The 72,089-nt window shown below is 45.4% G+C and overlaps 1 protein-coding gene and 1 pseudogene across 1 annotated transcript; one reads left to right on the top strand and one right to left on the bottom strand.

Annotated features, from left to right (window-relative positions):
- Nucleotides 1-23,545: 23,545 nt before the first annotated feature.
- On the bottom strand, nt 23,546-47,716 carry LOC115321329 (annotated as a pseudogene).
- A 17,451-nt stretch (nt 47,717-65,167) lies between these two features.
- On the top strand, nt 65,168-65,812 carry LOC120849724. The gene has a single exon (XM_040221925.3). The coding sequence runs from the start codon at nt 65,168-65,170 to the stop codon at nt 65,810-65,812; it is 645 nt and encodes a 214-aa protein (XP_040077859.1).
- Nucleotides 65,813-72,089: the final 6,277 nt, after the last annotated feature.

Genomic DNA, 72,089 nt, shown 5'->3' with positions numbered 1-72,089 from the left:
CCTATGGAAACTCAGCGACGCCACCGGTCTTCAAACAACACTGCGCCGTTTCGCACGGGAGACAAGAGATTGCGCAACGAACGCCGCCAACGAACGAGCATACGGCGCCGAGAGCCAGCGTCTTTAGCAGACGATCTGTTCGACTCAAAAGCGACGCGCGTTCCGCAGGCGGCGACAGTCACAGAAACAAAAACACGCGCGGTAACAACGAGGAACTGCAGTTCCTTGTCTGCTAAATACGCCGGCTCTCGGCGCCGTATGCTCGTTCGTTGGCGGCGTTCGTTGCGCCATCTCTTGTGTCCTGTGCGAAACGGCGCCGTGTTGTTTGAAGACCGGTGGCGTCGCTGAGTTTCCATAAGAGCTAAGCTTTTTTCTTTCTTTACTTTTTCTTCAGGTAAGTTCGCTCTTTGCAAATTTTACAAAAAAAATGCACCATCTGTGGGCAACGCTGCACAAAGTCATAGCCCGATAGGTTAAGAAACCGAATTTTCCGGTCGATTTAAAGAGCCTACCGTCTCCTTGTTTCACCCTGTAGTTCCAAAGCGAGTGGTACTCACTCACGGGGCGGTGCCATGTTTCCTCGCCGCCCTTACTCTGCCTGCCACGTGACCTAACCCGTACGAGAATGTCAGGTCGCAGCGGTTCTAGTTCGAATCCGTGCGGTTCTAAAGTTGTGGACAGTTTCGATACGCGCGATTCTAGGTGTAACCATTCGGATCCAGTGAGACTCAACGCACTCTAATTGCACGGTGATGGGTGGAACCGATCCTCTCCCCTTGTTCTGCTCTGGGTCTACTCCAAGCCAGCGGGCGCGCACATGCGTGACTGGAGGAGGGAGGGAGGGGTGCGGGGAGAGGATCGGTCCGCGGCAAGGGGGTAAAGGTGGGTGAGGAGGAGTGCCAAAACCCATGCACCGACATCCTGGGTCCCGAATGAAAGATCGCGAAAGAGAGCGACAGAACACAAGAGAAAGAAACTAATGTTGCCAGCTGAAGGACGACAGTCGCAATGGTAATCGCGAAGACTGAAAACTCTCAGCAATATAAACAGTGGTAATTTAACGTTGTAAACTAAGTTCTGAGCTATTCTAACGCTTATAAAAAGCAGTATACTCATTAAGCTGCATTAACTTCGCTTCAGTCGAAATCTCGGATATCTGGTAGTTGCGCAGTTTTGTATTCCTGGGGCGCGGCCAACCGCGAAGCCGGTTATCTGGTTTAGTTTAGTGTTGACGGGAGGCCGTAGATCTGCGCGCTATGCAAAAAGAAAACTTCGAAAGGAACGCGAATATCTCTCCACCGGTAAGTTCGTGGATTGTTGAAGCTCGTGAAACTACTCTGATGATATAATTATATTCGTGAAATCGTAAGCAGTTGGTAACCATGTGTGGGACCCCGAAGGTCTGCCTGCATGCTCCGCCACTTGCGGCAGCCAGAATGCAGGGGAAAATGGCGGACCTTTTCCTTTAGATTTAGTATTATGATCTCTATGGTCGGCGGGGAACTTTCGCGGTCGCTCACAGGTCACGTGTTAGAACAGGCGCATCCGCTACGCAGGCGCTGCAAGCGGGCGTTCTCCGCGAGCGCGCTTCTGGCTTTTGTCTGCTGCAGTCTGCGGCAGCGCTCCGAGAGTTTAGGTTCTTCGCTCTCGTCGGAGTGTCGGTCGGCGCTCGGCCGGCGGCGACGTTCGCGCTGCGGGCGCACGGATACTGACGCGCCCATCGTTGCCCTGGATGGATATTCACTGACCTCGGCTTTGAATCTTTATATAGTGTGAAGCTGCCGACCCATTGCACTTTGGCTCGGCATCTGGATGCGCTTGGTGCTGGTGTGCTTGGTGACAATACTTGGACAACCCGGATACCGCTTGCCCGCCGGAACTTTCCGTGCACTCAACATTGGATACTGTGCTTGTGCGTGCTGTGTGTGTGTTCCGTGCACCGTGTTTGATGACGACGCCTGGACGACCGTGTGCGCCGCCGCAATCACCGCTGCGCTCACCACTGGACTCTGCAAAAGCATTTCGCGCGATGTCCTTAGCCGTCACAAGCGAGAGATCGTCGCGATTTCAGACGCAGTCCGCCTGGCTCTGAAATCGTGACGATCTCTCGGTTGTAACGGCTAAGGCCATAGCACGAAATTCTTTTTTAGAGCCCAGTGGTGAGCACAGCGGGAATTCCGGTGGTGCACCGCCTAGGTCTCAAATTGGGGCTGCAAATGCGCGGTTTCAGGCTGGATACAAACTGGTGCCCCAATTTTGGGTCAAGGTGGAACCGGCATTTTTTTATTCCGGCCTGTATCTGACATTTTCGTACGGGAAAATTCCCCCTCGTAGGGAAATCCGGTTAACTTCTAACCGCGGTTAGAGTTAACCAGTTTCGAGCAAACGGGCGCACTGTTAGGCCCCTACTGGAGCCAGAGTTGCGCGTCTTTTTTTCACGTGCCGCCGCCCCCCTATTCACTGAGATCCAATCACGTGACGAGCGGGATCAAGTGTCGTGCAGGAAAGAAGACGTCGCGCGCGCCCCGGCGTACGTTCCCCTGCTTTTGAGCGCGCCGCGCGCCTCGAACGCGCGGCGCCGCTATTCGCCGAATTCAGTCACGTGAGGAGCAGACTCCGCATGCCGTGCAGGAAAGCCGGCGCTCCGGGGGTGAACACGCAACTCTGGCTCCCGTAGGGAGCCTATAGGGAGAATTCACTGGCGGCCATAGCTGTGTGCGCGACTGCTGAGTGTGTGCTGACGCCGAACATCCACAGCAATTCTTTCGCCGTGTGTATTCCGCTCCATCACGATTGCCGGTCTTAGCAACCTATTAATGTGAGCTCGCTCTGAGCATGCGCTCTAAACATCGCCCTCAAATATGGCGTCCTGTGAATACTCCCTATACAGGAACTTTAAGCATTATCAAGTTCTGCAATCTTCGTCACATTTGAATTTATGCTACAAAATGTGGATCTAATAATAATAATAATAATAATAATAATAATGTATTTATTTTTCCCATTCTGGTTGGTACAAAAAGGGAGGACGTCAGGACAAAAAGCTGCGGTTGCAGCTTGACGAGGTCCTGGCGCCCTAACACACTTTGGCGGGAAAGCAGCATTGGAAACACAACGAAAACACAAAAATTGACACTAAAACACAATCACAAGAATTCACATTGTTGCACTCAGCTTGAATGCATCAAAAACAAATATTTTTCAAGTAGAAACAAGTTTCACCACAGATACAAAAACTCCAGGCACAAGAGGTAAAAATTATGCTGTCTGTAATACGATTTTTGCCAACATCCGATTTGATGTCCCATAGATGCTGATACCATTGGCTTCGAGTTTATTAAGTAAAGATGGTAATGCGTATTTTAATGATGTAAAGCCGTAATTCGTACGAGGTATTGAAACGCTCCAAATTTCGCCGTGACGTGTGACATATTTATGGTCTAGTTTTGCTAAGCCCGACAGTGCGAAAAGGAAAGAAATATTATGTTTTAATGCCATATTATACATCACCAGCAGGCGAAATTGGTACAAGTGGTCAATAGGAATGACGTTATGTTTAAGAAAGAGCTCCCGAGAAGGGTGCAAGAAGGGTACATTTGCGATAATTCGAAGAACCCTCTTTTGGGTTAGCAGTAGTTTTGTTATATTTTGTATCGTTGTTTGGCCCCAAACTAAATGACAATACACGTAGTGAGTGTAAATCAAAGAATAATATAAAAGTAATTTAACACCTGCTGGAAAGACATCCCGATTCCTACAAAGGAGACCAATAGATTTACGAACTTTTTGATGTATATAATCAACGTGCTCATTCCATGACAACGATTCAGTGAAATGAACGCGCAATATGTTTACCGACTTTACCACTTGAAGTGTTGAAGACCCTAAAGTTATTTGAAGCAAATTAGGTACTTGTCTGTTTCGTGGTCGAAATAACACACATTTAGTTTTTTCCGCGTTTATTTTTAGCCCGTTTACTTTCGTCCACAAATCGATGTTTGAAAGGACTCTTATTGCCGTGCTCTCTATTTCATCCGCTGTGTGGCCCTTAATAAAAATAGTTGTGTCGTCAGCATAAGAAACAAGGTTTGCCTGTGGTACACTATTTTCAATATCAATAATAAAAATAATAAATAAGAGTGAGTGGCCCGAGCACACTACCCTGAGGTACTCCGGTTTCAATTTTTTGAGTGGTTGAAATATAGTTGTTAATGGTAACGAATTGTGTACGGTACTGCAGGTAAGATCTAAATAAATTCAGAGCAGTTCCACGAATACCATAGCGCTCTAACTTTTCCAGCAATATTGTGTGATTATTTAAGTCAAACGCTTTTAAAAAATCGATATATATACCCAAAATAAGTTCCTTGTTTTCAAAGCTTTCAATGATCTGCTGTTTTTGTACTAAGAGCGCTGATTCTGTTGACCGGTGCTTACGAAAGCCATGCTGACTATTAGAAATAACAGAATGTCTCTCTAGGTAGGAATAAAGTCTCTGATGAATTATTTTCTCAAGACCCTTTGAGAATATGGATAACAATGAAATAGGTCTATAATTTTTAAACATATTTTTATCGCCACCTTTATACAAAGTGACCACCCTAGCGCGCTGCATTGCTTTAGGAAAAACACCGGAAGAAAGCGATAGATTAAATATATACGTTAACACAGGTGTCACAATATCGACGATATATTTAATCGGTTTGATATTGAAATCATTTACGTCTTGACTTTTGCAGTTTTTTAGGTTTTTAAAAACCGTGAGAACTTCACACTCATCTGTCGGACTCATAAAAAAAGAATTTTCGAAATTACGATTGATATAACCACAAGCATTGGGTCCACCTTGAGGCAGATCTACATCACTTGATTGGTTCACTAGGTAACTGTTAAAAGCATTCGCCAGAGCGCAGCCATACAGTTGAACATCTCCCCAGATTATTTTATCTAATGTTTGGCGTTTACGGTTTGGATGCAATACATTGTTTAACCTTTCCCAAAGAACACGTGAGTCTTTGTTATCATCTCTAGTGAATAGACTTGTAAAGTATTCAGATTTCGCACGCCTTTGTAAACCAGTTAATTTATTACGATACCTCTTGAAAGCTTTGAGGTCTTCGGAGTCCCTTGTTTTTAAGAAGCGCTGGTACATGCTGTTTTTCTCACGTATTTTATGCAATAACTCTCTCGTCATCCAAGGCTTACGTAATTGTTTACACAAGTTGACGGTTCTGTAAGGAAAGCACTCACCGTACAATTTTTTAAATGTTTGTAAAAAATATTCATATGCTCGGTTGACATCTGCCTCCGAGTAAAGGGTGTCCCAATTTACTGAGGATAAAACATCTCTAAAGACCGCCATTGTTGCGTCTGTAACATTTTGCCTTTTAAAAGTTTTTCGTTTTGCTCTGTTTTTGGTTTTGTGTAACTTTTTTATTAACATAAATATTGGTAGGTGATCGCTGACATCGGCGCCAATGACATCAGCAGCTATGGAAGAGACATCATAATTCGTAACAAAGAAATCAATTAAGGTAGAGGTGGAGTCAGTAATTCTCGTCGCTTCAGTCGCAATATAGTCAAACCCATTTACTTCATTGACCTGTACTAAGTCCCGTTGCGCTGTTGTGTTTACGAGCATGTCTGAATATCATTTAACAAAACATTAAGGAAACATTCGCCGGCAATTTATTGTTTATGATCACGGTGCTGGTGAGGTAGGCTCTTACCCAATAGGCGACGTGGATTTGGCTGACGTGCCGTGGTTCCCCGGATGAATCGCTGTGAAAAGAGGCAGAGAGCTTTCGAAGGAAAGGTCCAAAAGATTCCGGTGTTCTTTTAATATTTCTGTAGCGAAGAAATTTTTTTAGCTCCCTATTCTTGTGTTTTTGTGTTTCTTTTCACACCTTTTACGACGTGCGGTCGATGAAATTTGATTTGAAAATTGTTTTATGGTCCCTTTAACGCAGTTGCAGAAAAGGCACATCTTTGGTGAGAGCATCGCGTGTAAATTTGGCGGGAATTTAGCGGGGCAGTTTTTTTCGCTTACTTTAGCAGGAATTTTTTTCCACTTAGTTTAGCGGGAAAATTTTTGCCGCTAACTTAAGTGGGTAAATTTTTCCGCTAAATTTTCCAGGGAAATTTATCTACTAGATTTAGCGGTTAAATGTTCTGCACAAATAAGGATGAAATTGTTTCCACTAGAATTAGCGGGGAAATGGTTTCCGCTAAATTTAGCGGGGAATTTACCGTGATCGTCATCGCCATCATCATCGTCACTGATGACGTCATCAGTGACGTCACGTGTGACGTCAACGTCATCGTCCTCATCACTGATGACGTCATTAGTGACGATAACGATGTCGTCACCACGATGACGTCATCCACATCCTCATCGTCATCGCGCGTTTCCGCCAACTGCGACGGCGACGGCAGCGCCTCTCAATCCGGAAACGGGCGCCTAAGAGCCGCGCTCGAAAACTAAAAGCGCGATATAGAACAAAACAAGTCGGCATATCTACAAATTCTGGATCAGTTCCTACCAACGTTACTAAAACACTCAGTTGAGAAACTCGCCGTCGAAACCTGGGCTGCTGGCGTGCACCGAAACCGAGCTAAATACGACAACAGCGCCACTCTTTGTCATTTCTCTGTACTGTGGTCACCTTGAGCTTTTAGAAAGCCTGTTTTTGCGTAAAAACAAACGGAAAAGACTCTTTTTGTATAAAATTTATTGGAGCTAAGTGCAAAATGAAGGGCACGTGATGTTTTTAAACTCTTTAGTTTGCAAGGTTTTGCGGCACAATTAATATTGTTTTTATACAACCACGCCTCAGGGGTGCTTTCAGGTAGCGTGTAACCACTTCCACTGTATCTGTTTCGGCGCCAAAATCGCCGATTAAAGCCAAATGAGAAGTAACGTGCGGTTCCTCGAATGGCCGCTGCGGGAATAATGGTGGCGTTGTGTTCGTCATTAGCTCGGTGCTCGGGGACGAATCGGGGCCACTTCTTCAAAGCAATGTCTATGGTAGTTACCCAAATGAGTGGTTTAGTAACGTTGGTTTCTACACTCAGCTCTGTTGCAGTGTCGTCGTATCTACGACGACTGACGTTGCGTCGGGGGGATGTAGGTATGGGAGCTGGATCGCGGCAGATCGTCGGGGTGCGGGCGTTCTGGCTTGTCTTTCCGTCTTGAACCGAACGAAGGTGTGACACGCCTGTTGACTTTTTTACAAAGACTCGGTCTCTATAAAGAATCGGTCAAGCGGGTGTAGCTTATTGCCTACGAAATGGCAGCCCAGTCCTACTTTTTTTTGCGTGTCACTGCGCCCAGTCCTGGCTGCCGGCCGTTGGCTGTTCCGCACCGACTCTCTCGTGCCCTCTTTTACAACATATTTTACTTTACTCTTTTTCTTCTAAGAATATCTGTTTAATCAAAGTCTTCGAGCAAAGTTATCTGGATCGTAATTCTGGTGCCCTGAACTAAATGTACATCAAAGCTAGAAGCTGGTCTTTGAATGTCATTTATTCTTCAGCTTTTTTTTTTCCTTGGAATAATTGTGATTGCTCGCGTGCAGATTAAGGGACCCCTGAAAGGAAAAAAAAAGAAAGCCTTTCCTACAGTATTGTTGGGACATGCGTGTCACAAAATAATTTCACGTGCAAAAAAAAAAAAAATCTTTAGTGCAATATTTACGTTGTGAGACGCGATTTAGTCAGTAGTCATCTTCTTTTCACCTGTTTTCTCTCTCGGCATTTCGGGCGCGTGGAGGAGAGGTGGATCCGCTTCGATATCACCTTGAGGTGGAAAGTGTGAATTATCATCTCGTGGAGAGAATGACCATTCTGTGACATCATAGACTTTGCGCGCAAAATTTCAAATCTATCTTTCGCCGTATATATTGCTCTAAAAACTTTTTTTTTTCGCGTAAATTTTTTTTTTTGACGCGCTTGTACAAACCGGCGCGTTGAAAAATTTTCTTTTTCTTTTCGGAGACCTTTTTAGTAAAACATTAGTCACATTCAAAAACACAATTTAACTACCACTAATAATGTAGTTTTTTTACACTGTGTCAAATATTTTGACGGAACTCGCCAGATAATATTTTTAATAAGTAGGCCCCTGTTAGTCATTAAAGTTATTTGATTGGAAATTGGCATAGGCTATGTTTACCTCTGATGCAGAAACATATTCTAATTTACAAAAACGTTGAGATGCGGTTTCCACGAGCCAACATGATACTGCTTCCAGAGCACTGCCTCCGAAGTGTCCTCATTGGTATCCACGTTTGCTGAAGACAGAATAACTTAAATTAAGTTTTGAAGCACGAAGGTCTTCTTAATGCGAACCGAAGATCACTGAAACGTGTGGTCTGCCTTTAGGTTCGATTCTCCAATATGCCTGAAGGCAGAACTGAAGCTTTTGAACACTAAGGCCGCCGTGTAACATTTTAGCGCTACGTCTTTACACTTCGATGGAATAATTACATGTAGAGAATGAACACATGCATCACACTTTTCAACTACTCATCCAATACTTTACAACTGGCACCTAGAAGTCAGTACAAAGGCGCGAATATTTGTTTCTGCCCCCATATTTGTTTCTGAACATTGTATTCTAGTGTATACATAAACGCAAATCAAAATGCACTGAACCTACATTTTCTGCGTCGCTATGACTTTTTACAGCAAATGTGTTTTAAACAATAATGATACAATTTATAGATATAATTTTGTTTTATCATCCTCAACGTGAAAACGATTAGCAAAAATATATTTTATTTTTAATGTCATCAATAGTTTGTTAAGTATCGTATATATTCACGGCCGGAATAAAGTAGGGGTTAATGGGGCTGCCACTCCGGGTCCCAGGCTGTCAAGGGGCCCATGCTGGTTCCTGAAAATTTTAAAAATGTTAGTTTTTTTGTTGTTTTTTTAAGCTTAGATCAACATCAGAAGAAACACTAAAAAGGGTCCTTGGCGCGTTGGCTTCTCGTTACCTTCCTTCTTTTTTTTTTTTTCAGGGAGATAGGAATGCCGTAAAGTTCCAGTTGCTACACAGGCTGGCTTTTGTGAGCGCGCGCCAAAGCAAACAAAATGTAACGCGGCCTTCCCTGCTGCTTGTAGTAGAGGGGGCAGAGCCGTTGATGTTGGCGGTCTCATTAAAGTTTCTTCTAGTTGAAACTCCATGGAGGGACAGCATGAAGTTATCTTATGTACCAGGGCACCTTTGGTGTGTTTTACTTACAATGGTGGGCCGGAATTTAAGAAGGTGTTGCCAAAGGCTACTCGAGCAGCACCCATGGTGGACATTGTTTCAGCGTTTTTGGCGAAGATCGATCCACGAGGTGTCTACTCCAAAATATCGCGTTCAGAACTAGAAAAAAAATGCTGGTAAATATCCCGGACCCCGAATCCATAACCACCAACGAGCGTTTAACGCAGTCCGTTTTTCAGACGCCCCGCAGCAGTTTTCAACAAGCAGTGACTGCAAGGAACTTCTCTGGAGTCGTTCTCGGGTCTTCCTGTGCAAGTCAACATTCTTCAGTCCTCCTACTAATACGAGTACTGCAGTTTCATCAACCTGTGGGGGGTGGACTTTTATTCCTCATCTTTTTGTCGTACATCGAAATGGCTGCTATTTTTTAAATGTTTGTATTTAGAAGGAACAAAATTACAGCTAAAACTGAGCGAAATATTTACCCCTCTAAATGTAGGTACAAAAATAAAATTAAAAAATCTAATTTTCATGAGAAAAGTTTAAATATAAATCTGCTGAAACGGGAGTCGTCACTGTAATCGCATCGTATACACTTTTTGTTATTGTTTACACGTAGAAATCCCTGTTTGTTTCTAACGCGACTACTCAGTTATTCGAAGAACGTGGACGAATCCAAAACGACGTCCTGAACCACTGAAATTTCTGTCTTGCTTGTGTTGCCACTTTCACTGTTTATATCTGTCATTATTTAAAAAGTTGATAATTAGGCAACTTCTTAATACTCCAAAAAGTGAAATCATTTAGTTTTCATTATGAAGCTGCTGGATGTGACTGAAACAACTGAATGTTTTCCCCGTCTTTCATTGATAAATTAGTTCGCGTCAATTGTGAGACAATTTAAGATGCCTTTTTTAACGTTGAACATTATTAACTGCTATCTAGTAAGCAAGCAATGTTTATTAAAACAAGCAGATGTATGACCGTTATAACCAAGAAACTGGATGGATCGGATCACTTTTTTCTGGAGCACGAGTAGTTTTCAAAATATTATCGAACAACCCATGTTTTATATTACAAAAGGATATTCCGCATATGAAGCGAGATTGCGCAAGCGTACCTATATTAAAAGGTATGCGGTAAACGCCCACAATAAAAAAAATTGTTATTTAAAACGTACACGATGTTCTCATACTCGAGGAATATGTATTCATTTTACAACGCGGATAAAGGAAAGTTCTGTGCAGCGTATCAGCTTGTTAAACTTCCCCGCATATACTGCGAAATATTTATTTTCGCAGTTTTTTTCGGGGCAAACAGGTAGTTGTTTGAATGACAGTCACGAATGATTAGATGAGTTTTATAACGTTACTCGCACACTAATATCTTGGCAAAGTGCTTGATCTTTCCGCTTCAAATTGAACTCGCCCTGTTCCTTGAGATACGTTGTTCGTTCGAGGACCCACTGCCTGCCTACCTGAGTAACCCGAATTACGTCCAAGCGCAAAGTATTGTGTGTCGCCCTTATTCTACTTTGTATTACCCATGTCTCCAGAGGAGAAAACACAAATGAGAAACTGTACACGAGAGGGCACGTTTGAAATGCTGCCAAGATTAATGCTTTCACGCAGGAGGAGGAACACCACCCTACCGATCCTCTAAGCTTCACCAAACGCGTCCGCCGTTGATTCCCTGAGCCAATTCGACTGCAGCACCTCGTCTCACCCTCGCGGATTTGAACGTCGTCCCTCTTCACGGGACCCATCGTTAACAGCCACCGCTCTTTTCACAACAGAGCCTCTAAATCACTGTTAAAAAGCGGTATTCTTATCACCGCAAAAATACACTACTCGTCGGCGAACGCTTTGTCTGCGTCCAAATGGTACTGTGGCGGTTGGGACAAGATATCAACGCTTTAAGACCTACCGGTTTTGTAATAAAAGTTACAAAGAACTATTTTCAAACAGATTCTCTTCTTTAATATACATGACGACATACAATATCCAAAAATATCTGGTGGTAAGCGGTGTCTGGTACCGGGAAATGGCACCGTACCGAGAACATGCGACATTCAAACTCTTACGGGGAACATGCAACGCACCAAACAAGATTTATCAACTTGGCATGAAATAAAAAAAAAATTATTAACCCCCTAAGGGACAAATTTGTTTTCCCAAAGGTAACCTAAGCGTGCCATATTTTTTTTTTTTTTTATTTCGAATTGCTTTTCCTTTAGTATTACACATAAAATTTGAAAAGTTTATTACGCAAATATCAGCGGACGCGGAAAAAATATTTGCCAACTAAAAAGAGTGCTGCCATCTATGACCAGCGCCGCAAAACAACTCGGACGAGCTTAGCTCGCCCGTGGAATTGAGGGCGACCGAAAAAACCACTGGACGAGCTGAGCTCGTCCACGGCATTTTTAGCCAGAAAGTGGCCGACGAGCTCAGCTCGTCCAAGGCACTTAAGGGAATAAACCTTTGGCATTATGATTCCTAAATGCTAGAGCGACATTTTATAAAAAAATGCCGTTGAAACGTTTACTTGTGGAGGGCTATACTGAAATATCAAAGCATGAAATAAAGAACAATAGAGGACAGTAGAGATACGAACTAAAAATGTAAAGGAATGAGAGTGGGAGAGAACCTTTAAAGTACAACGTCTTTCGAAACTCACTTTGTTATTTATTACGTAGAAAAACGCAATGGCGGAAGACGCCAAGGAAGGCAGGTGCGCGTAGTTCTTTTTCTTCGTCAGAGATTTTTGTTGTAAATTTACTCTAAAATGTAATTTATTACATGTACCTCTTGGAACGTGGTTGCGAATGAAATCACAAGAAGTGACCAAAAACAATTGAAAGAGCAACAGCTGTTGTCTCCGGTACGGGAGTTTCCTACGTTGCCGTCTCTTATTGTCGAGATAGAGTGCATCTTCTACCCCCCCCCCTCCTATTGGTATTTAATATCCTTCCTATACTAGTTCGCCTGATAGAATCGACGGCAGTAACTGCAGTTAATCAAATTAATTTTTATTGACCTTAAGATATATATGGAGCTTTCTACACAGTCCCCGATTTGCCTGAAAGTACGCTAAACACGCAAACAAGCATCACTGGAATAACACCCAAATATTCAGCAAAAATAAAAACAAATTCGGGAGATTATGTTACTTACAATCTTGGTACTCACTGTGTTTTTTTAAAGTGAAAGTATCCACTAGCAACAACGAAAACGCGACGTCAGCGGAAGGCAGGGGTTCACTCTTTGTACCGTAGACTGTTCCCAAATCATTACAAGCCGTTTCATGGTATCAAACGAATGTTTTGGAAGATTGCTTCGGCATCTCGCAGTAACACGGAAGAAATACTCGACATAGTCCATTTTTAGCCTGCCTGGTTGACCACTAGGCTTGCATTCCACTTGCATCACGTAACTGAAGGGCGAGCATAGGTCTGAATGTTGATTTTGTCATCATTTTCACTTCCCCGATTTCACAAGGTCTATTCTCTATTTCGAGGTACCAAATAACATAACGGAAAAGGTAAATGCGGATGATTCCGAAGCTATAGCTAGTTGGGGTAGATAAAAAAATTATAAGAGAATTTCTTGAAGAAAGTCATTTTTAGAGGACGCATTACAAAAAGGGGAATTAAAAACACATAACACACACCTTATGATGTCATTCAAGACTAAAAAAAAAGGAATGAAACAAAACCAAGAGGACGAATTGGAATAGTGTTTCAGTCGATTGCGATGCGTTCCGTAAAGTGATAGTATTAACAGAACTCAAAAAAGGTGATACCTCCAGCACGCGGCCACACACAAAACTATTTATCAGACTTACGCGACAATGATGCAGTAAATACTAATGAGGGTCAGGAGTTGTGCAATTGTTTATATTGATTTTTAAATGAAAGGGAATTATGAATGGCTCGATATGTTCAGGTACATTTAAATTTTAAAAAAAAATAAGTAAACAAAAAATAAAAACGTCAGTCCGTCATTCAAATTGTGATATTTTGTATGAGGGATCGAACCTGGCTTATGTAAACTTGGAAGAGCGGAAATATACTTAAAATTGTTATTTCGGTAATATACTTTGTAAAAAAAAAGGAAAGCCGTTTACAACTCCCTGTAACGCCGAATTAGAGCGCAGCTCTTGAGGAGGAGGAGGGAAGGGTACTGGGGGGGGGGGGGGTGGGACAAGTGACCTCGGGGGGCGGGGGGTCACGTGACCTTGGGGCGTCACGTGGCGTCGGGGGGTCACGTGTCCTGGGGCCACGTGACGATGCCGATGACGTCATCAGTGACGTCACTGATGACGCCATCAGTGATGATGATGATGGCGATGCGGGTGCCGGTGACGTCATCAGTGACGTCACTGATGACGTCGTCAGTGATGATGACGATGACGATGCGGATGCCGGTGACGTCATCAGTGACGTCACTGATGACGTCATCAGTGGCTATGACGTCAACGGGGGGTCACGTGACCTGGGTAACCATCGTGACCATCGTGAGGGTAACCCTAGTAACCCTCGTGAGGGCAACTCTCGTGACCCTCGTGAGCGTAACTCTCGTGACCCTCGTGAGGGTAACTCTCATAACCCTCGTGACCCTCGTGAGGGTAACTCTCGTGACCCTTGTGAGGGTAACTCTCATAACCCTGGTGACCCTCGTGAGGGTAACCCTCGTGAAGGTAACCCTTTTGAGGGTAACTAACCCTCGTAACCCTCGTGAGCGTTACGAGGGTAAGTAACCCTCGTGAGGGTAACCCTCGTGAAGGTAACCCTTTTGAGGGTAACTAACCCTCGTAACCCTCACGAGGGTTACGAGGGTTAGTAACCCTCGTGAAGGTGACCCTTTTGAGGGTAACTAACCCTCGTAACCCTCGTGAGGGTTACGAGGGTAAGTAACCCTCGTGGCCCTCGTGATCCTCGTGAGGGTAACCCTCATAAGATTAACCCTCGTAACCCTCGTAACCCTCACGAGGGTTACGAGGGTTGCGGTTACGCCGACGCCGACGGCGACGCCGACGCCGCTCAAGCCGGGAACGGGCCCCTAAGAGCTGCGCTCTAAAAACACAATCTAGTGTTAGCGATGAGGAGATTTAAATCGGAAAACAAGTCAAAAGCTCGTAGGTGGCCTTCGGCCCCGGCTGCTCCCAGACAGAAGTTTCTATGCGGTTTCTAGAGTATTCCCGAGCCCCCAAAGGGCCTCTCTGCCGTGAAAACCGAGCCGCGCGCGCTGGGTGCAAGCAAGAGTTTTGGAGGAGATTGCCCTCACCGATGGTGAACATTCCTTTCCGAGACCGCGAGCGCGACGCACCGCTTTACGGACGGCCCATTCTCACGTATTCTCTTATGTAATCAGTGTTACCTTTTAAATGTGAGTTTGAATAAACAGTTAAAAGGAATCGCACTAAAAATGAATATTTAATTCGACCGAATATTCTATCACTAGCTACTTTGCTACTTTCTTGTTAAAGAAAGAGGTTCTAGATAACAGAAAGTATAAAACAAAGAGAGGACGAAACACCAGACGAGTGCATTCTTTCAACTCACGACAAAGTTTATTTCATGGAGTGCGAACGCACGTTCCCCTGCGCAGACTTAGGGAAAGGGGGAAAGGGCAGAGGCAGACGGGGGAAATAAGAGGAAGGAAGGGCGGGTGGGAGAGGCGGCTGGGTGCGTGGACCCGTTGGGGTTGGGCCGCTCACTGAGGTCGTCTAATCGCCCCGGACAGCTCTTGGCTCAGATAATCTATCTCTCTATCAGAGTGAGCTAGCGAGGGGGACGAGACATTGACTCCGGGGATTTTTTTATCGAAAAAGACTTGATAACCTCCCTGCCGAATCTCCAAGGATGGCGCCCGAGCACGCGCGTTTTTCGGAACCTTGGCTCACATCCTCTGCATGTGCAGCGATGTGCTGCACTTGGGTGCACCATTTCCGCGCTGGGATCGCCGACCTCTCGGAAGTGCTCCCTCAGCACATCGCCACACATGCGGGGGATGTGAGCCAAGGTTCAAAAAAAAAAAAAAAAAACACGCGTGCTTGGGCGTTATTCTCGGAGATTCGGCAGGGAAGTTATCGAATCTTTATCGATAAAAAAACTCTAAAGTCAATGTCTCTTGTCCCTCGTTTGCCCTCTCTGATAGAGAGGTAGATTATCTGAGCCAAGAGCTGTCCGGGCTGTATTATACTTTCTGTTATCTAGAACATCTCACCAACACGCTCGTTAGGAATCGAAAGAGGCTCATTTATTCATTGTTTAAAGCAAAAACATGAGCTTTAATTTAGTACTAATTGCAGATGAACCACGCTTCTTTTCTACACGAAAAACGAATTCTAGTTTCCAGAATAAACAATTTTGATGTGGGCACGGGACTTTCGTAGTAATTGTTTCGTGTATATATTTCTTCCGCCGGATGTTTGTCAGCTCCAAGAAACGTCTGGTGCCTCATCTGTTGTTAAGAAATTTAGCCTGTGCTGTACAACTGCTATTCTGCGGTCTTTAACGTGCACCACACAGTAGTGATACACGACCGCATGCCGGTACGATGCTTATACAGGCCGAAACTGGCGCGGGTGGTGAATCACCAGAGATTTCTGGATCTTGAAGCTCGAGCTTTCGCTCCACGCGCTCCGAGCTGGTCTGCGCTAGCCCACTAGCCATTTATTCTCCTTTGCCTAGTCTAGTTTGGGGAGGATTCATATTATGTACGGAATCACGTTTTATGAGGGGTGGAAGAAAAATGATTCGTCTTAGGATGTTAATCGTTTTTGTATTTTTCTGTTTTGTTTTCCTTGTAAGTTGTTCTTGTCTCACGATAGTGTCTGCGAAATGTTTGCGCGAATACAGGTATCATGATACATGTTCCAGTTGTAATAATAAAGTGTTCATTGTGTGAGCTGCAGATGAGAATTTAGTTGCAGATCTTCTCATTTGGTAGTGTTAATTTTTTTTCCCACAGGGAGGATAATGAAGATTTATTATTGAAATCATGTCGAAGAATATTTTTATAGTTGCCCTAATGAAAAATACACCAGGCAATCCTGGTGTGACATCAGAGAACCCTCGTGTGACACCAGAATATCTGGTGTGCCCACCAGCGATGCTGATGTACCGAGCACACCAGCCTGGTGTGCCCACCAGAAATGCTGGTGTACCCGCACATCAGCCTGATGGGTACACCAAGAGAGTCTGCTGTCACACCACAAGGACTCATGTGCCGACCAGGCAGCCTGGTGTGCACAGCACGCAGTTTGATGTGGCACCAGAGTTGTGTTTTTGTTGACTTTTCCCCCCGTCCGCGCACGTGTTCTCTATTAGTTTGTGTGCCGCCCCGTCCCCCGACAGGGTGCCTTGTTTCCTCCCGTCTTGGTGGTCGCCGGAGACCCCGCGGCGGGATTTTTTGTGCTCCAGAAGTGTCCCCCTCGTCCCGAGCACTTTCCCGGGCGGCCTCGAGCAGCTTGGGGCGCTCGCCGGCTCGCCTCTTCGAGGGTTTCTCTTTCCCTTTCCGCCGGTATTCTTGTTTATGTTTGAGAAAGTAAAGAAGTCTTCTTTGTGAGTCGACGCCGAAAAGATGTGTTGGTGCGCTTTCCTTACTTCCGACGAGCTTGGTTTGGTAGCAAAGAAACAAAGGAAGCTAGTAATTATTACTGTTTTTGGGGCCGAAAACTGGGAATTAAAGGCCAGACCATGCTTACTACGAGCGAGGAGGTTGTCGACCGCCTGAGGCGAAAGAGGATTATCCTGCAAGCCGCCACAACAAAGATCATCAACGAGATTGGCGCCTGCTGGCCACGGATCCAACCGACATCGGTGAGCTCGAAGAAACATTTGATATTCTTCTACTTAAGGAGGTTTCCCTGAAAGAGCTGGACAAGGATATGGAACCATCTGTCGAATATCATGCCTTAGAAAAGAACTGGCCCGGAGGGGAACGCGGAACGGATCAGCGCACCGAAGACAAGAGTCAACCTCAAGTTGAAAGGCCAAGAATTTTGGAACGACAGGGCGTCCAGTCCTTCGACGCAGGGCAGTGGCTCCGGACAAACTCCAGTTCATCACGGCCGACTCCCTACAACAGTAAAGCTTCCGAAGCTTTACTGTTGTGCTTTTTTGAATAAAGTAATTATGGCAGCAGCGTTGTTGTCAAACTTATCATTGTACCCTTTTTTGTGAGTAAAGCCACACCCAGTCAACAGGTGGTCTGGTATCACATCACATCAAAATCTGATGTCCCGCCAGAACACCAGATTTCTGGTGTAATATCAGAACACCAGATTTCCGGTGTCATACCCACACATCAGATTTCTGGTATCACACCAGAACACCAGATCTCTGGTGTCACACCAGAAAATGTCCCAAAGCACATCTGTGAAAAAGTCTCGTGTAACATCAAGTCACACCAGCCCTCGACCTGGTGTATTTTTCACTAGGGATGTGCCGACCTGGCAGCCTGGTGTGCACACCACGCAGTTTGATGTGACACCAGAGTTGTGTTTTGCTGACTTTTCCCCCCCGTCCGCGCGCGTGTTTTCTATTAGTTTGTGTGCCGCTCTGTCCCCCGACGGGGTGTCTTGTTTCGTCCCGTCTTGGTGGTCGCCGGAGACCCCGCGGCGGGCAACTTTGTGACCAAGAAGTGTCCCCCTCGTCCCGAGCACTTTCCCGAGCGGCCTTGAGCAGCTTGGGGTGCTCGTCGGCTCGCCTCTTCAAGAGTTTCTCTTTCCCTTTAAGCGGGTATTCTTGTTTAAGTTTGAGAAAGTACAGAAGTCTTCTTTGTGAGTCGAAGCCAAAAAGATATGTTGGTGCGCTTTCCTTACTTCCGACGAGCTTGGTTTGGTAGCAAAGAAACAAAGGAAGCTAGTAATTATTACAGTTTTTAGGGCCGAAAACCGGGAATTAAAGGCCAGACCATGCCTACTACGAGCGAAGAGGGCGTCGACCGCCTGAAGCGAAAGAGGATTACCCTGCGAGCCGCCACAACAGAGATCAACAACGCGATTGGCGTCTGCTGGCCACGGATCCAACCGACATCGGTGAGCTCGAAGAAACATTTGATATTCTTCTACTTAAATTCCCTGGAAGAGCTGGACAGGGAAATCGAGCTATCTGTGGAATATGATGCCTTAGAAGAGGAAATTTCTGGTGCGGAGGGGTACGCGGAACGGATCAGCGTAACTAAGACACGAGTCAACCGCAAGCTGAAAGGCCAAGAATTTCGCAACGACAGGGCGTCCGGTTCTTCGACGCAGGGCAGTGGCTCCGGACAAACTCCAGTTGATCACGGCCAACTCCCTACAACAGTAAAGCTTCCGAAGCTTTACTGTTGTGCTTTTTTTGCTTTTTCGAATAAAGTAATTATGGAAGCAGCGTTGTTGTCAAACTTATCATTGTACCCTTTTTTGTGAGTAAAGCAACACCCAGTCAACAGGTGGTCTGGTATCACATTACAACAAAACCTGATGTCCAGCCAGAACACCAGATTTCTGGTGTAACATCAGAACACCAGATTTCTGATGTCATTCCCACACATCAGATTTCTGGTGTCACACTAGAACACCAGATTTGTGGTGTCACATCAGAAAATGTCCCAAATCACATCTGTGAAAAAGTCAGGTGTAACATCAAGTCACACCATTCCTCGACCTGGTGTATTTTTCACTAGGGTGTGTGTAGTGATTTTACTGTAAACGACGCAATTGTGCGCGAAAAGTCTAATTGTAAATCATATGGCAGAAAGGAGTACATTTATATAAATTAGAAATAATAAAGGCCTGTAAACACTATCATAGGGGGCACAAGATGCAAGAAAATTGAAACGCAATTTCGACTCTTTTTTTATTATTATTTTTTTTTGCAAGAACCGAACATACCCAATTTAAAACGGATGAATCGATTAGTTGCTTTGAATGTTTGAGACGGAGGCGATGGGTGGGGAAAATGTCCAATTCTTTGTAAAATATATAACGATAATAACAGTCGCAGCTGTGAGGTGAGTATTATAATGCTAAGGTATCTTGCAAATTCGAGTAGTTGAGTAGTGCATACCTAGGATATTCTAAATCTATGTTTGTTAGCGAACAAAAATTACAAGCGTCTAAACGGGAAATGATATGAGCATAAAAACATGCTCCTCGATGCGTAGAAATCCGGGCGAATAGGTGATGCATCGGAACGAGAATACAGCGGAAAAAGCGACGGACCAGTGGAGGACACAAGGAGAAGGCGCTCACTTGCAACTGATATTTGACAGGAAAAACATAAATGCCGCGAAAAAACTTGAACAATCCACCACACCCACACACCACGTTTGAATAGGCCGATATATTGTATCTATTTTTAATGGAGGGCCACAGAGGGAGCATTAACACAGGTGCCCTCCATACGTGGTGATATATAAAATGCCTCCTTTATCTCCCTCGTCTTTTTGCTGGTTTATTGCATCATTACTGTTTTTTCTTCAAATTTAGGGGTGCACTAACACCTGTCGCAATGAAGCACCAAATCACCGGCAGGGAACGATATAGATAGTGCATGCACCCTTACTTTGTTGTTTACGTATCTACCAGACTGTCCAATAATCTTCTTACCTCACGATAGCTGTATTCTATACACAATCCCCACTTCGCACGCTACGAACTGCGTCTTATCAGTTCTACCACACAACTTCTGCAGTTTCTTGGAGGCAGGGAAAAGAACCGGGGCTTGATGTCTCTACGCTACCTTTTTAATCCTGTGGCTGACCTTGCGTACGTGGGGCACCACTACCGGTTTCACTCTGGGCTTGGACTTCTCTGGGACCACAGCAGTCCCCGAAGCCTTTGAAAACAGTGATTCACCCACTCCTGTAAGTAGTGCTGGTAGCTATTCCTCTTATTCGGCCTGTTCACCGGGAATGTGAAACCCTCTACCATCCTGTTTGGACAAGACTTTGCCAAGGATGCGCTGAGACAGGTAAAAACTATACCTGTTTTAACCACCTTATAATGGTTGGAACTGTATGGGATCGGACACTTCTTTGATCTGGGAGCATCTGGGAGCTGGCGTTATGCTCCCAGATCAAAGAGGTGTCTGCTTCATTACAGTTCCAACCATTCTAAAGTGGTTACAAGAGGTATACATTTTCCTGTCTCTGCACATCCTTGGAAAAGTCTTGTCTACACAGGATTGTAGAGGGTTTTACATCTCAGGTCAATAGGCTGAAGAAGGGGGATATCCATCAGCGCTCCTCACAGGAGTGGGTGAATCAGTGCTTGAAAAGCTTCGGGGGACTAGTGTGGCCCAGAGAAGTGCCAGCCTGGAGAGAGACCGGTAGTGGTGCCCCACGTACACAAGGTCCGCCACAGGATTAAGAAGGTGGCGGAGAGACACCAAGTCCCGGTTTTTTTCTCCGCTCCCAAGAAACTGAAGAGGTTGTATGGCAGAATTGATAGGGGAGCAGCATACGCATCGCGATGTGAAAGGTAGCATAAAAAGCAGTTCGTAGCGTGCGAAGTGGGAATTGTGTATAGCAGCGGTTCTCAGCCATTCGTGTTTCGCGGATCCCTTGTGGATCGGCGGATATGATGGAGCACCCCGTTTGTGGTGGGGGCAAGGGAAAGGTTTAGGGTAATTGGGATAATGAGTTAATAAATTAATAATGCTTAGGGATGATTTAAAGTAGACTTCTGTGATTGGCATACACACGAGAAAACTCACCCGGAAATTGAATTGTTTCATCTCAATATTGTCACGGATGACGAGGTGACAAACAAAGAATAACTGCGGAGGCGGAAACGTTCAATGCGGCGCACTTGTGTCCAAAAACAAAAAGGAAACATAAGATAACAACAGAGCGTCCCGGGCGTCGAAGTCGACGTAACAACAGAATCAAACACTCTAAAAAAAAAAAAGAAGTAGACAAGTGTCGACTCGACTCTCTCTGGAGAGTATCCGGGCTGTCGCAAACCACACTCTTTATGGAGAGTAACGGTTACTCTTCAACGACGAGAGTAAGTTTAACTCTCCCACGCGAGTGTTAATTTAACTCTTCTATTGAGAGTCACGCCAATACTTTTGCGAAATGCAAGACTAGTCTTTTGATGTGTAAGTGCGAGAGTTTATCTCACTCCTCTGTGTAGAGCAACAATAAATCCATAAGAAGTGTTTGATGAGAAATAATATCACTCATTAGTGTAGAGGTACTATAACTAGGGTTCGGAGTTTTCGGTTTAAACCGATAAAAACCGATAAAAGTACGCCAAATTGATTTTTGACAATTCGGTTGTTACCGAAAAAGGTCAGTTTGTAGGTTCAGCGTTTTAGGTTTAAACCGATAAAAGTACATCTAATCCGTTTTCTAAAATTCGGTTATAACCAAGAAAGGTTCGTTTCTTAGGGCCGCGTCGAGGTGGGTGGGGGAGGGGAGAGAGGGCTTTGCAAAGTTCGACATTGTGTGACGTCTTCGTACTTGCCCTCTTCCAAGGTTCAACATGCAACTAAAGAGGTCTTGGATTGGCTTTCGTGGGACATCTGTGTCCTTTCTGTCATCGGGCTTAGTTAGTCAAGTCCCTGTTCTTAAAAAAATTTGGGTGTCATGCACTGCAGAAGACATCGAGGAAAGCCGTTGATACCTTCTTATCACCCTCTCTCAAACTTCCCTGTGGTTAAAAAAATAAATACAATAGATTTTGTTTTGCCATTTCACTGGTTTCTGTACGGTCATCACCTCAGACGGTCACGCCGTCAGAATGGGAAGGAAAAAGAAGCGTGCTGAAGATTATGCCCGCGAATTCAACGATTTTGAAGTGTGTCCTGACCGAAGTTGTAGCGAAGACCACGCATATATATATATGCCGTTATTCTTTGAGTGATAATCTGATCCCGTGTCCGATGGTGTTTCTCTCATGTTCACCGAAAACCAAACGGTAAATTTTTTTGAGAATAAATATACACCAAAAAAAAACCGAAAATCAAATTTTAAAATAAACACCGAAAAAAGTACGCCGAATTTTGAAAAAATAAAAACCGAAAACGCGGAACCCTAACTATAACTCTATCAGAAGTGCTGCCTAAACTCCTTGTTCACGAGTTAAGGATGCTCTCCAGGCAGAGTTATCTTCACTCCTTCGTTTAGAGTAACTTCAAATCTAATATTAGAGGGTTGTCTGAACTCTGTATTCTAGAGTATGTGTACTCATCAGGAAAAGGTACCTTCACTATATCGTGAAGAGTAACTAGAACTCCATTAGAAGTGTTGCCTAAACTCTGTATTTAAAAGTTAAGCATACTCTCCCGGAAGATTTCATTTCCCCTGTTTGTATAGAGTAACTAGAACTCCATTCAAAGTGCCGTCTAAACTCTGTATTAAAGAGTTAAAAAAACTTTCCAGGAGGAGTTGATTTCTCTTGTGCAGAGAAACTACAACTCCGCCAGAAGTGTTGCTTAAACTCTGTATTAAAGAACTAAGCTTTCGCTCCAGGAAGAGTTGATATAACCAGTTTGTGGAGAGTAAATAGTACTCCATTAGAAGTGTTGCCTACACTCCGTACTAAAATGTTAAGTATGCTCTCTAGCAAGGGTTAATGTCCAATAACAGTACACTTGAGCAGTTTGTGTGACCCCTTCTCAGAGAGTGCTTAACTCTCCGAGAAGTGTTAACAGAGTTAATTACCCTACACAAAGAATTGTGTAAAATACAGCCCCGTTTGAAGTGTTACCTAAACTCTGTATAAAATAATTAAACGCACTCTAGAGGGGGGCGTCACACAACTCCGCTAAGGTATACTGTTATATGTTGATTTTGTTGTGCTGTTGAGCGGAAGTTAACCCAGTAAAAATAATGTGTACGCCTGAAAGCCGAATTAAAGTGGAAATGTAAAATCGATGATTTGCTGGTCAAAAGTTTGCTGGAAAAAATTATTAAACACTACTGGCAGGTAGCATTTCTAGCCTGTTGATCTGCGACCACTGTAAGTTTCTTGTTGCAACTATTTTATGGAATTTCAATAACTCCCTTGACTTCCCTGTAATCTGAATTACTTCTGGTCTTGTTGAGGGAGCTGTTTCATACAACTAGGGACAACTCAAGTATTTTGCAATAAAGAGTAACCCTAAAATCTAAAAGTGGATGTGTATATGTTCACAAAGGGATGGTTGTATAGGAAATGTGGAACTGCAGCTCTAAAATGACATAAAAGATGGAGCATGGGCGTGTTCAGAGGCTATAGGCTCTCAGGAAAAGGCAGCATTGAAAGAATAAAAACAGTTGGATGCAGCTCAGTAAACAAACATTTTAATTTTCGCAAATATAAAAAAGGCACATAAATTCGCTCTGTCTAACAAGTTTCTAACTTTGGGATTAGATCCAAAGCCAAGATGTACCTTATAGTGTACTTCAAACCAATCAAGTGCCCAATCACTGCAAGTGAACGGCTTGCTTTTGGACGGTAAGGAATGTCATGAACCCACTACAGTGGAAGAACGAGCGCTGTACCAGCGAGAGTATCCGTCACCTCAAAAGAGTGACCCTACAACACCACATTTGTTACACTTGAGTCCTCGTCGATCCGCATACCGGATACGTCGCTTGGTCTTATCCGTGCTCCTGTGAAGAATGAATACTTAAATGTAGACTCAGCAATTTTAAAGGGGTACAAAAAATAAATGTTTGCACTTTTATTTCTTTGTCTAGATGTGGTCCATGTTGTACCGGCCGCCCAGAAACACTAGCTTAGACTAGTGTTTCTGGACCGCGGGTAGAGTAATTAAGAAAACAATTTTAAAACAAATGAACAGATTTCAAAATTTCCTCTGGTGGCAGTCTGCGATATTCATACTTTTCGTCGTGCTGATCGCAGCGGGTTAGCCCCCTTGAGTGCGCTTCTCCTCAAGCACAGTTGCGTTGCGGAGAAGCAATACCCGCAAAGCAAACTCAGCGATTTCGCGACTCGCTTCGCCGCATCGCAGGCGTGCGCTTAGGAAAAAAACACACCTTCAAAGTAGTATGGTGCACGCGCGCTGTGATTGTTGATATTACACTGCAGCAAAATCTGCGAAATGTAGCTGTGGCTATTATGCAAGTGTACATGTTAGGCAGCGATGTTCTAAAAACCTAAATTCATTATTTGTGTTTTGAGACTTTTTTTTTTTAATTCAGAACTTAAGAAAATAAATTTATATAGGAAGATTTATAAATCCCCTGAATTTGGTAGGGCTAAGCTCTTTTATAGGTTTAATTTTATGTCAAATCTGCCATTTATTTGCCATACCAATATAGGTGCCGGACGTTCTGAGGCTACGGTCTATAAATATAAAGCTCATGAGTGGGCAATTAGGAACAACGTCCCTGAGTCCAGCTGAATTTTTATTTAAAGTCCGACGACCAGACTCAAGAGATTCTGCAAAACACACGATCCCCCCCCCCCCCCCCCCTTTCGCGAGGAGCAAAAAGGCAACGGTGGACAGGGTAGTAAGGGTGAGAGAAGAAGGCGAGGGAAAAGTGGAAAGCGCGAACTGGTCGGCGGTCTTTAAGCATGGTAAAAGTGTAGTAAAAGGCATGGAGAAAGGTACAAATATTCTTCAATATTCAGTTCAAATATATTCGGCCAAGACCATTAAACACATTAAATTTGCTTTGAACCAAAAAAAAAAACATTGTTTGCACATGCCTAACGAAGAGTAATCGTTTTTTTGTGCGAACGGTGCTCACATCAATCGCAATGAAAAGATAGCGCTACTCGTTGTGATAAGTTAGAGTAGCTATGTGCTCCGCTTAGCTGCTCTGTGGACAGCAGCAGGTCGAATACGAGCGAGAACAGTGTGAGACGCACTCAACACAAAAGTGTCCGTTTTATGACGGACTCACTGTGATAAGAACTCTCTGCAAAGTAGTCAAAAAAATTCTTACGTCAAACACAGGCCGAAGATTCCACGGTACTCTTAATAGGTTAATTGAGACATCTTCAAAATCGCCGGCGTATGATTGTTAATTAAATAAATAGATATCTGTACAGGCCAAATCCTCTTTAGGCATAACACTTTAGTCTCCCAATGCTCCAACAACTGCAGTTTTTTCTACGGGCTAACTTTCGAAGAGATTGTATAAAACTTCCTGACATGAAAGCTCAAAATTGTCTGCTCCAAAAGTGTGAATCTCAGCTCCAAACCCCGTATTTCCCTGCTACATTAAAAATAAAATTGAACCACACTTGTCCGTGTCTGCTAGCTTGTGATTGTCCCTTGTATCGCGCGCAAAAAAACTTCTAGACTGCAGCATGAACCAATTAGGCCAACAACAAGTTTTAATTGAACCACATCCCTTTCTTCCTTTCATTTGTGTGCAGTGGCAGCCATAAGGGGAGGCATTTATTTATAACAGGATATCCCGAATAACAGGATATCCCGAACCAGTGGCATCAGAATAAGGGGGCAAGGGTAGGGGACAGTTGCCCCCCCCTCCCTCCCCCGCCCTTTTCTGCCTGACATTTGAAACAATTGTAGCAGAAAATATGGGAGAGGGGGACCTTCCAAACAGTACCAACTCAGCTGGACCCTGCCCATAGCGGTGAAATACATACCTAGTCTGGCCTGGGAGGTAGCGTGAATGCAATTTCTTAACATCTGCATTTGTCCAAGTGGCACACAATATGTTATGAATAATTTAAAAGAGAATTCTCCAGCCACAAAACCGTAAAAAGAAGTCCCGACGTTTCAAAGCCTGCTTCGTTCCTTCAGAGGTGACTATAGGTCGTATGGCGGTAGTCACAGCTTCAACCTCTGCGTCTTTCTAAATGAGGAAACATTATTTGCTCTTTTTAGGTAAGCGGTATTTTGACCACTGTTCTTGTAACGTGACGTAGGCCTTGCACGTGCACAGACGGTAAGGCACCAAGGGGCCTGTTGATATATTTATGTCAGAACTGCTGGAGCCCCCGCTATACATTCGTGTTCATTTTATACATTTAGCAAGGGTGACAGCGGCTCCCCGCCTTTGTCTGCTCTCTCCATTGAAGACCAAAGAAAGTCAGGGCTGAAATCTTAAGAGATTGGAAGAAGTTCCATATCATACCTTCTCGACAAGACAAGCAGCAGAGTCCTTTAAGAGGGCTGCAAGGCTCTTGACGACCTCCATGGCAGGAGCTGCAAGAACAATAGTCTACCTTGTTTAGTGAACAAAATTTATCACCAGCAGTCTTAGTGTAATCAATCAATTGCTTATATGCAGTAGATATCTCTAGCTGTTGTGAAAAAGTTTCTGAATGCTGCTGGTAACTCTCGAGGACACCAGCTTAATTACGCTGTCCGCTTCCACTAAAACTATGAAGTGACTCAGTAGTTCATAGAAGTGACGTTTTATCGTCTTTATCTTTAAATGGAATATTTGGATGTATATGAAGCAGAGGACAAATGTTTAGGTCTATGTTCCATGTAATAGATTCCCGTATACAACTTAGCTTTCATTTTCTTTAAAACCAAGGGCTAAACTGGGCAAGATATAATAACATAAATAAAATTTAGGGGTTCACATGCCAAACCAACGAAGGGCATCTGGCACGCACCAGCAGGGGACTGAGGGTTTATTTAGGCCAGTTGGGGATGGACGTGTCTTTTCCGCTCTAAGCCGGTCATCAAACTGCAGAGGCCAAGTAACCTATAAGTGTCAGGTGGATTCGGAATCAATAAATAAAAAAAAATATAATTTGTCCTCCTTATATTTATATTATCACGGAAGGATAATGCAAACAACGGTGACGGTGCTCAGAAGTCAGGGGGCTGCAGGCTCCAGGGGGGGAACTCAGATCTTCCTTCAATTTTGACGGGTGGTCTGTGACTCTACTTCAACGCTTCAATAGTCCTTCAGAAACAAATATGACACTGGGATTTAGCCATGTCAATTTGATCTGCAAATACAGTACAACCAGGTTTGGCACAACCGAGGTCGATTTAGTGTACATCGAGAAGGAGCTTTATCTCCTCAACCTCTCCCCTAATTTTCTTTCCGAGATCCCCCCCCCCCCCCACACTTATAAAAGGCTTGAAAGGAATCCTGATCTGACATTTGGATTTCAAGGGATGCTAAAAACTCCAAAACGTCACTCATGCAGCAATATCTTGAAAGGATGATCATATCTTTGAAAAGCAAAGGCACGATTGAGCTCCAATTCTCTCTTCGCTTCACGTCACCACCTTGAAATGCCCTCAACTGCCCGAGCTCGGACAGGGCGTGCAGCAAGGAGGTCACGTGAAGCTCAGAGGAAGCGAGAGTCATTACGCTCTATTGTGCCGCTCTTTAAATGTTGCAGCATCCCGCCTCGCAATCCTGCCTTGTTTGGTGAAATCCGGATTTCGATTCAGCATTGTTTGAAGCCTTGAAACACTAAAGAATGAAGCCCATAGGAATGGACACACACAGACACGACAGTTCTTTCACATGAAAGAACTTTCCTGTCTGTGTGTCTCTCTATGTGTTTTATTCTTTCATATTTCAAGTCATCTGTGCCAACCGGCTCTGTGTTCATGTTCCTTTAAGCGCTAGGTGACACTTGTCGAGTTGAATAAATTAGTATAAGTAGAACTGATTCTGAGAAAAAAAAAATTAAATACAAATATGAAGTGCCGGCAAAAGGTGTCTGCTGTTTACGAGAAAGAGATTAGAGCTGCCTCCACTGCAGCCAGAAAGCAAGAATGCTTTATTGTTTTTCCCAGGCTCTGGTTCTGACATTTAAAAATCGTTGGCGTAATGGGCTTTTGATACCCGTAATAAGTGTGTGAAGTCTTGGTCATGCTAACAAAGCTGAAGGGCACAGAATGTGTGCGCGCAAAGATTAGCAAACATTGGCATATGATGTGTGTCTGCGGTTGTGTAAGCTTTACATGGTAGGACGTTATGCTTTGCGCGGTAGATGTTAAGCTTTGCGTGATGTTGTGTTATGCTCTATGTGGTACCGTATGCTTTTAAATTGTAGTGTGCAGTATGTAGTAAGAAATACATAAATTGCAGTGTGCAAAATCCGATGAGTCTAAAACTGCAGACACACATCCTATGTTGCTTTTGCCAATATTTGTGCAGATATTTAATTACTTATCTATTTCAAATACTGCCAACACTCGCATGTTTCTTTGCATCCGTACCCTTCAGCGTTTTCCGCGCGACCAAGGCTTTGCAAATGTTCTGTATGCCCGCATACATTCGGCATTCGACTGCCTTGTAGGAGCCACAGCAATGCAACCTTCTACTCTTGCTGCTCTTTATATAGGCTGAGAATATGGGAGCCCCGTAATAGAATTTACCGCATATGGTTATAACTAAGTATCAGGCCCCATGTGCCTTGATTTAACATATACATATGACGTCATACATATTCCATCTGTTGAAACATATGTTGCCACCAATATGTGAGCTGCACTTGGATATCAATCTCTTGATCCCTATTACTTAATTAGCTGTGAATGGTCGAACGTTACATTAGAGTCTAGCGTTACTGATTTGTTTATATGAGCCAGCCGTAAAACAATTTATGTGTTGCAAACAAAAATCACTGTCAAAGGGGAAGGCAAAGTAGAATAAACTCAATGAAGAAAGGAAAGCCGAAAACGAATGCATATCAATTTGATTCAAGGAAGCAGAGTTGCTCAGATGTAATGAGAGATCTAAAACAATAAGAAAAAAGTAAAAAAGGGGAAAGTGTCATTTTTGTAAATAGGGAGATCGTAATACTGCCTGCCGATCTTTCTGACACAGAAATTTCAGACATGCCCTATAATTCTGGCTTTTCTTATAGAACCATCCCACACGCCATAAAGTTATTGTAGAACATTGACTGAAATTCCGCACTTCATACATCTTTTTTTTTTTTACATAAACTTCATCATTTCTTGCATCTACACCTACAATACCGCTGCCTGGAGCTCAAGCCTGCCATGTCGGTTGTTTTAATTTTGACTTGTAGCCTTGATACCCCATCCTATGTAAGAAAAAAGCTGGATGGAGGCTATAGTCAGATGTTCCAGTTCCTCTAGAGCAAACATGACCACCGCTTGTCCGTATCTCTGTTCCTTTTTATGCGCTTGTGTTTCTGTTGTGTTTCCAAGAATCGCTGCATGCCGGTCTTCACATGTCCTTCTAGTGCGAGTGCTTTTTCCAGATAAGGTTAGTAGCAGAGTGAACTCATCGGCTAAATGTCAGCTCCAGACGGTTAAAATGGTGCCAACGTCATGGTGATAGAACCCAGAGGAAGCAGGCAAAAGACGACACATGCGCAAGAAGGTCTCGAGGCTTTTCTTGTAAGTGCCATATTTTGCCCGTGGTTTCAGGGTTTTCTCACTATGTTTAATTTCTGTCAACTCGCTTATGTTCATCTTTCCTGCATGCTGCAACGAAGGCCTCAGCAAAGTCCGTTACTGCAATCATCAAACAAGTTGAGAGTGACCAATATAAAGCGGACGCTGCGCGGGAACATAATATTGACATCAAACAAGTGATAAGTGGCCAATACCAAGCGGAGGTTACGCAGCAATTTAATATTTTGGTTGAAAGGAACTTTTTTTTTACCCTTTCAAGGTACCTTTCTAATGTGAAACATTGGTTGGCTACTGTAAACCTGTGAACAATTGGCACTGTCAGTACAGGCACATAATTACTAACCCAATTTTGAATTTAAAAGTATGCAAAGATATGCCACCTTGTGTACAAGTTTCTATTAACATATGCAGGATACCTACAGCTCTGCGTCAAAGTGGCAGCTCCTGTCCCGTGCTTGTTTTCCTCAGCACATGTTGCACCTTGTCTCCTTTGCTTTCGAAGAACTTGGGTACTTCCACCTCAACATGAATTCCAGTTATCCTGAAGCATTCGCTCAGGACCTGTGAAGTACCCATACAAACAGATCAATTATAGGTAACCCTCTACATTTTTTTTATACTTTATTATTATCCAGCAAACCTCCAAATGTTGCGAATATTATCTTATTGATATAAGTGGCTGCTGGTTTGTTATTTGTTCACTAAAGGTAAAGATCAATGGTGTTGATACTATGCCACAGTAAATAAAAGTAAACACAAGAGCTGGGACTATGCCATGAGTACCGTAGCCTCTTGTCGTTGCTGTTAGTAAATTGTTATTCTTTCATTTGCGTCAAGCTATTTAAATAGTTCAGGAATCAAAACGAACTAAAAGATAAACGATTTTTCTGAAATATTCAATAAACATTTAGAAACACTGTAGTTGTTTTGGCAACCAGGATCAGTTTTTACCTAGCCCACCTTGATGTTGACAAGATTCGATCATATTCTAATATCTTAATATTAGTCAGTGAGCAGGAAGCTGTCTACTGTCGACCTATACTGAAATCCTTTCGATGCTGTTGATTAGAAAAAGTAGTCAGTTGACACCTGCATTTTTTTCAGTACTGCCATGTATATGTAAGTCTTTAAGAGCCGCATGACTGATGTGTGGCTACTTATACATCATAACTAAGGTTTAGTGCTTTGTGGGTACATTTTCTGTGAAATTCTGAGGGTGTTTTTCTGAGTTTATTTTTATAAAAAAAATTCTGAGTTTGTCAGAGTTTATTTCAACTAAGTGCCAAGCATAACATCCAAACATGTTTACTACAAATAAATAATAGTCGGTCTAATCAAAGTGTTTCTCTTCCCAAAAGGTCTCTTCACTGTCAGAGGTTGCGCAAAAATGCACAATAATGCCTGTGACAGTGCAGGGGGTAATCATATCAAAAGTTTAGATGCGAAAACACAGAACCCTAATCAGAATCAAGCCAGCGGCTTGAAAAATAAATAAATAATCGATTCAATAAATTGATGTTTTAAAAAAGAGAGCCTTAAATAAAAACTATGGATTTCACAAAACAGGGCAGGAGCACGAAGTAAGGTTGCCTTGTTCTGGGCAGATACCGGTCATGCCCCCCCCCTTTTTTTATACGCCCCTATCTACTGGGTACGGCATCACATTGTTAGTAAACATGAGAGTAGTGGCCCGACACGAGTGTTTTGTGAAGACGAGAACCGTATTCCACAATCAACGGCGATCGAGCATATAGAGTCGTGTCGGTACCATCATCAAATAAATAAAAAAGGCTAAAGAATATTTGAGAAGGGCGAGAAAGCGACGTCTTTTCGATGGCGCCCTGGGCGACCGCCCAGATCGCCTACCCGTAGGGCCGGCCCTGGCCATATATTTTATAAGGGATTCGGGCATTGCCTTATAGCAAGTAATGCCTGCTTCCTCCCTTCCTACCCGCGAGCATTACCTGTGCTAAGGCAGCCGAGGACACACCATGGTGAGAAGTGAAGAGCATCAGCAAGGATCGTGACACCACATACTAGCCCTTTTCAAAAATATTGCTATCCGTTCGAGATATTTCTCTATGTACAAGTTATGTCTTTGTGTTTCTAGCAACCCATGAAGGCACTTTTACTGCCTTGTTTTGTGAAATCCAAATTTTTGTCCAGCATCACATTACACAGGCTTGCATCAGGCCTGCCAAGTTTTATATAATTGCCTGAAATAACTTCTTAATGTCATACATCTTCCTTCAGGTCCAGCGCAAGCTACATTTCCGAAACTTCATCCACCGTGCGCGGTTTCTCGAAGATCCATTCACGTCGTTTGCTGGATGTGCGGTTCATGGTATCAGAGATCAGTCCCTGTTTTCTTGTCTCAGCGGGTTTCCCCGTCTCTTTCTTGAGGAACTCCGTATGTGCTTCAATTGAAGCCTCGTCCTCCCCGATTGCATAGGATGGCAACTATAACGAAAAAGTTAAAATGCTTGAAGCTTGAAAAGCAGAATATTGATTAAGTTTTACCTTTATTCACTCACTAAGCAGTTTTGCTATGGGATGGTTTGCCGAGTCAGTGGTTTATATGTGGCATGCTATCGGTGACCGTGTTGTTGATTCCTTTCCATCATTCGCTTTCTCTTTTTGCATGTAACCAATTATTCGTTGGCACCTTTTTTGGTGCTCGTGAATTTGAGGAGCACGAGTGGATCCATCAATGATGGAACTCACAATGCATGATTGGGATACTTATTTAGATTAGATCCCAGAAACCCATGTTTAAAATCTCGTTTCTTTTTTTTTTGTAGTCACCCCATCAGCGCCCACCAAAAGTTCCCCTTTGGTGGGCGCTGATGAATTTGGCGAGCATTCCATGCTCGCCGAGTTCATTTAGGAATGAGTAAATGAGCTGTCCCCTCACGCACTGGCTCACCTTAACTTTGAATGTTAGCTAGTGTAAATACAAATTTAGTACCAGCTGACGGACTTTTATATCACGGACTGCTCCAACAGAAGTCATCAATCAAGATGAAAACTAAGGGGAAAACTGCCTCTGCCCATAGGGAAGCATAGGTCAAAGGTTCACCAACATGTATTCCTCAGACATTTCAAACCAGAAGTATGCCACATGAAACCACCTTAGGTGACACTGATTTGGCACAAGGTTTCTCACTGTAGATCTCCAAGACAATAAATCAGAATGTAGCACATTGCATATTTTTGATTGGAGGGTTACTGCTATGGCGAAGGTTCATGCCAGCCGTTGACATAGTAATCAAGAGTTTCCAACGACGTTTTAACGTAAAACTGGAAGTAAAAACGGCAAACATTGTGCCCCAAAATTACACTTAAGGTTTTTGAAATTCAGCTGCAATGAACTTCTGTGTCACCATGAATCAAGGTTTGTGATATCGGTCACTTGCAGGCATATCATGCTTTTACGATTCTTTTTTTTTCCTGCTGCTATGGGGATAGATTAGAAAACTTCAACCTCATAGAGGAAAAGAAGCAAAGCGTATGAAAAGACAAACATTCCAGTAAACAAAAACTTGGGATGTTGCAGGAAATTTGTGTAACTTACATTTAGTAAGACCAGCTTGCCTGCTCCTTTGCTTTTCTATGAATGTTAATTTGTAGACCAAATTTTTGTGCATTGTTCATGAGTGAAGGTTAAACTTTTGAGTGACACTCAAAATTATAATAAATTGGAACATCTGGAAAAGGTAGCCTTTTATAGGAATGTTAGCGAGTACTGGCACCTGCTCATGAGCAAAATACAAATGTGTGTTATACAAAAGTGAAGCTGGCAGCCATATTTTATCTAGAATTATAGCTGCGTCGTCAATGATAGCAAACAAAAATTCTGCTTACAGTTATTGCAACACAGCGCTGGATCAACCCACGTGCAGTGGTTCTGCTGGTGGAGCGGGCGACTTTAGCCCACTTTGCCCGCTCCTCCGTGATTTCTCTGATGTCTACCATCCTCTTCCGCTTGTTTTTTGTGATGTTCTTCAAGGCCTCCTTCCATGAGCCCTGAAAGTAGGAGCATAATCGAAATACGGTTTAGGGTACAAGAACTTCAATCCCCTTCAAAAATGTGGAAATTATGAGTGATTCCACATCAAAAAGCACTAATACGGCCCTACATATTTGGCTTTGCAAAATGTAGAATATTTTTTATGCAATTCTGTTTTAAACATGAGCTGCAACCGAAAAATGGGTTTCGACAGGCAACGTTGACAGAGGCGGCGGGGACATAACCAAACACGTGGTACAAGCCATCGCATGATTCTCCACATGGAGATGACACAGACAGCCGAGAGTGAGTGTCATCTGCTCTGCCCACGACGGCATCTGCGCCACTGCAGCCTTAACACTATGCCTAATCGGAAATAATGAATATGAATGAATATGACTATCTCGTAGGTATTAGTAGATGGTGAGGTTTGTTAAATAGCAGATAAATAAGCACAGAGTATGCAAAAAAGTGTAAACCAAGCATTTATATTGCAACAAAGGTAAAGCAGACGAAACTGAGAAGTATGGGGAGCACAATAGTGTATCCGTGTTCTGCTGATCATGTGGGCATCGCTGAGCCAACATTGGGAGGAGATGCTGCTGTTGTCAATGGAGCCGAGCTTCGTCCGGAGAAGTAAGAGCAAACAAAACATGGGTGTGTCGTAGTGGCTCAACGTTGGCTGCACCAACAGCGCAGTATTGACTGCGCTGTTGATTGCGCCTCTATTGTGCACTAGAATAGCAGTAGTAGATTTCAGCGACATGGCTCGTACCAAAGTTTGCTGGCCCGTTTCTTACAGGTTTAGATGGAAGTCGATTGACACTTCACGCTACATTGATCGTAATAATTATTTGACGTGTGGCTTTTTTAGATGATACTTAACAGGTCCAAATCATTTCTTCAACCAAGAAAATGAAGTGCAGTTACCCTTGAAAACATATACACAATCGGAATATTATTGTCATCACAACATCCTTTGTAAAAACCACAAATGCACTTACAGCGCCACAGCTTGGTAGATCCCCCAACTGCCGATACTTAAAGATAAGGTGCGTTGCAGCTTCACTGTACAAGTCCCGTTTTGCAGGATACCTGAAGAATCATATATGGTATTGCAAATTAAGAGGGTCAGCCAAATCCAACTATTTAGCATATATTGTCGAACAAGGCGACTTACAGGTCACACTTGCACAGGTCGGCGTGCAGACAGCGAATTATCCGTTGGCGCATCTGGTTGGATACTTTTCCTTTCTTGGGTTTTGCAATCATCTCTGTCAAGTCATTTGTGGACTCCGGCAAAGTGTATGCCGTTGCAAGTCCAGTGCACAGGGTTGGAAAGCTAAATCATGGCAATAGAAAAAAAGAATTCTTACATTACATTTGCCTGCACATATATAGTGTGTTACCTTTGTTCTGTGTAGGTGCATATTCATGCCAAAAAATTATAGCGGATGCTTTGATCAATATTTGAATCTAAATGCATCTACATCTCCTTGTCCTGACCATACTCACTAAGCTCCAATATTTCTCAACTTTTTCCTGCAAAGCAGCCACCTTGGCTGCAAGCTCCATATTGCAGTTCAGTAATAATGTAAGAATTGTGTGCTTGCAATCTAACAGAGAACTAAACAAGTTCTTAATCTTGCTACCTATATCACACAAAGCAAATAAAGAACATGCTTGACAGCAGAAAGTGGTGTCGCGGGCAGAGGAGCTAATGATGTCGAGGAAAGTACTTCAACAGGCTCTTTCACAAGCAGATTGAGCTTCTCATGCAATTTTATAGTGTAGTCTTGATCCACATCAAGATGTACCCCGTAGGTTGAATTATAAACCTGAAAAAATAACAGCATGTAAAACGTGAAAGATCTTGATACAGTGGCGTGGATTCACAGACTTCTTGGATTACTTAGCAGAGCATATCTCCCACAATATGCCACATTCTTTATATATCTTAAAGAGAATTAAAAACTTACAATTTGAGATGTGAAGATGTACTCGACTGCTCTAGCAAAACTCTCGTAATATAATTCTTAAAGGGGCGCTATGTTTTTGAAATGCTCGCCTTGTGTGAAACCGACACAAAAAGTCACCGGACAAGTGCTTACCACTTTTACCACGAACTCTGACAAGTGATCACACTTTTAGGATTGTACCTGAACAAAGGCTTTATGAGGGACAAGATTCTGGTCAACAATCTTTATTTGAGAACCGATTTTATGTTTCTAGGCGTCCCAAAGTATGACCATAAATTTTGAGATTTCACTATCATTTTACTGTGTTTAAGAACAATTGAAAAGCGAATTGAAGTAGGGCCAATTTCAAAAAGAGCACTTTATAAGCAACAACGATCACAAGTGCGTGACAACGTTGATATATAATTTATTCTACTTACAATTGCAACTCGAATAGATAACGTGAGTAGCGATTGCCGCTGGCTTAACTTAGAATATTTTAAACAGTGTGACAACAAGCCCGCACCGAAGTCACTACCTTAGGTTGCACCTGTGGCCTTTTGTTCAGCTTAATTTGCTGCACAACGCTGCATTTACCTTAGCTGAGTACAGAATCAAATTAGTAATTGATCTAAAACTAGATTGTGCTTGAATTGAACAATCCTACGTTACCCTGCTAGAGTCTTTTGCCTGGTGAGCCTCTGACCGGGTCTGTGGAAAAGCTGGCGAGATTTTTTCCGGAGAGCTTTTGCCCAGTTACCGCAAAATGCATATAGGTTTCTTTCATGTGACTTCAATTGCCAAAGTTGTTGTTCAGTGTTAGTGCAATGACACAAGCTTCTATGCTTTAAGGATTAAATGGTGTCAAAAGAGTCCTCCAAATGCTTCTCCTCGGCACTAGTCAGACAGCTCATAACAACAAAGTTGCAAATGGAAAGACCGATTGGTTGGGGCTAGTTTGTATATATCGATTAAAAGGTTGAAAGGCGCGAACTGAAACAGAACGAAAAACGACACACGTACGACACGGACAGGCGTCGTACGAGCGTCTTTTTTTTGTCCTGTTGCAGTTGGCGCCTTTTTAACATTTTGATGGAAGTACCAACAATTACTAATCAATAAAAGCAACCTAGAGAAAACTTTCAAACTAAGCAACAAAATTAAGGTGATGATGAACGCTCGTCTAACGCTCTTGTGTTAGTTTTGGCTGTAAACAAATTGTCTATAGACGGCAGCACGTGCTGCGCGCATAACAAATTCCTGCATGCAACTTAATGTTCGGATAAAAATTAGCAGAGCATCTACTGAACCTAGCACCAGAATCGAAGAGGCACTCACAGGGCAATAATATATATATATATATATATATATGCTTATTTAGTCATTTATTTATTTTCCGAAACAGTTAAATCACAATGCCTGGACATTGCCCTCAAGATTCAAAACTTGAGAAAAGAGTTCGTGAAGTAAAAAAACAATTTCTCAAAACCGAATTTGAAGGCCGCGCGCGATCCACGCCAGTGCAGTGGCGTCAAAGATTGAGTCTGTGGACATCGCACGTCTAGTTTCGGTTTCGCCACACGTTTAGTTTCGGTTTCGCCTCCGGCGTCTGGCAACTAGAGCCTGCTGAGGTATGCCGCCGGAGGGCGCGGGCGTTTGAGTAAACAGTTTCGAGTTACACTTTCGGGATCGGAGAGACACGCCCGCACCGGGGCCAACGCGCTCATCTATTGCTGTACCTTGTGTAGTCAAGTATAATAAATAGTTTTATGTAGCGGACATCTCCACTACATAATTGGTGACCCGGAGTTCCGGACAGCACACCTCGCTCACACGACCCCAAGCAACCACCGGTGAGCAAACATGACTTCCACCAACGGTTCCGCGGCTGACACGGCCGCCCAGGCACCGCTTTCCCCCACCGTCTCCACCGTCGCTCTCAAACTTCCGTGCTTCTGGCCGGCGGACCCAGCCCTCTGGTTCGCGCAAGTTGAAGCCCAATTTGCGACGAGACGTATAACCTCCCAACAAACGAAATTCCACCACGTAATCGCCGCCCTCAACCCAACGGAAGCGGCGGAGGTGCGCGACATCATACTCTCTCCCCCGGCCGACCAGCCTTTCGACCGGCTGAAACTCGAGCTCGTCCGCCGCACCACCCTCTCCGAGCAGAAGCGCCTGCAACAGCTCCTGACTGCGGAGGACCTGGGGGACCGAAAACCGTCCCAGTTACTCCGCGGGATGCGCCAGCTGCTCGGGGAGAAGGCTTCGACGGTCGACGACTCGCTCCTTCGGCAGTTGTTTTTGCAGCGCCTACCAGCTAATGTGTGCATGGTGTTGGCGGGTGCCGGAGACATGACGCTTGACGATCTCGCTGCCCTGGCGGATAGGGTAGTGGAAGTTGCGTCACCCAGCATCTCTGCCATCGACAGCTCGGTTCAAACGCTTCCAGCCTCAAACGAAGTAAAGAACCTGGTTTCCTTCACGGAATTCAGAGCCCTGCGCGACGAGGTCCAGCGCATCGCGCAGTCACTTGCAACCCTGGAAAAACCACGGCCGAGACGCCCTCGCTCCTTTTCTCGCCCTCGTGGGTCGTCGCGCGCGCCTGAGAGTACTGGAGTTTGCTGGTACCACCACCGCTTTGGCGACAACGCCACCAAGTGCGTCCTGCCCTGCGCTCAACAGGGAAACACCCGGGCCACGCACTGAAAGCGGCCGGTGCCCCTGGCCTCCCGGCGCGCCGCTTTTCTTCATCTTCCACCTGCCCAACTAGCCAAAATGAGCAGCGGGGGGAGCCTTCAATGAACAGTTCTCATAATAACAAAATTAATTTGAAGAGTGAACATTTCGTGCCATCCCAAGCGCAAATTCAACCTGGAAAATTGTCTCACATATCAGGAGTGCCTTCTCAACCACGCCTATTTTATGTTGTGGACAAAGTATCCAAGACCCGCTTTCAGGTGGACACAGGTGCAGAGGTTAGTGCAATCCCAGCTTCCCGTGTCGATCGTCTGAAGCGCCCAAGCTACAACTTGCAAGCTGTGAATGCTACAAAAATTGCAACGTACGGCCAGCGCTCTCAGACGATGGACATCGGTCTACGCCGAACTTTTCGCTGGGTTTTCTTGGTTGCCGACGTCAGTCACGCCATCCTCGGAGCTGATTTCCTCCGCCACTTCGGTCTTCTCGTTGACATGCGCAACACCCGGCTACGAGATGCCACAACGCTCCTGTCCGTGCACGGCATCGCAGAGGCCACGGGGGCGGTGACTTCAACACTACTTCGACCGCAAGTCAAGTCAGACTTCGAGGATTTGCTGCGTGAGTTTTCTTCCCTGACGTCTCCAGTGACCACAACTCGCCCCATAAAGCACAACATCACGCACCATATCATCACGTCGGGACCACCCGTTCATGCACGCCCTCGCCGACTACCACCTGAGCGACTGAACGTGGCTCGGCGAGAGTTCGAGCACATGCTTGAACTCGGAATCGTGCGACCGTCCTCCAGCCCATGGTCGTCCCCACTGCATATGGTCCCCAAGTCCACCCCTGGAGATTGGCGTCCTTGCGGTGACTACCGCTCCCTCAACCAAGTGACCCAACCAGACCGCTACCCTGTGCCCCACCTGCACGACTTCGTAGCCACTCTTCACGGAGCAACGGTGTTCTCTAAGGTGGACCATGTCAAAGCCTACCACCAAATACCAGTAGAAGAAGCTGACATCGCAAAAACGGCCATCACTACGCCGTTTGGGTTGTTTGAGTATACCCGGATGCCCTTCGGACTTCGGAACGCGTCGCAGACTTTCCAGAGGTTTACCGACGAGATAACACGGGGCCTGGATTTCTGCTACGCGTATGTCGATGACATTCTCGTCGCCAGCACTTCTGCTGAAGAACATGCAAAACATCTGCGACAACTCTTCGCTCGCCTCGAAGAATATGGTGTACTCATCAAACCAGACAAATGTCAGTTTGGTGCTAGTGAAATTAATTTTCTGGGACATCGCATCAACTCCGACGGTCTTCGCCCGCTCGGCGATAAGGTGCAAGCAATTCGGGATTACCCTCAGCCACTTAACAAACGAAAACTTCGGCAATTTCTGGGATTGATTAACTTCCACCGAAGATTCCTCCCAGGTTGCGCACGCACACTGCAGCCTCTGAACAATCTCCTGTCATCCCCGGGGCCGAACACCGCTCCGTTGGAGTGGACGGACCAGGCCCAGGCCTCGTTCGTGCAGATCAAGGAAGACCTGGCGGCAGCTGCGCTCCTCGTCCACCCTCAACCAGATGCAGCTACACGCCTCATGGTGGACGCATCTGATGGCGGCGTTGGCGCGGTGTTACAGCAGCTTGTTGGTGAGACTTGGCAGCCTCTGGCATTTTTCTCCAAGTCCCTGTCACCTGCGGAAACTCGCTACAGCACCTACGGACGCGAGCTGCTGGCAGTCTACATGGCGGTCAAGTACTTCCGCCACTTCTTAGAGGGACGGTCATTTCACATCATGACAGATCACAAGCCCCTGATCCACGCCTTCACCACCAAAACGGATGGGCTCTCCCCAAGAGAAGTTCGACATCTGGCGTTCATATCGGAGTTCTGCACCGACATCCGCCATATAAAGGGAACTGAAAACACCGCAGCTGACACTCTCTCACGCGCCAACGTGGGCAGCCTTTCGTCCGCTACTCCCATTGATTTTGACAAGATGGCAACGCTTCAGAAAGAAGATGAAGAGCTCAGAGATCTACGTGCTTCTTCAGCCACGCTAATTTTTCAAGACGTGCCCCTACCGACATGCACTCAGCTCCTCACATGCGACATTTCCACTGGCACCGCACGCCCGTTCGTGCCGAAGTCCTTTCGACGCTCAGTGTTCGACTCTCTGCATAACCACCGCCTATCACCCCGCAGCTAACGGCCTGGTGGAGCGGATGCACCGGCACCTGAAGGCATCAATCACCGCTTACGGCGAGCCCTCACTCTGGACCGAAGTGCTGCCACTCGTCCTCCTGGGCATGCGCACAACACTCAAGAGTGACCTGCAGTGCACCAGCGCTGAGTTGCTCTACGGCACTACCCTGCGGCTCCCCGGCCAATTCGTTGCAGCCAACATAGACGAGCAGCTTCCAGATCCCCTCCAGTACGTGTCACGCTTACCGACAATCATGGACAGCCTCCGTCCGACACCAACCCGTGCTAAACAGAGTCCTACCGTGTACCTGTTTAAGGAACTTGACACTTGTACCCATATATTCCTGCGCCGCGATGCTGTGAGAAAACCCCTCCAGCCGCCGTACGACGGCCCGTTTAAAGTCATTCGTCGTGGTACGAAACACTACACAATCGAAGTGCGCGGACGATCAGAAGTGGTTTCGGTGGATCGATTAAAGCCGGCTCACCTCGAGCATTCAATCACCACTCCAACTAGTGCGCCGGCGAGAAATTCTGCAGACTCTCCGACGACGCGTGGTGGACGAAGGGTTCGTCAACCCGTACGATTTGTGCCGTAACGATATGTGCATGTATTATTTTAATTTTTCAACATTTCTGGAAGGGGGAGTGGTGTGGACATCGCACGTCTAGTTTCGGTTTCGCCACACGTTTAGTTTCGGTTTCGCCTCCGGCGTCTGGCAACTAGAGCCTGCTGAGGTATGCCGCCGGAGGGCGCGGGCGTTTGAGTAAACAGTTTCGAGTTACACTTTCGGGATCGGAGAGACACGCCCGCACCGGGGCCAACGCGCTCATGTATTGCTGTACCTTGTGTAGTCAAGTATAATAAATAGTTTTATGTACCGGACATCTCCACTACAAGTCGTTTCTCTCACACCTGCTCACACCTCCGAACGCTCACGACCCCAAGTGGCTTTGCCGCAGGTGTCGTGTTCGCCCACGTCTCGTGATCAACGAGCTTTTCTCTGTGCGTGCAGCCTATTGGTGTGAGAAGACGACGCTTCACTTTCGAAATCGAAGTTCTTTTAGGCCCGCTTCAGACGGGGCAACTTTTCCAGCAATTTTGATGTTGCTGGCGGCTTGTTCTCTAGCTTTCCCTAGATCATATGAATTTCTGAGATCGGGTCCGGCTCGAAACGAACGAGCAACTCGAAGAACTCGGAGCCGTTTGAAGTGGCAGCAGACAATCAGGGACGCGATATTTTCATGTGAAACCCCTGTGGTGGTGATGATGACAGCTAAAGACTTGGTACTGGTTTGAAATCTATCGTTTTTGAAAATAAACCTGTTCAGAAAGATTAGTTTGTGTTCTCCAACGCCATTCAAAGATATAAAAAAAAAGTTTTAGCGCATAGCTGGGTGTCTAAATATTGCAAAAAAATTCAGAGTGAATAATGATGATAGCAAGTCGTAGCAATTCGGTCGCTGCGTGTGAACGCGGACGGCCGGTGTTGCGACGTCAAGTTGCTGGGTGAAATTGCTCCGTCTGATGCGGGCCTTAGGGCTCTTTCAGCGATCTCAACTTCTTTGAAACAACGTGAGGTCGAATAAAACTCGCAGGGGACTTTCGTAAGCGACGTGAGGGGCCACGTCGCGCCGGTTCTGCGTGAAAGGCTCCCCCGACGGTGTTACAACGGAAACTATGGTACACAGACACCAAACCCATTTGTTTTGACAGTTTCACGATTTCCTTTTCGAAGTGTGAGAGGTCGTCGGGCTTTTAAGAAAGAGAACTTCGTCCGATTCCCCTACTCACCCATAATACTCAGTCAGTGCTACATGCGTCGGGCACCGCCGTTTTTCTGAGGGACGGTAAAAAGGGCAGTGACTACTTCGACGTTTATAGGCAAAACATAAAAAAAAAAAAAATTTCAACGTCTTTGACGTCACTTTTGTAAAACGTAAAAATAGTGTCTTTATTATGGAGTTTTAAAATAGCGTACGCGAAAGCTTTGCGAACGCGAAGAGTAGCGTTGTCGCTACTTCGCTTGCGCCGAACGCGATCCTTGCGCTTTGCGAGCGCTATTTTTCGAAAATTGCGTGCGTACGCTAAGAGTCTTGGCGCTCCTCCAAGGAGGATTCGTGGTGAGAAGTTTTATAAAGCTGCTTTGAACACAGTTAAAAAAATGGCCGCTCCGAGGACCATGGCTCAAGTGTGACGGACAGGAGCGAAGGGCTGCACAGAGCTGCGATGAAACTGCTGCGCACATCGCGGTGGCGAAGATTTTCATCGAAACACACGCGCTGCCCGCCGCGCGTGTGTTGAAAGGTTGCGTAGGTTCTTTATATTTTGACTCAGGTTTCTACAACTCCATAAATTGCCCACGCTTTACTCGTTAAGTGGGTCGTGCGCCTTACTTTTGGGATAAAAATTTCGCGAATAAAGGTTTGGGGACTTCTAGGGGCACTGCAGCCAGCAGACGAGTCGGTGGCCTCCGAAATTTTGTTGTTGTTAGAACGTTCTTTATTGCCCTGTTTTATATAATATATGTATACTTATATATATATATCTATATACATACACACACATATACCATACACACATATAATGCACCAAGAAATTCTACATCAGAGATAGTTTCCAACTGCTCACTCGGGGTACTTGGGTGCGACTGCGAGGAGGTGACGAATGCGTTGGTCTTCCGCAGGCATTTGAGCTCTTCCGCCTGCTTTCCTCCTCGCCACGCAAAAATAGAGAGCATGAGCACTTGCGACGAATCTTCGCCGGTGGCGTCCGCTATTAAATTGCAAACGCACCCCATGGCTTGAGATGGACCCTGTAAGGTTCCGGAACCTTTTTTTTTTTTTTTTTTTGTGTCCTGACTTCGTTTGGAGGCCCTGCGCGAACGATTTTGTGGGAGACGTGTGGGGTTCAGTAGGGGATGTTTACGACCTTTGGAAGGGAGAAGTTTGTGCACGCGGTGGGGAGCCGTCTTTGTGGTGTGGGTGTCTCGTTACTCGGAAACAGGCCCCGGCGCGGCGGACCGCGGCGCGTTCCGCGCCCCGCTCGGCTGCCTGCAGCTGGGGAGGCTCCGCGGTTAAGTGTTTTTCTCTAGTGGTCGACCAGTGCCACCGCTTGGAGTTGTTGCTTGGAGAGTCGTTTGTCGCTTCCCATTGACAAGTGCCGGTCGCTTTCCTAGAAGTGTCTCGGGCGCTGTGCTTTGTCTGTCGGCACCTGTCCCTCCAGCCGGTGTTCGGAGTGCCAGGGGTGATTTGTCGTGTCTGAGGGCCAGACTCGTCTGCGCCTCCTACGCCTGGCGCCGTCTGGCCCTGGGCTCGGAGCGCCGGATGAGAATGTTGACCTCCATGGTAAAACGGGAAAGAGGGACAGGTTGCTCTCGATAAGAGCACAGGCGTGACAAAGCAGGGGGTCTTTGATTCGGTACCGTTGGAGAGAAAGAAGCCGCTCTCTAACGGCGGCCAAGTCCGGGGCTCGGGTTGTCGATGTTTGTATTTCTGTAACTCGTATTCTAAATTCTCTTTCATCAAACTGTTGCAACGAAGTATTTGCGAAAACAGTTGTCTGGCCCGAACTGCTACACCACCGCCACCGTCCAACGCAAGCCATCCTCCTGCACACTATCGAGGAGGAAACACCGTCTACAACTTGTCGAGAACATTACTGACCCTCTCTACAATAAGGCTCTAACAATTTCCATCGCGTATCGCACCCCCCTTTCGACGTCGGGGGCATCCTCGCGATCGCGTTTTTCAATGCGGGACGACACTACAGTAGGGTTGGAAAATCCAGCAACGTGGGCAACGCTCACCGGCAACTTGATGCTGCTTTAGATCATGCCTCGGCGGCTGCGGGAGCGCTCGTGCTGCAAGAGGGTTTGTCAATGTTACACTCTCGCCCTTGGGCAGCCTTTGCGGTGAGAGTTCAAGCGCGGAAATCACGATTTTGCAGCGAACTATGATTTCACAGCGGTAGCTGTAAAATCAAAAAGATTTGTGAATCTGTGCTTTGTGGGAGCTTTCGCTGCCGAGAGCATGCGCTCACTTGGAAGCTACCAAACAATAAGAAGTTGAGTATACTGCCTCTCACCTTAGCACGAACCAAAAGCAATGACAGTGCAAGCGCGAGACGGCCTTGACTACCTGACACCCTCGCTGCACATGCTCGTGCAGCCGAGGCGCCACACAATGCAATTAGCTCGCGTTTTTGGCACGTGCAGTCAACTATAAATCGTGCTAAGGTGATACAAGTAGATCGTGTTTTCGGGCAAGGCTCTTTGTAACGGGGCAGGAGGAGCTCTTGCTGCGCGCTGCAACTTTGAATCACGCGCTAGCGTGCGCACGAAGTGGTAACAGGCCTCTGAAAATAATCTAAGATACAACATGCAGCTGTAGTGCGGATAAAGCTACGAGCTCGAGCCAAGAGAACAAGAAATAAACTTAGCGGCCAGGGCCGGACTAACGCTAATGAGGACCCGGTGAAGGGGGTGCAGCCTCACCTGTTTGTAGTTGCTGCGATATCTATGTTCTCACTCAAAACAAACGTAAACTCAAATACTTTACGAGGGGGAATACAGGACACTCCCCGCGAATACAATGGCCTCGGGGACGACAGCTTTTGCGCACTTTGAATGGGTGGACGTGTCACGGCATAGCGGTTTTCCCCTTTATGATCGGGTGATGAGTAGCGCCATTTCTCGGTGAGGAATATTTTACTATCGGCCAAACTCTTTCAGTGTGTGCACGCTGTTCGGTTGCGGCGGCGTAGGTCGTCTGTGGAATTTAAAAACCTGCGGACACTTTATTGGTGATTCATTTAAAGGGAACATATATCTAGGATGAGCTCTATATCTACGTTCTGTTATATAAACCGCACGCGTGTAGTTCGATCAGCGAGCATCGAATTTGTACGGGCGGTTTTGAAAGCTGCTCTAATAAATGTGGTTAATCGTAATCGCACTTCAAAGCAGTGCGGAGCAACTAATATTAAAGAACTGTGTCGACACGAGAAGCACGTTTAGCAGGCACAGCATATATTGTCATATACTGCACCGCAAAGTATTTGCTACTTTGATTTTCGCTAAAGCGCCTGAGAAGGCACCTTGAGTAAACGACCCCATTTTTGCGAGCTCGGTATATCGGGAATTTTCCGAAGTGCTGGTTTCGGCAATGTCTGGCTGGCGCAAAATTCTGATATCAGGGGTGGGGTTCTGTGTTTTAGATATGAGATTATTTAACAAAGTGATATATTTCTCGCTATTTTCAAATTGCGAATAGATGGTGCCTTGCAGCAGCCCAAGGAAACAAAAAAAAATATTCAGAAATGTGGGAATCATTTTTTTATTACTTCGTGGATATTCAACATTTTTTCTAATATATCATGCTGGCATTGAACAAAGTTGGTTTGGATTAATTAAGTATTTCTACAATGATAAATGAAATGCGAACTCAGATTTCACTCATAAATGTCATTCGAAATTTTTTTGTTGAAAGAGAAATTAATTGCACATTGAACAAATATGTACAGCTTTGCATTCAGCAAACACAGATCTTGTGTTATTGTCTGTTTACACAGACAATAACACTTTGTACAAATATATACAGCTCAGCATTCAATAAACACGGATCATCTATATGTTTTACACACATTTTGAATAAGGTAGGTCAGCGTGAGAAACGCGACGCCGCAGTTGTTTACTTACGTGATTTGATCTGTAGGGAACCGAAATAATTACAGGTTTTCGCCCTGAAAGGTTCGCTTCCTGCAGTGGAAAACGGAGCACACTGTCCCTCCTGCCATCTTCACTGACTGTTTACAGCGTCGAACGCGTCATACTTAGTGCACTACAACAGGATACTGTAGCGTGTCATCCGCAGAGAAGGGCGCTGGCATCAACATGCTGTGACAGGTCGCTCCCGGCCTAGCACGGCGCCCGCGTGATCGCCCGCCCGCGTTTGGCATCGTCGGTGACGCATATTGGTCGCGTGTTTTTGCGGGAGGAGAAAATGGGAGAGGAGGGGAGGGAAAATAGGGACAGGGACATACCCAAATTATCCCGCGCCACCAGGGGAGGAATGGGCGCGGCCATCGCTCCGTATAATGCAAATTAGCGGAGTGTCCTGTATTTCCCCTAGTAAAGAATGTGGTAAACATCGCGAAAACCGGTGACAGACGTCCTCCTCAATCCGGTGTTTCAGTTTCGCGCACCCGTTCAAGGCAGAACAAACTTGAGAAGATAAAGGACTCGACACTCCTACGAGGTGAGGACCCCGACGAGGACGACGAGGCGACGAGGCTTCGAGGCGCCTGCAGGAGCAGCGCCCTTTCTCATGCAGCCTCGCGCTCAAAAAGAGAGAGAGAAAACGACGGCTCGCTCGGTGGGAGCCATGCTCGCAGCATAAAGGAGACAGAGCCTGGGGTATTTAGTCGCCGCCGCAGTCGCACAAGAAGGAGCGAGGGAGAATACCGGAGCCGCCGGAGCCAAACAGTGGAGGCAGCGCCGATCCACTTTCCCCTGGAGTAATCGGCCCCGACGCGAGCAAACCGGCCTTGGGACCTGCCCTTGGAGACCCTTGTCAACCTTCTTCCTCACTTTTCGGGGACCGTCACATAGGCTTCCAACTTCGACAGCACTCAACGAAAAAAAAAAAAAATATTGCACGGTTTTTTCGGATGATGCGGTAGTTGAATGTACACATACTCGTTGTTCGTAGAAGTAATGTTGTAAATTACGTTCCTATCTCCTTGCGCGCGACCAAAGCCGAATCTACTAGCCGAGCATGGAAGCCTGGAACGGTGCCCGCACTGCACCAGCCCGCGTGCAAAATCATGAACGCACACAGAGCTTGGGGCTCGTGCTTTATTTTAGACTTCGCTCGCAAGTTGTTACTCTAGTTTTACTTCAGAGTGAAATTTAGAAAGCTACTTTAGCCAAGAGCGAAGTTTCTAAACATTCGCGCTATGCACATGAAAAAAAAAATGTCTAGGGAGAGTGCAGTTTAGACTCAGAAATTACCTTTCAATGTCGCGAAAATCGTGCTTAATCACAATACTTTTCGTATACGGCATTTTGTAAAGCCTCGGACCACTATAGTGTTGATTATTAAAATCTCGCAACACATTGATGACTCGATGGAAACGACCAAACAGAAAATTATAGCAGGAAATGGTAGCGCTTACCTGTACCAGCAGGGCAGGTGTCGCAAGGCCTCTGAAGTTTGATTGAAGGAGTGCATTTTGAGCGTCCCTCAAGTTGCAAATGCCGTTCACAATGATCACTTTCTTCTTTCGTCCATGGATTCCGAGGCGCTCGACGCTCATTGCTACAGCTTCAAATTCTTGAAGTAATCGTGAAGACGACGCGGGTTGAGGATAGGACGGGGCCTTTGAAAATACTCTTCCCGACACACTTGTAAGGCGAGTCGAAGTCCAGCAAGGGAATCTACTGCAGCCGCAATTGCTTATATACCCAATACCCTCATCTAAATTGCGGTAAAAAAAAGAAGAAAAAAAAAAGTGGGAACTGTTTTCATCAGTTATCATCTCTCTTACTCAATCCTGAGGGAAAGGAGGGTAACACACGGGCACGTTCCATCAGCTCAAAAACGAAAAAAAAAAAGGAAAAAAGAAAAGGTCCGCGGGGAGTTTCTGCAGTCCTAAAAGTTCAGTGAATATGTGCTTGATGCTTTGTGGAAAATGGAAACTCTAGAAACACATTGTGTTGCTCAGGAATGTTCTAAGAAACTTAGAACCCGGTTTAAAACACGAACAAAATAAACAAGACAGACGCTTACACAGCGGATAGTTGTGTTTGGGAAGCATATTTCAGGTCACCCCATAGCCCGGAAACCAGACTCGCTAGCTTATTCTCTAATAACCGAGAAACAGCGAGGACAAAGACGAACAGAGTAGACGGGACGGGCAGCAAATGTTTACTTTTCATTTGTTGTTCGTCGCTTTCTTCGCGTGATGCTCAGCCAGATTTCGAACATCAAATCCAAGTTCCCCTCTAGGTGCTCACGTTGCGTATCTCCTGCTCAGGTTCACCAAAACCGGTCACGTGCGTTTGTTCTCTTTCGGGATCCGCAAATAACGGTGCATACCTGTCTCGCAAGCACGTGTAATTCTCGCACTTACTTAGCGTTGCCCGTAGACTGGCGTAATCCCCATGCATCTTTAGTGGATTCCTATTATACTCGTAAACTTTCTCATCCGCAACGTGAACGAGTGTCGATCGCCATATCTCAAAGATGATTGTTTTTTTTTCACATTGTTAAAACTGGAAGCGACATTTCTAAGGTGATTGTTTGTTGTTTTTTTTTTTTTGTTTTGTTTTTTTTCACATCGTTAAAACTGGAAACGACGGAAAAACAAAGGACAGGACTACAAAGCGCCTCAAACGCAGCTGACAACCTTTATTTACACATCGTTTATATATATATGCTTCTCTCGCATCCACGGCCGGACATTCAGACACGTTCCAGCGGTCGACCGCTACACAGTTCGTCGAGGCCATCATTGAGAACGTCGAGACTTACACAATTCGACACATGGATGGAATTGGCCTACTGGCTTCACTTGCCTCGCTGAAACCATGTACCGGAAGTGCATGCTAGCAACGTTGGCCGTGCTCGTGGTGCTCGCCTTGTGATCGCATATAACAAGCACGGTGCTTTCGCTCACTGCTGCTCAAGATAGGGGCACATGAGGGCCCTTTAACCCAACAGTCAGTAATATAGCCAGGCATAAATTTGAAAGTCCGTATACGTATACGGGTTCGTCCGCATGACCACCGAGATACTCGTACTGTGAAGAGCGCAATATTCGGCATTGTCTCGCTCTTCACACTTTCAGTAGCGAAAAATTATGTCCACAAAGATTGGCAATCTAATTGGGACCTCAAAGAGGCCGAAATGCGATAACATCGCCTTATTTGCGCTGGTTTCACATAAATTTCATTGCAGTCCAAAATTATACACGCACATAGCTGCATAAAAAGCCGCGGAAAGCCTCGTATATAATCAAAAAGCACTGTGGTACGGACGCGTAATCAATGAAGGTAACCAAACAAAAGCTCACCGGACAAAAATCTCACCAGTTTATTTTCACGGATCCGGACGCACTAGGCGAATGACTGTGGCAGGTGAAGGAGGCTCGGTCAAAATACCGGTTGATTTACTGTTCATGCGTCGAGTAATTTTAAGATCAATTTATCATTCGATTAAATTGTTTGTGCACTTATTTTAGGTGAAAGCAGCCTTGCGCGACAAAGTAAGCTGAACAAACTGGCACCTGCGCATTAGAGCAGGGGCACTAAAGAGGCTTCTGAAATCGTCTGTTCTTTATCGTAACTCATTCTACAGACTTATAAGTCCTCAAAATCAATTAAGAATATACAATCCTGCGCCGCCTATTTTCCTATTCAAAATATTACCGAAGATCGTGGAGAAAGACGGTGGGTTCTCGTAAGCCAATCGTGAGCGGTGGTTTCCCGCTCGGAGTGATCCGCAGGCACGCTGCTTCTCAGACTCTTATGGTTCCGTCCACAGTGGTTACATCAGTTGCGCCTTCGCAAGAACCTAAGAAGTATTCCGAAGAAACGCTCCGGAAAGCAGACGACTGGGCACATCATTCGCACCGAAAGAAGGCGAGAGAAAACATACTCCGCGGTATTTCTATCGTCATGGGCTTAATAAGCGTATTTTTTTATTTTAAACTTGGAATACATAATAATTGGAACTTACTCTGTTACATGAAACAAAAACAAGAGTCTCCAGAAACCCTTTAGTGCATCTTTAAGATATTCCATTTTGCGAAGGGAAAATTGTGATAATTGCGGCAATTATTACATTATCGCGCATTTGTCATTGTTGCCGTTCATAAAGCCCACCTTTTGAAAACAGCCGCTGCTTTTGCTTTCCACTAATGTTTCATAAGGACTATAGTACCAAGCTTAAATCTTGAGATAATTCTGGTCGCAGTTTTCGGTCTCCAGAAACCAACATTCGGCTCTAATATCAAGATCGGCAGTGAAATTATAATAAAAATAATAAAGAAATAATCTTCATAAACATTTTGATCATGTGCAGTCATAGAGTGGGTAGCTTTTGTCCGGGTCCCTCGAAAAAGTGCTGAGGTTTTGTGAGGGTCCTTGAAAAAATCGGGAGCTTTTGGACGGTGAGCTTTTGTGCGGTGAACCCTTGTTCGAGATTCACGAATTCATCAGTCACGATGGTCACATCGCCCCCACGAATCATAGTCACGTAACCTTCTGACTTTAATATGGAGTGCTATTTCCACCGTGGCTACGCGGAAGCTCGAATATATTATATGGTTTCAGACAGCGACCCCGGAACCGGGGGGGGGGGGGGGGGGGGGGGGGGGGGGGGGGCAACGGGGGCTTGAGCGCCCGCTGACATTTTCCAGGGGGTGCTGGGCAATATGCTGAGCCACCGTGCGTTTGGCTCGAGGCATACTGAACAATACCTGCACCCCTCCCCCCTCTCCCCCCCGTGTTGCTCAGCTTCGCCAAGCCACGTACATGGCTAAGAGCAAGCACGTGGCTCTGTTTTGTTACGGCCTGGTTGCCACCCACAACACAACCCTCGTCCACGAAATACCAGAAAATAAATTACGAAGCAAAGCAAAGTGACAGTAAACTGCAGACGACGCGGCAACTTCAAAAAATCGGGGAAAAAAAGTGCCGGCGCCTGCGGTAAGCATAGCACAGTTAGGGACTGGGGCCTTCCATACTCCACCCGTGGGTTGGCCATGATGGGGAACGCGCAGTGCACTGTTTTTTGTTTTTTTTTCACAAATAAGCCGGCTTCTTCATTTTGATTCTATATTGAGCAACGACTTTTCCCAAAAAATACAAAACCTTCTTCTATTTTTTTTTTTTTTTCATCTGCGTTTTTGTTGTTGTTGTTTTTTGGGTGGTTTTGAGTAACCACGAAGGTCGGGTAATTGCTTCCGTGTGGGGAGCCGATCGCGAGGCGGGAAGACGGTCTGCGCGAAAAGAAAGCCCTTTTTGAACAGGGACTGCCTACAGATGTGGCGAGTTGACGGGAAACTCCCAAGGCAAGAGGAGGGGCGACACAGGTTGTAAAGGGAGACATCGCACTGTAGTCTGTGTCGAAGCGCTGCTACCACGGTGGTCGTCGGAGACATCAAAGAATCGCGGCATTTTGGATCTTAGGGAGGCAGCCTGCTACGTTCAGGCGGGTGCTCTATTATACACCCAGACGGGTTTCAGCCTATTTTCAAAGACGACCATAAATCAGGAAACATGCTGAAATAAAAAAAGGGGAATCGCCACTGAAGGTGTTGGAACGAGAGGGATGTTTTTCTCCTCGTCTCCAGCAGTTCATCTGCTTCCTCTTCCCCAGCCTTCCTTCACCTCGTGCTGTCACTCCACTGAAACTGCAGTTGTAGATTTGTGACTGTAAAATCCGCGGACGGTTTGTTTGGACATCTTAACATCAAAGAATGTAGGTAGGTTTTTTTTTGTTTTTTTTCCCCAACGATTGCAACGCTAAAAAATCACAGTATTTAAAGTTTTAAACCTTTAATTATTATGGCTACCAAAAGGACGCTTTTTGATGCGTGGTTGAGGGGACCCAAGAAATTGGGAGTTTGTCAGGGAAATATCCAAAACGTCGGCACCGGAGCAGCGGACCGTATCATATCAGGTCACCCTGAATATACAAAAATTTGGGAGGTTTTGTTTATATTTTGTGTGTGTGCACAGCGACGTAGACTTTCCATTGTTCCGGGGGTGTGTGTGTGGGGGGGGGGGGGGGGGGGGGGGCTGTTTTGCGCAATTTTTGTTACACCGGCAAATATAAGTAGTTTATTTTAGGGGGTACATTTTATAGTGTATGTATATCTTCTTCAGCTATCATTGTAACAGCAGTGCTTTTGGTTCATTACTTTTTCTAAATTTTATTAAAATTTGCCAACTAATATTTTCTCATGCATGCGGCTTTTCGCGGACGAATGAATCATCTATCACTTCACTGCGCGTCTTAAGTAGTGCCTCCACGACTCCGATTCGGGTAACTCCTTCGGAGTCGCTACTAAACGGACATTTTGAACAGCTCCGGATGGAGTAGGCGCCTTCTATTTGAACTTCCAATTGTTTTACTTTTTTTTTTCTGAGGGACATCGCAAAATGGCAGGCTGCTGTGGAAGCAGACCAAGCGGACGTAACAGTGATCGATGCCGCGTTACCTGCTCGCCAGCACTGGATATTGAAGTTAACGAAAGCACGCTGGGATTTCATTTCCCATGTATTTTGTCAATACAGGCAACGTGGGCGTTATTTTGTTTACACGCCACTACTAGAAGCTCGTTACATGGCACGTAAACAGCGTCTCGGTAAGGATGATGGCCCGGGGGGGGGGGGGGGGGGGAGGGAACCGCGAACTGTGTTTATTTCCGAAGCTAGATTCACACCGCAGGTACAGAAACTTCCGTTTCGAAAGCAGCAATGCGATGATAAACGGAGAGAACCGGTACCCAGTTACTTCGCGCACTTTGCGTCTTACCTTTGCTGTTCCTCGAATCACAATTCCTTCGTCAATCGCACATCGCGGAAGAATGGCAATTCAGTCCACGAAACCAAAAGCCGCTCTCAAAAGAACAAACTCGAAGGTGCTGTTTCGCGTAGCGTGAAAGAAGGTTAAATCGCTTGTCACCAGATGGCAGGGTCAAGCAGAGTAATCGCAAGTAGGTAAGCTAGGTGGCGCTAGGTACCGCCCAATTGATGTTCTACAAAAAATATGTTTATTTTATGAGGCTACCTTGCGCTTCGGGATCTTCGGGAACCTCTATTATACACACATCTAGACACATTACGCAGATAAACATTCATCGAGCGCATCGAGCGCATCACATACATAGCAATACTACCATCAATACAACGCCTCACTATCCCGAACTTTTTTTTTTCTTTATTGAACTCAAGTGCAGCACACAATGCAATGTCAAAATTAACACACACCACCCAGGCGCTTCTGGGCCACTAAAATGCTTACATATCTTTGATTGCATCAAACAGATTTGCCCAGTCGGGCGCAGCGTCTGCGGTCCGACAGTACACAGATTGTACTTGGGTGACAACATCAATAAAGTGCCTATACACAGGTTTAATATGAGGGTCTGCATGCCGGAATTCCATGCGAGTTTTCCAGATGCTAAATAAACCGAGCACCATGACCATATCACATGGAACCGCTTCGCACGCATCGACTGGTAGAAATCGAATCGTTTCTCTCGTGACACATAGGTCTTTTTTCAATGTTCTTTGGAGAACATCCAAAAAAACAAAAACAGCGCGTCCCAACAATCAATGAAGACATGCTCAATAATCTCAGGTTTTTCGCACAGAGAAATTGGTGACTCTGGTCACGCAGAAACATAAAGCGCGATACAAGTTGCCTCACAAAAAGATGCGAGAGCCCGAGCCCCCCAAACTTGACACGTCGCAAAAGGTTGTCTCTCCTCATTCTTTCCCAGCATGATTTCCAGACGAAAGTAAAAAAAAACCTGTGAAATGTTTGGACTTTTGTTCTCCCGCAGGCAAGCACTTTCAGCAAATACCATAGTTTCGGTGCCAAAAAGACATTACAAAGAGTGGCTCGTGCAAATATTGAAAGATCACGATTGGCCCAGGAGTCCGTTTTTGCGTTTAAGTTTTGCGTCACCTCATTCCAGTATGGTGTTCTAACCCTGTTGTACTGCAAAGGGACTCCTAAATAAGTACATTGTGTACTACTACAGCTAGAACGTGCAAATGAAAGAGGCTTCGAGGCCCAACTGCCGTGCCAGAACCCGCAGCTTTTTTTTCCAGTTTACAGCAGCGCCGGTCGCTTCACAGTACATTTTTGTAAGCTCTACAGCGTTGGTTACACTTTTCTTGTCCGTGAAAAAAACCGCAACGTCGTCAGCATACGCTGAAATTTTGATTTCCGCCGTGTTTAAAGTGTAACCTTGGATATTTTTACTGGCAAGCAGTTTTAAGCAGTAAGGCTCTAAATATAAACAGCACAGTAGCGGTGACAAGGAACACCCTTGTCGCACTGATGTTACCAACGGTATACTTTTAGATACGTTATTATTGACCACAAGCCTAGTAGCACATCCTTTGTATGCCATTATTACACCGTTTAAAATAATCTGACCAACATTAACATGCGATAAAATTCTCACAAGGACGCCGTGTCGTACTCGATCAAAGGCTTTCTCAAAGTCGAGCTGAATCATAGCCACTTGACCGTTCTCTGAAGTTTCTAATATGCTTCTCGCGACGTGTATGTTTGTTTGTATTGAGCGCCCTTTAATGGCCGCAACTTTGATGCTCACCGATAAGACTACTAATAACACTTTGAAGTCCACGTGTGAGGACTTTCGGGAAAATTTTATAGTCAATATTTGTTAACGTGATCGGTTTGTAGCCTGCGATCTGCGTCTTTTAATTGAGTCGTCTGACTTTGGAATCAAAATGGTGTGGGCATTAGGAAATGACCGCGGTAGTTACTGCTTTTCATATCACTCATGAAAAATGGACCGCAGATAAGGACAGATATCTTTCTGGAACATCTGGTAGAACTCGGCGCAAATGCCATCAGGACCAGGTGTTTTGTGCCTTGCTAAGGAGTCGATTGCTTGCTCGACTTCTCCCACAGTTATATCTCCTTCGAGCCGTATCTTTACATCTTTGTCTAGCTGAGGCATTAGCGATAAATAATCATTTAGTTTGGAAAAACCTTTAGGCGTTGGCCTTTTCCAAAAAAGATGCTTATAATATTCAACAAAAGCACCCTCAATCACAATTTTATCACTGCTTGTTGCGCGCTTATAGGTTTATTTCATAAATTTCTTTGGTCAAAGCATACCTTTTTTGTCAGCCAAAGCTCGCTTGGTAGGCTGCTCCCCCAAAAGAAACTTTTCTGACCGGGAGCGTACAACCGCCCCGCTATACCTGTCCTGATAGATCTTGTCTAGTTCCGTCTTGATATACTGTATATCCTTAAAGCAAGTACCCGGGTTTTCACTCTCTACTTTATAGAAGGATGATCCTTTTGCAGTTGCGTTTCGCGGGCTCGAAGCTGAAAGTGAATGTTGCTTGATCTTTCAATCGCGGCAAATTTAACCTCCTTCTTGAAGACCTCCCATGCCTCACTTCGACCTTTGTCTCTTTCGTGCAGACTGCTTAGAAGCTTGGTTACGGTGGCAAAAAACTCTTCATTTTTAGCAATTTTCTGTTCATTTTACAGAGCCTCCAGTTGAACTTCGAATTTTTTCCCTCTTTCCAATTTTTACAGTCACAAGACAGGGATCAGTGAAAAAAATTGGTTGCACACGGTAGTCATGTGCTTGCTGTATAATGTCGACTGATGCATAGATGCTATCTAATCGAGAATATGACAAAGCTTGAAAGTTTGTGTATCGCAAATCATTCCTTGCCGCTTGCAAGGCGCCCACATCTTCGAGACCACACGTGTCAGTAATATCTTTCAAAACGCTTACACTGCTATCACTATATTTCGTCCGCGAGGATGTATCGCGTTCGCCGCAAACGCAGTTGAAATCACCTAATACAACCAGAACTTTATCGCATTCCACGTAACTGCGCAAGAATTGGATAAACTGTTCTGTTTGTCGTACGTTGTTCGGAGCATATACACTCATCACACGCCACTGTATGCCCGACAACGTGAAGTCACAAGAAATGAAACGACCCAGCTCATCAGACACCACCTGCAAATGCTCAAGGTTTCCGGACTTCTTGAGAAAAAGAAAACATCCAGCCGAGAATCCCACGGCACGACTCACACACGCTTCATAGCGAAAAAGAAAAGGCCTCAAAGCGCTAGCAATGTCATTGTCTTCAGCCATTTTCGTCTCTTGTATTTGCAAGGAAATCCGGTTGCTCATCACATAGCAGACGTTGCAATTGATACTGCTTCTTTGTCGAGTTCAACCCCCGAACGTTCAAGATGGCGAAACTGATAGCCATTTTGATTTCATCGCAATACGGACTCCATTATTACCGGTAACCAATATTATACACCATAAAGATTACACCTACAAAACTGAAAATCCTCAACCGGCTTACTTGCTTGCCTTCATAGACACGACACAGGAGTTGCAGCCGCCTACAGTTCACCGTCCCTCCTTCGCGGGTTGATCGTCCGTCGGCGTTCGTGACAGTGCCCGCTATCGGCCCCTCTTGGCCATCACCGCGTGCCACCGTTCATGCATTCTCCACTGAAGCGTCGTCAGTTGTCCATCGTCCTGGGTTGGCCGCTGCTCCCGAGGTTCCTTGGGAGAGCCTTCTAGGGCTTCCATGGAGTCGGCCGAGTCATGCTGGTCATCTTCGGATGCCTCGGATGTTGGGCGGGCGTGTTGGTCCCCTCGCTCAGGTTGCTGAGGCGGCAGCCGACCAGCTGACTCATCGCCTCATGAGCCAGCAGCGTCAACCTCGGTGGTTGGAGGCTGTGCCGCGGATGGCGTCGCAGGGAGGGGGACAAGGGCGTCTGAGATGGTGTTGGCCCGACTCTGGGGTTCCAGATTCCCGGGGGTCCCACCCGCAGCCTCTTCGGCCTCCGCCTGGTCCATCAGAAGGTGGGCCTTTTCGTCCTCCATCGCGGCATTCACCACGTCAGCGTATGTCTTCATGCACTCCTGCCTGGTGTGCCCATAGCGTCAACAGCCTTCGCACCGCGGAACACGACACTCCTCACGAATATGGCCGGTCCTTCGGCACTGCAAACAGAGCGGTGCCCTCCCTGGGTCAATGACCAGCGCAGTGGATCCAGACAGTCGGAGTTGATGCGGTAGCTGTTCGGTGGTGACGCCGCCCTTTAGCGTTGATTTCGCCGCCCTCGTGGTCGACTGCACCCCTTCAAACCCGTTGACACGCCAGGTCTCTCTTGCTATCTCCTCGACCTTGCCATACAGCTCCTGGGTTTTCTTCACGTTGCCATCGGATATATAAAATGATATCCAGTGCAAGTTGAGCCGCACTTCCGCCGCACTTCCGCACTTCCCTGGTTCAATGACCAGCGCAGTGGATCCAGCGAGTCGGAGTTGATGCGATAGCTGTTCGGTGGTGACGCCGCCCTTTAGCGTTGTTCTCGCCGCCCTCGTGGTTGACTGCACCCCTTCAAACCCGTTGACACGCCAGGTCTCTCTTGCTATCTCCTCGACCTTGCCATACGGCTCCTGGGTTTTCTTCACGTTGCCATCGGGTATATAAAATGATATCCAGTGCAAGTTGAGCCGCACTTCCGCCTTGTCCGGATCAATAACAAGGCACCGCCTGCCCTTGACCTCGAAACCCTGAGCATCCACCAACCTTTGTTTGGCCGTGGAGGGTGACCATCCACACGTGGTTCATTTGGTACGAACCACATGCTGCGATGTCTCCAAGGGCTCCGGCATGCTCCAATCCGTCCTTGAAGTCCTCGATACGGTAGGGCCGTGCGCCGATGTCGGCATGAAAAAGGACGGAGTTCAGGGCATATACGCCTGTCGGCAGCATAGGCAGGATGATACTATAAGCAGCCTCGTGCCTTCATTCAGCAGTGATACCACGGCTATCAGTAGCTGTTGAAACCGCTCTTACGAAGCTCATGACAATGCGTCCTTCCACTTCGGAAGCTGAAAGACGAATCCCACTATCTCGAACACTGCACCCCATCTCTGCGTTTTCGTCTTTTAGACTGGTCGATTTGAACGTACGGTGTCTGCGTAAGCAATAAAAAATATTCCCAGCATGTTGATTTTTTTTCAGCAATGTCATACCTCTGAGAGCATTTTGAACGGCTCAGGTAATGAATCTCTTATTAAAATGTTAACGCTCGATCATGCCGTAATTATTTGAAAGCCAATAAATCAAGCTGCTCCAATACGGTTCGAAGCCATGAGTTTGTTTCCCCGCACGGCACATCGTAGCCTGTGTTTCTATTGTAGTGTTTGTTTTTCTATTTGTGCTTTTCGCGCACGGCTGCAATTGCCGTCTGGAATTAATCTCTGCAGAGCGGATATTCACTCAGCCGGAAGTGATGTTTCACGGGCTGAGAAATCGCTTTTCGATAAACTTCAATTCAGTCAAAGCCGCGACTTGCGGCAGGTGTTAAGTGTACGGGAGCTACGCCGTGGCGAGCCCGAAGATTTCTACCGATCATCCCACCGCGTCCTTTGGAGGGCAGTTTCTCCAGGAACCGTAGTATATTTAAACAGCAAAATAAAGGGTGGCTTTTTTTGTCGAATTTACCTACCATTCTTTTTAATGCTGAAATTCCACACTGTAAACATACCTACTTTCCGTCATAATTTCGTACTGCTCAGTCCTTTCCCCAGATTGCAATCGCTCTCGGGGAGGAGACAACCGGCAGTCACATTGGGCACTGTTCGATAGAAGCTTACTGTTCATACCAGCGTTCCAACATGACTATCCGCACGTCGATCAACTTCACCTCATCCCTCAAGTAGTTTTAAACTTTTTTAATGTAAAGCGGAATGTCAACCTGCAAGTTGCGACACCCCGCCCCCTCCGATCACGGCCCGACCGGCGGCATCAATGCCCGACAGTTTAGGTCATCTCATCTTGTTGTTACACCACTGATACGCGAACCCACGGTCACATCGGCGATAATTCCAGTCTTCTGTTCACAACCCACCACACTGCCATCACGATGTTGCTGCTATGCTGCTGACACGCAGAAATAGAGAACCACGTTGAACGCCGGTTGGCACTCGGCATCGGAAAGCTGGACCGAACTCAGCCCGGAAGGCACCCAGGCAGCCGGCAGCAAAACCTGCCTCTCTTGGACGCAGTTCCTGCGATTTCCATAACGTCGAAAACGTCGACATTGTTCCGCGTGGTTCCGCTACTGTAGTTCCGTGTGCACGCAATCCCTCCTTGCCGCCTGCCGCAATAGCCGCAACCCGGAGACGGCCATCTTAACCAGTGTACGTAGCGCTCTTGGCACCGCTCCGGAACTTCACTGTTTCTAGCGGCTTCGTTTGCTCGTTTGACAAAATTTGTGATAAAAACGTCATTGCAACAGAAATGTTCTTAACATTTGGACTAGAAGACGGAATTACAGGCGGCCTTCGCTGCCGCAGATGCTCAATCAACTCAACAAGACTTATTAAACAACGTGGGCGACGTGCTCGAAAAACCAAACCGAAACAAGATGAGTCGGGAGGGCGAAAGCTTTCTCCTGTCTGGCTGGAAAGAAGAAAAACGTTTCGTTCCTCCCTTTTTCTCCTGTCCGCTTGGTGGCGCTTCAGTAGAAGGGAGGAAGACGCGTTGTTGCTACCTTTTTCCTCCATTTTTTCTTAGAGTGTAACATCGGCTGCGTCTGAACTTAAAGGGGTGATGCAACAATTTTTGTATTTTGCGCAAATACCGCTTAGAACGGATCCCTGACGTTCATGACCCGTAAAATACCCATTCTGATGTTAGCCTGAGACTGAGGCAGGAAAAGAGGGAGTTTCAAAGTAGAAAAAAAAGGAACAGTCGAGGATACGTCTCTAACACAGCTAAAGACAAGTTTATTCGGTCACCCTCTTATATACACTCCACAATCTTCATCACAGAACCTTCGCGACCTCCAAAGCCAAAAGATAACAAAGAACTCATTTCTTTCCACCACAATAATCAAACGACCTTGACAATCCTACAAAGCCCCCTCACCAAGACAACCTAGCTCCCCTCTCCCGGACGACAATCGACCTTCGCGTACATAGCACACCCTCCTCCTCTCCACCCCGGCCCACAATCCCAAAGCAACCCGGCAACAAAAGATACCAATCCACCTGATCGAAACCGAAGGCACAAAGGAGGAAACCACTTACACCCTTTCACAATCAACAACCACTTAACAAAACTCTCAAATCCGCAAGAAGGTTTTTGCACTGCTGCTAAGCTGTAACGACACTTGACAAATGCAGTTGCCTATTGATTTCATTCTTATTGTTTCCTTTACAACCCTTTTGAAGTCGTTTACTTCCCTTTGTATTATTTCTGTTTCGGACTAGCGTGGTATACAATTATTACATTCTTGAACATGTTTCGCTATTTCCGAATCAGTCGCGTTGTTTTTGACATTTCTTTTGTGTTCTGTCAATCTATCATTTATACACCTCGACTTTAGACCCACATACTTAAAAGCACATTCCAGGGGGATTTCGTTTACCACTCCATTATCACACGGAATAGACTTTTCTCGATGCATTTTTGTGCATTCCCTTACACTCTTGTGGAAGGGCGTGAGCTTCCTCAACTTATAGTCCGAACTAAAAACCAGATCAACATCAAACTTTTTTGCACAAGCCTTCAAGCTGTGAGAAATTTTGTGATAGTACGGAATTACAGTAGTTCTCTTTTTTGGCCTTTGCTTTGGGTCTCCTCTACATTTGTCTGCGAATTTTACGGATAACTGCTTCCCTACCAATTCATCCTGATAACCAGCACTGTTTAGCCTTCTCCACTGTCTTTCCACTGATTCAGCCAAGAAATGAGTACATGATCTCTCAATTGCATTTGTGATTAAAGACTTGACAATACCTGCTTTGACTGTTTTTGAATGGCAACTGTTTTTTGATAGCAGCGGTTTTGCGTTATCTTTTCCATATTCCCAACAGAGCCCTTTTTCATTGTGAATCATAAGCTCTAAGAACTGCAGTTTACCATCCATGGGTCGTTCGACTGTAAACCTCAGTTCCGGGGCTGCCGATCTGATCAATGCTTCCAGAGTGTCAGATTATCCCTCCCGAAAAGAACAGATCAAAATGTCATCGACATATCTTTTCACAAAACAGGATTCCGACGTCAGTTCTTGCAACCTATCAGATACAATGCAATCCAAAGAATTTAGGTAAATTTCCGCTAACGCCGGTGCTACACTCGACCCAATGCATACTCCCTCTTTCTGTAAATACTTTTTCCCTTGATACTCTACTATTGTTGACTGCAAGTAATAATCAACAACGGCAAGAAAACTGTCCACCGATATGCCTGACCGTGATTGGAACCTTACCAAATTCATTTCAAGCACCCCTTTTACCCTTTCCAACAAACGACTCTTCTCTAATGAGTAATAAAGATCCTTGATGTCCATTGACAACATATCTCCTTCCTTTCTATGATGACATTCGATTACCGTGATCAACTGACTCGAATTTCTCAGTGACAAAGACTTATCTAGAATTGCATGATTTAAACCTTTTTGAAGAAACACGGAAACTCCCTTCTGCCAAGTGCCATTCTCATTGATTACCACTCCAAGTGGCATCTCCGGTTTATGATCCTTAATGAAGAACTTTACGCTCAACGCTGACTTCGGCAGATTTACCATGGTCTTTGCTACGTCCTTAAATTCGCCTTCCTCTAAAATTGAAACTATATTTTTCTTTAACTTCCCGATGTTTCCACCTCATTCTTGAAACAAGGATTCCATCGCTTCACCTGTTTTCGTTTGAAATGACGATTTTGAAAGAACCGCGAATCTACCGGATTTATCCGCTTGTAGCAATTGTAATGACCGATCCTCTAACTCCTTTCTAACCGAGCTGACGACACGAAAATTCCTTTCTCATTTGGGTATCCAATCCCCATTACGTTTTCCATTCTGCCAACAGCCTGTTCAATAAACGCCGCTCTTTCTTCATGCCTGACTATTCTCGCAACCGACTGTATAGAAGAAAATACATCCACCCTTGACGGTTTTACATCAATACAAAACTTCGGTCCGTTTTCCAACACTGCTTGCGTCTTCCTTGATAACATTACGCCACCCGGATTGATAACAGAAACTCCACACATCCGATCTAAAAAACTACAGACCCGTGAGTCTCTATCCCTTCCCTCCTGAGATTTCATCTTAATGCTATCCAGAACATGCCTTCGTTTGACATACCACATACGGTTGAAAACTGTCCTCCTGATGCTGTTCCAAATGATGTAGTCCCTGTGCCGCTTGAAATCACCTCCCACCAGGAGCTCCCAAAGTGTTTCGGAAACGCTGCGTATTTCTTTGATCCGGTGACTTAAGGCTTCTCTGTACGCCTTGAGGATCCTCTTCTTACCGCTCCAATGGCCCCCCGATGCTGACAGATGTTTGAATGTAGCTGTGCACAAAAATGCATCGAGAAAAGTCTATTCCGTGTGATAATGGAGTGGTATACGAAATCCCCCTGGAATGTGGTTTTAAGTATGTGGGTCAAACGTCGAGGTGTATAAATGATAGATTGACTGAACACAAAAGAAATGTCAAAAACAACGCGACTGATTCGGAAATAGCGAAACATGTTCAAGAATGTAATAATTGTATACCACGCTTGTCCGAAACAGAAATAATACACAGGGAAGTAAACGACATCAAAGGGATTGTAAAGGAAACAATAAGAATGAAATCAATGGGCAACTGCATTAGTCAAGTGTCGTTACAGCTTAGCAGCAGTGCAAAAACCTTCTTGCGGATTTGAGAGTTTTGTTAAGTGGTTGTTGATTGTGAAAGGGTGTAAGTGGTTTCCTCGGGGAGCGGAGAAAAGCTCACCGGAGATAAGCTCACCGGAGATAAGCTCACCGGAGATAAGCTCACCGGAGAAAAGCTCACCGGAGAAAAGCTCACCGGAAAAGTGTCAAATGCGGAGAAAAGCTCACTTAGATTTTGGTGCAAGTAAAAAAGTTCACTAAGACTGCCAGAAATAATCATTATTCCTACTTGTTTTCTTTTTTTTTTGCCGAAACTGAATGAAACGACAAAAAAACTTTTGGTTTGTTGCGTTTTTATGTAAGAGAGGGTAAAAGCGCTAAAAACAACGGACAAGTTAAAGAGACGTACAACACAGAGCGCTACTTGCAACTGAAGTTTATTCCCAGGAAACACACATATATACACACCGTGAAATCGCGACATGTACTTTAGAAATGCGACATCACCCCCTCATCGCTCGTCTGTCCGCTATCTATTTTACAGAAGATTTCAAAAACGCCATCTCAGAGCCAAACAGGGCTATAGATGGGGCGCTCAAAAACGCCATCTCAGAGCCAAACATCAAAAACGCCATCTCAGAGCCAAACATCGCCCCATCTATAGCCCTCTTTGGCTCTGAGATGGCGTTTTTGAAATCTTTTGTAAAATAGATAGCGGACAGACGAGCGATGAGGGGGTGATGTCGCATTTCTAAAGTACATTTCGCGATTTCACGGTGTGTATATATGTGTGTTTCCTGGGAATAAACTTCAGTTGCAAGTAGCGCTCTGTGTTGTACGTTTTAGCGCTTTTACCCTCTCTTACATGGTTCTTCTGTCTTTTTTATGTATAACATCCTTCTGACTGGCGCTGTAGCTGAAGACCTTGACATTTTAGGGCATTCCTATTGTTTCACATTTTTTTTCTGGGAACAAGTATTTCTCCGCTCTCTTTGTGAGAAATACAGTCTGCTTTTTTATTGGTCAGAAGCTGTATGGTTACGCAAGAGGAGCTAAAGGAAATTGCATATATAAACAGCACCTCCTATCAAGTGACCAGTCCTGCCTTCCTTGTGTCATGGAGGTCATTCTGACCAATAAGGGAAAGAAGAAAGTGCTTCTAGATGGGTACGAATATTGTATGAAAGTTACAAGAAACGACTGGATACGCTGGCAGTGCCGGTACCAAGGAACAGGTTGCTGCAAGGGAGCCATCACCACCAATCTTGATGTAAGTACGAAATCTCATACTTTTCGCTTGTGTGCAAGTTTTGCAGTAATGTTTCACTTTATTTGCACAAGCGTTTTTACGTAAAACCTTCTTTCGTTTTTACATTTAGAGTTACATATACATTATTCCTGACACAAATTTTTGTCATTTTTAAACGCAGATTACCCGCTTTTGGTCAGTGCAGGAGCACAATCATGCAAACAATCATGGCCTTTCTGATGTCACCAAACTAAGGAGCCAGCTAAAAAGGAAAGCTGTAGAGACCGCAGAACCTCCTAGGCGTCTGCTTGCTCAGGCTTTGAGCAATTCAACAACATCCGTGCGCGAAAGCATCGGTAGCCTCGAGACTATTCGTCGTGACCTGCGCCAGCAAAGAAGTAAGGTGCGTCCGCCGGAACCCCAGACCACTGCTGATATTCAATTACGAGATACCTGGACAATGACCGGAGGGCCGGAAAAGCAACCGTTTTTGATCTATGACAACGGGCCGGAGAGGCGAGACCGCATGCTCGTTTTTGCAAGCCACGAACAGCTGCGGGCACTATCAACAAACCGAACCTGGTACATGGATGGAACATTCTCGGTGTGCCCAAGACTGTTTAAACAGTTGTACGTTATGAGGTGTACAGCTGGGGAGAGCACCGTGGCGTGCGTTTATGCTCTGCTCCCAGGCAAAACCTTCTCCATATACGAAGAGCTTTTTCAAGCGATTTTGGACACGTGTGAAGCGAACGGTTATGCTCCATACCCTGAGATCATCATTAGCGGCTATGAGATGGCCGCCATAAGAGCGTCGAAAGCGGTCTTCGGAGAAGATGTCACCACGAAAGGCTGCTTCTTTCACCTCTGCCAGAGTACCCACCGCAAGGTAACGTTACTCCCAAAATAATCTTGAAAAGAAATATGGACGCCTCTAGTACCAACCATCTATGGCCAACGAACATAAAACCTATGATATGACATCAAAAACAAAGAAAAGGCATTTAACTAATTTTGAAGTGCTTAGCTCCCCAGTACCAAGATATAGTCTCTACGTCAAACTCAATTAATGCAACCGCATCAGGATCTCATCGTATCTCTTTTTGTTCTATTCTTTTTCAAGGTACGCGAGCTGGGCCTCATCAGCAGGTACAAGACGGACGACAGGTTCAAGAAGATGTGTGGAATGCTAGACTGCCTCGCATTCCTCCCTCCCGACCTTGTTCCAGTTGGGCTGGACTACATCCGTGGTCAGGCTCCAACAGACCTCGATGACCTCATCGACTATTTTGACGCGACGTATGTAAACGGAACGTTCCGAGCAGTGTCATCGAGAGTAGCCGATGGCGCATTAACCACAACGATGCGCCGACGACGCCCCGAGTTTCCGCCGACAGTGTGGAACGTGTTAGAAGCCACATTAAACAACGAAGACCGCACAAATAACGCATGCGAAGGATGGAACAGCGGGTTTAAGAAGCTTGTCGGGCACAGCCAGCCCAGTATATGGAAGCTGATCGACTGCTTGCAACCAGATCAAGCCCTATCGGAGGTAATCCTGCTGCAAATAAGCCGTGGGGAACCGCCGACGAAGAAGACCAAAAGGGCGACAAGGCGCCGACAGGACCGCCTCAGGAACATCTGCCTGGACTATCTGGAGCACAAACAAGTTCCAGCCCTTCTGGAAGCGGTCGGAAATTGTATTCGATTCTAACGTGCGTGTATGAAAAAAATAATTCATGTTTGAGAGAAAATAAACGCAAATCATTCAATTTATGACTCCTCTGTGCAAAATCACTTTCGCTCTTTAATGCGGAAATAATATGTGGAAGTGAAAATAGACGAGTCACTCATTGAGCGTGGTGAGCTTTTCTCCGCCTTCTCCATTGGTCCGGTGAGCTTTTCTCCGGTGAGCTTCTCTCCGGTGAGCTTCTCTCCGGTGAGCTTCTCTCCGGTGAGCTTTTCTCCGGTGAGCTTTTCTCCGAGAATCGGTTTCCTCCTTTGTGTCTTCGGTTTGGATCAGGTGGATTGGTATCTTTTGTTGCCGGGTTGCTTTGGGATTGTGGGCCGGGGAGGAGAGGAGGAGGGTGTGCTATGTACGCGAAGGTCGATTGTCTTCCGGGAGAGCGGAGCTAGGTTGTGTTGGTGAGGGTGGGGGGGGGGGGGGGGAGGGGGGGGGGGGCTTTGTAGGATTGTCAAGGTCGTTTGATTATTGTGGTGGAAAGAGATGAGTTCTTTGTTATCTTTTGGCTTTGGAGGTCGCGAAGGTTCTGTGGTGAAGATTGTGGAGTGTATATAAGAGTGTGACCGAATAAACTTGTCTTTAGCTGTGTTAGAGACGTATCCTCGACTGTTCCTTTTTTTTTTTTTCTACTTTGAAACTTCCTCTTTTCCTGCCTCAGTCCCAGGCTAACATCAGAATGGTTAATTTCCACCAGCTCGCCTGCGCACTCACTACAATATCATTGTAAAATACCCGTTCGTTTTTCACCACACGCAATCGGAGTAGCAGAAAAAACAGCAGACTTCACCCCCTCAACTCGCAGCCAGAACAAGCGACCACGTGATCTGGAGCCAATTATGTGTCGCCAATGTTGATCATAATCATGCGCCGGTTTGGCAAGGCACAGGATACGCGCTGAGTTCCAGACATTGTTATGTTTCGGCTGCTGCCGTCATTGCAGTGATTGGACACAGTACACTACCCGAATGCTTCTCGAGCTATCCATTATCACGAGCCCAATTCGAGTGTCCACGCCATGCTTGGCTTCAATCTATGAGCCGCATTCAAATATCGTCACTGGGTGGTATTGCTACCGCCCAGCTACGTCATCAGGTTTTGTGAAGGAGAGATTGAATGAAAACGCGCGCTATTGTCCTCGGAATTACAGCGCAACGAAGGAGTTCCTTGGTCAGTGGCGTTGCGTGCGAGTATCCTTGAATCCCACTAGTGCCAGTAAGCTCGTGTAACGGGAAAAACATTCCAACTGCATATCGTTGCACCACCCCTTTAAGCTGAAACGAAGTATGGCATGGATTAGAGTGCCTCAATGTCCTTCTGTTTAGGGTGATGCCATCGTTTGTAGTACCTGATGCCGACAGCACGCGCTCACAGGGAAAATACAAAGAAATCGACGGAAACAAAATGTTGCCGTAGCACGGTCAGCGCCACGAGCGCGTGCAGGGACACGCTCTTGCATGCGCTTTAGAACAAAAAAGAAAAATAAGCGTTCGAAACAAAATGGCCAGATGTCATCACTCCAAGCAAAGTGCACATGAAGGCACCCTAGCATGGATCATTGTGTGTAACAAGTGCTAAAGGCGCGAGCCAATTGCCTTGTATGACGCCTCGGCAGGCGCACGAGCGCTCGCGTGCGCACGAGCGCTGGCACAGCATTTGTGGGGTGTAGGCCCGTTTGTCATGTGCGCATTTGTCATAGGCCAACTGGTAATAGGCCCGTTCGTCACAGCGGAACATTCGTCATAGGGGAATTTGTCCCTAGGAACGTTTGCCACAGTGCGAACCGGATATTTGAATTTGCCCAGCATATATTCACCTGGCTGTGCATGCAGTAACGATTATTACGGTATATTTAATTTTACTAAAGAGAGGGAACATCCAAACAAGTCATCGTTGTACTTATAAAACAAGATTTATTGAGCGAAATATAAAAAAAAATTAAAAAGTGATATCCCGAGCTGGCCACCCTTAGGGTTTCTAGACGATTGCGACCATTGTAGCTGCTCACAATGATTTGAAGACGCCGGTTGCTGTCGTTGTGCTTCTTGGACACCCTCGAAGATGTCGTGCCGCCCTCTGCTTGAGCCAGCTTCATATCTGTTAAGGATAAAAAAAAAAGAACACACACACTCGTGGAGAAAGCTTTTTGAGTGGGCACCGTACTGAAATTTTGAGCCACAAATGCAAAAATCTGCTAAGAAAACGTCCAAGTTCTCAGAGGATTAGGTCAGTTCTAACGTGCAGTCCCCGGTGTCGATGCTGTTGTTCGTCCTTGTTGGCCTTTCTGCTAGTGTTGATTCTCTGACTGACCGAACCAGAGGAGGGTAGGTGGCCGACGACAAGCCGTTTCGACGGGGTCTCCCGATATACACGTCCTCGAGGTAGTCCGCCACGAGTGAGGCATCGGTGGGAAAAACCTCGAGAAATTCCTTGAAGACCTCGGTAATGTCGGCGATTGGCAAGAAGGTCAATGCTGGATGCATTCCCATTTGAAAATCAACAAGAAATAAAGTAACAAATTGGCTATACCTGAAGACAAGAATAAGACATATAAATAGAATGCCGCATATTAGAACAGCAAACTCGTCATCTGAATTGTAGCGACTCTGGTGACCACTGGAGCACATCTTCCTATACACCGACTGGGATAAGTGAAAAAAACATCCCTGTATCGTTGATGGCCGCTATCTTGAAGTCCGTGTAAGCCACCTCAAGGCAGTTGGCCCCCCATGTGACTGTGAACGACGTCGAAAAACCTTAAAACGAGCGAACATATTTTGAAGTGTTTGAACACATATCCAATAATAGGACCACCGAGCGTTTCGTTTTATACGTTTTTCAGAGCTCATGAATGCTCACCTTTTGTAGGTAGCTTCAGATTTGTTGGGCAGCAAGCCGTAAACCATTGGCTTTACCACGCCGTTGACTCTGGCATGCTCCGTGTACAGTTAGTAGAACTGTGCCGGGGTCACTTTAAAGGTCCCGTCCGCGAACCACGTAGTCGCCTGAGCCAGACAGCTCAAGTTGCGCTCGGTAGCAAAGATCAGGATTCTTTCGCCGTCGCCCTCTCCGCTATCGTGGAGGAGAAAGGAGTCTCCTTTGGCAGTGGTCTGCATGCAGGTAAAACAGTCATTATTATCATAATATGTCGTGCACTGTGATTTTGCGCTGCAATACACTTTACTTTGAACTCTGTGGGCATTCGATCGTATATCGGCTCTGCAACATGACACGCTGTACTCGAAATTCGCCCGTTGCCTTTGCTTGCGGATGGTGCGCCGAAGCGTTGGCGGTGCGGGACTTTGCAAAGCAGTGTCGTCACTGACACAGGCAACCGCAGCTAGAAGTATTTGGTGTGGTGCTAGGCGGCCTTCCACTGGAATAAAGGACATTAGTGACCTTGTTTTGGGAATATAAGAGCAGGAACAGATTTTGGTACATACCAGCTTTTTCCTCCATCTGATGACGAACCCAAGCACGTTTATCTTGGTGTTGTCAAATGCATGCGTATGGTCTCCTGAATAAGAGATTACACGAGTCTTGGCGTGATCGGTGACTATTTTAGTTTTACAAACTTCTCTTCGCCGGCAGGCCCAATACAACGTAGTTTCGTAAACCTCAATGCAAGTGTAGGAATGTCCTTCGTGAAGAAGCATATCGCCACGTTTCTTAGTAGTAACTTCCTCCATTTAGAAATCGAGAGTGATATTTTTATAGGGCAACCGGCATAATAAGCCCTGAAACGGGGCACAAAAAAAAAAAAAAGAATCGCGTTCGGTGGGCTTTTTTCTATTGTGAACTTTATGTTCTCGAAGTTCTTTTGTAAGAAAGGTGACCCCGATAAGACAACATGCAGGCTAAAGGCTGCATGCTGCCGTAACTTGGGGTCATTGGGACATGCTTCTGTTTCCCGTTGTCAACCTCACTGGCCTTGTACGGATTTAATTAAGTGGCCCCCATTCGTAACTTTCCTAAGAAAACAAGATAGAAAAAAAAAAAAAAAACTTTTAACAATCTTGAAGCCATTGTGTGACGAACTGCCAGCGTGACGAATCACCCTATGACCAATGTTCCGCTGTGACGAACGGGCTTGTTACCAGTTGCCCTATGACGAATCGACATGTGACGAATGGGCCGTATCCCAGCATTTGTGGCCCATGCTGAGGTGAAACGAATTATATCGCGTGATGCACGTGAACGACCTCAGGTCAGCGGTCGTGCAGCACTAGTTACATGTCTCATGTACAGCGTGAACTAGTGTCGCAAATTTGAAAGGCAGACCGACCTCACGCTGAATAATCTCTCAGGACTAATTTGACCTTTGAATCGAGTGTACACTAAAACAAGCACGTGTTTGCATACGAGCTGCGCGCACTGCGCGCAGCAGGTATCCGTTTTCCGAAGTGTGAATCGTTCGCGCATGCTCCGTTCAACAGGCTGGGCCACCGCCTAGGCGTGACGTCATACAGTTGGTGTAATTGGGACTCTTGTTTAATTATTGATTCACTATGACACACCGACTGTAATTTCGCACCTATTTGCTTTGAAAAAAAAATGTTTTCATCCGAAATTCCGTCTATAGATCACGAATGACGGGTCACTGAACATTTATACGCCAAGCGAGCACGGGATGGCGGCAAACGGGTGTTTATTTCAAATTTATAATTTAAACACTCGTGAGCCTTCCTATCGAAAATACATTTTTTTCCACTGCAGTGACTGTAGTGTTTTACTCAGGAATATATGCATTTAAGTACGTCCCTTATTATCGGCAACATTTAATCGACAAGCGTAATTAATATAAGTTAACGTATAGTAATTTTGGTAAAAAAATAATACTTCTGTTAGATAAGTGCACACGTCAGTACTCTAATGATATAATACTTCTGTTAGATATGTGCACACGTCTGTGCATTAATGATTTCTTTGGTACCCATGAATCGCACGAGAAAAACAAAACTTCTCCAGAATAAATATGAAAAAGATAATTTTATTAATATATTCGTTAATTCGTTCATGTATTTTCAGTCCCCACAAACATGATTTATTTATTATTTATTTACTTATTTATTTATTATTTATTTATTTATTTATTTATTTATATGGTACCTACATCGCCCACTTGGCATTAGAGTAGAGGGACGGAAATTATTCAAAAGCGAACATATTGCGGAACGAAATGACAAAAAATAAATCACACAGGAGAAACATGCCAATATATACTGCAATGACATAAGATCGCGATCAATAGCAAGCACAGGCAGAAGAAAGTAAACCGTGAATACAGATTAAAATAACATGATTCTATATAAAAAAAATTGAACTGTAAGAAGCTCTACCTGTGCGTCGGGCAGCACGTTCCGGTCACTAATTGTCTGGGGAAAAAATGAACATCTTCGATCGCCAGTATATGTCGAAACTTCTCGGATCTTCTTTTTTATTGCTAGTCCCACGAAAAACATAATGAGGGGCCAGCAGGCCAACATCTATTGCAACGTCACCGTAATAAAGATGATGCGAAAACTTGAAATTAAAATATCGTTGTCCTCTATATTTATGCGAAATTACGTATGGAACATGTACTAAAGCTTCACAAAATGTGAGTTCTGTGGAAAATACAGAACAGTTTTTGGTCAAATCCCGAAACTGTTCGTAAAATAAAGACCAGGATTGCACAAGACAAGAAAAAAAAATATTCCTTTACGCCAGCGCGGTCCAACCTACGCATTGCAGAGTGGAATTTGGGATGCCCTTAATTTCGAAGGTATCCGTCTTAAAGTTCCGGAAAGCTTGCTCATGTGCAAAGGATCTTGTTGCTTTCTCAAGGATGGAGGCTTTAGAAAGGTAGGGAAAGTCTGCTATTGTGCTACAACTGGGCAGGGAGGGGTAGGCAATGGGGATTCAAAACTTCCTGATGTCCTCTATATTGTCACGGGTGGTGACCAAAAAACAATAAATAAAGAGGAATAAATAAACGTTTAATGTGGCGAACTTGGGCCAAAACTAAAAGGGTACGAACGATAATGACAGAGCGTCGCGGGCGTCGAAGTCGGCGTAGCAGCAGAGTCGAACGCTCGGGCGAAACTGACTCCGCTCGCCATGCAAAGTCCCTTATGTAGCCTCGTGGATTTCTGGATCATTCGGCGTAGAACGTTCGGTGCGTAGAACTTTCGGAACTCGGTCAGACGAGAATGTTCTTGAACTTGGGAGAAGGCCAAGTTGAAAGATTTAATAAAAGGACAGTTGCCTG

Source organism: Ixodes scapularis, unplaced genomic scaffold (genome assembly GCF_016920785.2).
Source record: "Ixodes scapularis isolate PalLabHiFi unplaced genomic scaffold, ASM1692078v2 PGA_scaffold3__209_contigs__length_174095766, whole genome shotgun sequence".
Lineage (NCBI taxonomy): Eukaryota > Metazoa > Arthropoda > Arachnida > Ixodida > Ixodidae > Ixodes > Ixodes scapularis.
This window is presented reverse-complemented; position numbering and strand designations above follow the sequence as displayed.

Bases quoted from the DNA above. Each gene is read 5' to 3' on its own strand.
- LOC120849724 (XM_040221925.3), top strand. From the start codon at position 65,168: ATGCAACCGCATCAGGATCTCATCGTATCTCTTTTTGTTCTATTCTTT.